This window comes from Xenia sp. Carnegie-2017, unplaced genomic scaffold (assembly GCF_021976095.1).
Source record: "Xenia sp. Carnegie-2017 unplaced genomic scaffold, XeniaSp_v1 HiC_scaffold_13, whole genome shotgun sequence".
In the NCBI taxonomy this organism is placed as follows: domain Eukaryota; kingdom Metazoa; phylum Cnidaria; class Anthozoa; order Malacalcyonacea; family Xeniidae; genus Xenia; species Xenia sp. Carnegie-2017.
In genome coordinates, this window is record NW_025813436.1 from 4,338,128 (window position 1) to 4,402,701 (window position 64,574).

Genomic DNA, 64,574 nt, shown 5'->3' on the forward strand with positions numbered 1-64,574 from the left:
AACGTTATTAATAAGTCTTTCTTTATTTTACTATCATGATGGCTTTTTATAAGTCTTATGTTGGGCTATTATGCTCATATTGAAAGTTCGCTTTCCGCCTGTCAAATCTTTGGCCACAGTTAGAAACAGATAAACCAAACTCGTTCATCCTCCTTTCAATAGTTCTTTTTAATTAAATAAAATCTATAATTTGCCCCTTTTATTAACATATTTAAAAAAATATAATTATTTTGTTATTACTCATAAATGTCATCATAACAAGAACCCATAATCGTTGAAGTCACGTGCTGCCTCACTTTTCTCATGTCAAACTTTGCATTAATGTCAAGATTTTGACTCAGATATTCAGCAAACTGAAAAGATAAAAATAAATGACATTTTTTTAAATTGTTATTTCTTAGAACACAATGTCAAAACAACTACCAGGCAAATAATTATTCCACAGTTAAACCCATCCTCTTGCACATAGTGTGAAGGCTGAATAATAGACCAAGTTGATGTGTTCCACCTACTTCTTAGACCAACAAGGGCACTGTATAAACAAAGGGATTATATTATCAACTGCACAATATCAATGTTGCTCTGTCTATTTAAAACATTGAATTGGTTCGTTCAATTGGAATTTCAAATACTGGTTTTGTCAAGGAAATAATGTATGTATACTTACCAAATGCTTTTGATAAACTGTGAAAGTTCAACTCTTCTTGCCTCACTGATAACTTGTTCTATTTGACCTTCCATAGGATCAAGGTAGTATACCATCTCTTTTTGTTTGTTGATTACCTTTAAAAGTGAAAATATTGAAAATGATAAAAATTTGTTGCCTTGTTTTAGCTATATTGCAACCATATTGTATTTACCAAAAGTGTCCAATGGCTCCCAGACATATTGAGAGAAAATATTATTTTGACAATTGCCATGAAATTTTGATCTGCCCACAGTCGACAAGTACTAGATCCTCGTTGCACCAACTGACATACATATGATTCTGCTAGTAGGACTCCAGGATATTCACATGAAAGTTTCCATAAAAAGCATTAATAACCTATAACAATCAGGCACATTTACCATTTCAACATTTGTCTCTGATGCATAATAATCATATGTAAGCTGTAGAGTGTTTAATCGCTTGACTTACTGTATCACTAAGGCATCCAGATGCCACAGTTTTATTTTCAATTAGTGTGGAGCAAATTTAGTGATCTCATTTGTTGGAATGAGGTTCCATTAATCCTGAAAAGTAACTTTGTTTCGTCGAAATTCTAGCATTTGATCTCCTAACTTAATTCCATTTAGAGAGGCCTTCAGTAAGCGATCCAGTGGATTTGCCTTGTGTTTAGCCTGAGACCTCAATACTACAGTTGCGATTTAGGAAAGAAAAATGGACTATGTGTAATGGCATAGTCCTCACTCATATTAAGTAATTAGATAAATACTACACTGAAATGCTACTACCCCCCTCTCATTTATATATGTTTGTACCTGCTTGAACTGCTTTTTTCGTTCTTCTGGTTTTGCAAATTTGTTGATACCTATTAGTATCTTAGAACACAATGTGTTCTAAGGTAGTTGTTTTGACATTGTGTTTTGATAAATACTCCTGACGAGATATAATGTAAAGAATTACAAACAACTTTTTCAAACGTTGTTTTATATCGAGTATGGCAAAAATGAGTGCGATTTAGAAGACATAAACCCACAATTTTGGTGATGTCCTTCGTATCGTATATCTAATGGCTGGTCAAAATTACTTTTGAAACAATACTTGAATAATATATTGGAAAGTAAGATAAGAAAAGGGATATTGCGTACTTTGTTGTTTTGTACGTTGCGTCCATGAGGCACAATTGTCCGCCATAACGAATCAACATTCATTGTTGCCAATGCTCTTGATGCACAAACAAAAACTTTTTATCCTCCTTTGGAGGAATATCGTTGCTTGAAGCGTTATCTCTTGTGCGGTAGAAGAACTTGCTGCGTGGAAAATTCTGTTTCCAGGTTTCTACTCTCCTGAGCAGGGACTCTTGATGGTCTTTGCAGTCCTTAAGAGACTCTATGGCTTTTGCTACGTGGTTTCGAATAACCTTTTTATTTGGATAGTACCGTTTATTTGTCTTGCGCGGTATAGCCTTTTGATTTTTTGATTTTTTTTTTTATTTAACAGCTTTATTGGCATTCTACTCAGTTACAATAATAAAGAAATAAATAAATAAATTTAACACGGTAGAGATGGCCAAAAGGGAGTAACGAACGGGACGTGAGTACCCATGCAAGGAAACTCCCCAAAGAAACTTTTGTCCGCCTTGTGGAAATAAAGTCTCTTCAACTTATTGATCAAGACACCTTTTGACTTCTAAGATTTTGGTTACATTGCGTTTTACCAAACTATAAACTTTCGTGACCAGTCGGTGATCCATTCGCTACCCCACTGTTGCCGTGGCAACAATGGCGTGACTTGAAGGAGCAGTATTAAGAAGTATTTTTAGGTAAAATCGACTGCTGGCGCGAAACTTTGAGGAGGAATCGTTGTCCATTTTTTCCTTAATCTCTCTAAATGTTTTCCGTTTTGTCCAAATAATTTTTAAATATCATAACGAAAAATGAATAGTTTTGTGCTCCCATGTAAACAATGTCTTGTTTCGTTGCTCACAATCAAAAACGGATTTTCAAAAAACTCAATTGGAATATTTCCCTTCTTGCTTTCAAACACTGGCGGTGCTAGAAAAAATAAATGATATGTTTTTTCAGCATTTTGTTTGTCTTCAAGTAAAACATTCTAATTATGCTAAGCTATGCAGATGTGTTAGACAATAAAATGTATTTAAAAAAGATAGCAAAATAATTGACTTTCATTGAATGGTTTTTCCCAAATGAGTTTTTAGCTAATATAGATAGAAATGACTGTTAGATTCGATTCTTCCAACCTTTATAATGGATGTGTTTGCGGCTATAAAATGTTAATTGGTCATGCAAAATTAAAGGAAGGGGGGGGGGGATGTAGCAGGCTTTGCCGCCCAATTCGTGCGTCGGTGGAAAATTTCTTGGTGTTTTCCCGCTTTAGTTTGGGGTAAAATGCGTGATGCGGTTGAGTTGATTACCTGTAACTGAAAACCGTTTATCGCCCTTGTTTTGAGTGGTTGTCAGCTTTCACAAACGAGATAGAATCAATTACCTAACTTCAAAAAGATCTTTCACTTTTCAAGTATATTAACGCGTGAAATCAATATATCAAGGTTTACGTATAACGGCGATTGAAAGTTAACTGCTCAACAATTACAAAAACCTTTTCAAGCCGACAATTTGAAGAAATCAATTATAAAACATACTTCAAAAACATGATCTTGTAAACTTAGAAATATTAGCTTCCTAATGACTTTGAAATAAAGTCAAAATATTGCTTTTAGTTTTGTTTCTTGCTATTATAACTAAAATTTTGAGTTTACACGATGATGTTTTAAGGAATATGTTACAAATTGTTTGCAGTATTGTGTAACAATTGAAAATAAACTACGAGACCTGAAACTGTTCCAGAAGTTCTTAAACTTGCTCCACCGTTCCATCAATGTATCATATGCAGTAATTTTTCAGAATTTGAACACCTGCGAGTTTTTCTCTAAGGAAGTTTTCTTGTTTGTTTGAGCATTCTGCAGATTCACGCTGAAGAATTGTCTGCGCCACATACCGACTATGAAACGCTAAATTTGTTCTTTAATATATTTTAGTTATTTTCAAATGTTCAATTATGAGTCAGAGTAAACACTCGAATGCTTATACGCCTTTATATGAATTTCATTCCACGAGCCAGTAATGTGCGCACTATTTTTTTCACTTTTGATGCGAGGTTTTTATATTTTTTCTTAACTAGCTGGAGTTAAGGCGAGACCTATAAAGCACTTGAAAAACCCAAGTACATGTACGTGAAAATAACAAGTGTTCGAATATTGAACATATTAATTAAGGATAGGCCATCTAGATGAAGTTAAGGCGAGACCGATAAAGCACTTGAAAAACGCAAGTACCTATACGTAGAATGAAAAGTGCACGATTATTCAGCATAATGAGTATAGGCATTGAAGATAGGCCATTTCCTAGGATCTAAGTAGAAGCTTCTAGATTAATCTCATACGTAAATTTAACGTCACTACAGCATACTTCAATGATAAAAACATACAGATACAATGTTCATTGTACAATGTTTAAGTTTTTTTTGCGTAGTTGGGGCTGGACACACCAGTGTGCTAAGAAAGTAGGATGGGCGCTATCATATAGAATGATAACGTGCAAAATATTAAAAGAGGAAGTGTGTAAAATATGTACAGGGCGTAAACGTTGCTATACGCATTGACTTACTACTGTATTTCGCAATGCGCGTTTGAAGCAACATTTGTTATAAAAATGACCACAGGTTTTGTATCAGAGATGCCGCTTGGACGACAATTAATATAAATAAAGCATATTTTGTAGAAGCCAAATGAAAATATAATACAATGTGGGCACATATACTTTGTGTTGATTTGTGTTATGAAATTTTATACAAGAAACATATTGTACTTATTAGCGATTATTATGTTAAGGCTTCTGCCGCTGACCAGAAAGCTATTAGGCGCGTCCCCGATCATCGCCCGGGTTATACCAAACCCAATGTAATTTACAGTGCCAAGAACAAGTTTTTAACCAAAAACTAAAATAGTTCGGCATATTGGCAGTTTTCTGCGTTTTTCGAGTAGAGACAGTAAATTTTGGAAGTTAGTTGGTAGATGTGTTTATCTGTCAACTTTGGAGCAGTTCTGATGGATAGCATTTTGTCTTTTACATAGAAGTTCTCTATGTCCTTCCAACTGACAACATGTTGTCCAAATTAAAATTGTAGTTCATCGGATTGTTTCTAGTGCATTTTATTAGATGTGGTGGATCAAACATGAGGTAAACTTTCTTGTTATTTTGAAGAAACCATGGTTGATCACAATTTACATTTAAGAGAAGAGATAAGATATAGAAGTTGGACCCAACGTCTGATATAATGACAAGGACATTCAATCCAATTCCCTTCAATTTATCAATAACTTCTTTGATTATTTCTTCCAAAACATCAATAGGACAGGACTCGATATCCTTCTCTTTCACCAGATTTTTTATCTTTCTGCTCAGCCTTCGTATTTTTTTATTCTTAGTTTGAATTTTTATTTTTCGTTTTCTCTTCCTAAGGGTGTTATTTGAGAGGGATTGGTTTGTTTGACCACTGAAATCTTGTTTTGAACACTTAGGTGCATTGTCTAAAGAAAATTTGTGGTCATTGAAAACTTTGTTAACTAGCTTATGTGTAAATTTGTAATCTAGCTGTTGCAAAACCATTACATTTTACCTTCTTCATTTTCATTTGATTGATTCATGGGAATATTATTAATTTGGTTGCCTTCAGTTGTTTGATGTTCTTCTATAAAGAAATGTGCAACTACAGGGTTAGATGCCACATAAAAAAATTGGAAAAGTTGCGCTCTCCAACTTTCCATCTCATCAATGTTGAAACTTTCACCATGCTTATTGTAGCACTCTTTGCTAAGTTGCTCTTCTCTTATTCCTTCAAAGTGTTTTAACTAAGTCAGTATCAACAACTTTATATACATGGTATTGCATGTCACCAACTAACCTGTAACATTGGCTATTTCTTCATGTCGAGATGTCTTTGCTGTAATAAAATTTTTTTGTGATCATTCAGTTCTTCCTGTTTCCTTATCTACTTCATTCTATGTAGCTTGCTAAGTGAATGATGTGTATAATTTTTAAGAATTCTTTTCCTCATTTTTTGTAAAAATAGTGTTTCATTGTTTTACTTAAACTTACTTGAAATCTATTGGAAAATAAATTCTGAAAAATTACTTATTTACCAGATGGAACATATTGAATTTCTTTCTTTCATTTGTCCTTCGTTTTTTACCAATTTGGAGTGGAGGATTGGGAATTTTGAATAGAGTTGGCTTACTCTGAAGATTTAATCTCTTCTTTTCCATGCTGGTGAACATGCAGTCCTCAAAATGATCTGCAAACAGTTTACAATTCTTGTAAAGATATTCTGCACTTTGGCCCAAAAGATCTTCACGACGACAATTGTTTACCCATTCCTTTGATCTGAAATACAAAGAAATGCTTAAAAACTTAATTGCCCATGCAGCATTACATAAAATTGCCATAATACTTGCAAACAAAAAATACGCTTACCTCTCTGGATTCTTTGGAAGACGAAAAAAACTTAAATCAGGACGAGTTTGTTTGCTTTGTGTGCAATTGATGGCAGCACAATGAGTTTTTGACCCACCCTTTTGTTTGTTCTCTTTGCCATGAAATATTTGTGTATGAATGACACAGAGAGTAGTACATAAAAACCTTGCAATAACTGTGTAGCCTTCCAGCACAAAATGAATGGTGGTCCTGGTTACTAATTAAATATGCAAATTCACACAGCAAAAACTTTCCAAGTTTTTTATTAAAAAAGAGTTAAAAAACAACTTTATTGTTAAACATATACAGATTTGACAAACAAGATGAAATTACAAAGTTTCGTTTAAAATGATGTAGATGCAACGCAAAATAACAAGTCAAAAAACTTGAATTCAAACATCAAACATAGAAGTACTTTAATATTTTATAAAAATATTCATCCACATTCTAAAATAACTGTGTCTTCATCACAACAGCATTGTTCGTGTACAGTAGGTCGTTTAATTTCTGCTATAAAGTAATAAATCCATTGATCATTCTATTAAGAAAATCTATTGTAGAAAATAAAAAGAAAAATAATAAGGCAAAATACATTAAAAAAAACCTTTATTAGTCAAAAACGACAAATCTACTGTGAAATTGCCTTCTAATATCATACACGTTGTAAAAACATTGATCACGTAACCAATACAATTCATTGAAAGAAACCTATAAAAGCCGTAGAATACGAATGACGAACGTATATTGCATTAAAACTATTTCTAATATTAATTCCTTTATATCCTGCTTGAAGGCATTAAAATTGTAATTGGAAAATATAGCTATTAATTTTGGCGGATATCACCCTCCATACAATAGAGTATAAGATTACTCCGTCGTTCTTTAGTTGTTGTGCTGTTTGGGTCACACTATTTCCACTTCGTCCATCTGTCAACACTATTAACACCTTCTTTGCATCTGTATAAATTGTTGAAAGAATTAATGATCCAATATATAAGTACATTTGAATAGAAACTCTTGTCTTTTATGCCTAGCTTAAAGAATGAATATCACGTTAAAGCTTTGCGCGTTGTGTTTACTTGTTGTATTGAATCTCAGCGATACGTAGTTGATAGGGTTTGTATCCTAGCTAACCAAATATAAAATGATGTCTTTGTTTAACTGACCTCTCGTTGATTCTTCTTTATCTTTTGGCAAGCTGTACTTTGATGTTAATGGGCCGGACTTTGTAGTATAAGTTGACATATTGCTGCAATAAAAACTTAATATGCTGCCATTTTTGGGTGCCTCGAAAATGGCTATCTATGGCTGGCTGAACGCGCAAAGCATTACTGTGAGACTTATTCTTTAAGATTGTTGTAAATGTTTACATGCACTATTGAAATATTCATGTTAACTGCAAATACTTATTGTTTTAGGATACAAGCGATTAAATCTCGCTTTAAGAAGTCGTGTTGCTTAAAATTTCAACTATATTTCAAAGTTCAAAATATGCTTAGAAGGTCAAGCTTCACAATGTGCTCCAATATATTATCAAATAAAAATGTTCAAGGTATCATGGCGAGAAACTGTTGTATGCAAACAAAACAAAATACATGCTGTAGCTGCTATAAATTACTGAATAGCCAAACAACTCTTCGAAATAAAAATACTCGAAGACTTTGGAAAACATTAAAAAAGCGTTTTTATCGAAAGCTAATGTGCTTTTTGATGCTCTTGTTTGGAGCTAGCCACACTTTTTGCTCGTGTCGTTTATGATTACAAAGTATTTTCATTGCTCTATTTACCCGGCGAACGTCTTGCGCCGTTTGTTTCTTGAAACATTTCAGTTCTGGCTGACGCTTTCAGTTTTAAGCAACGCCTCTCCTGTATTTGTATTTCCGCCGTAATAGCGTATGCCATCAATGGTCGAATGAAGGTCTTGCTTCTTTTCAAAGGTTTGAGAGAATTGGATTTCCAGTGTAGATGACGAACTTTATCACCGAAATGCGCGTGTTTTGTGGAGATACTTTGACGTGATCAAGGAAATCTTTTACGAATTTTAGCATTTTGAGAAAGTTGCTCGATCCAATGCTACTAGAACTATCCAATACAAAGCCTAGGTCTATAGACGTCTTACATTTTATGTCTCCGTCTTAAAAAAGTAGAAAGAGAATGTTACCCATATCTGTCTGCTTAGCAAGTAGTTTACTGAGATAGCATACAAATATTGCCTTGACTTATCCATAAAGTATGTGTCAGACATGAAACATATTTTTCATGCTGGTGTTCAATGAATGACTTGGTTATTTGGACTGTTTCTGTTAGCATTTCTTAACTATGTTTACAGATCGTCTAGCTATAAGATTTGGACATTTACCCGTAGAATTTCCTGAGCCAGAAGAATTTGTTACGTCTCTTTTCACGCGAATTTCTTTATCTGACTGGTTTCGTAGCTTAAAAATTTTTCCTATATCGTGTATACTTCCACTCTTTCTGTTTTCGTCTGTTAGGAAGACAATGATGGCAAATAATGTCATTGTTATATGTGAAGCGTCGCTTTCGGGGAAAAGTGCTCTTTGAGTGGCTTAGATACAATTTCCTAAAGCAAACTGCAAAAGTACGAGTGTGTCATGTCACATAATAAAGTTTTTGATAACCTTACGCTTCGTTACCAAGAGTTTAATAATGAATTATTTTCAATCTTAATAGGTTGTTAGTAAGAAGCTAAGGACTTTGGACAAACAACCTCAAACATTTAGCAAGATACTTTGTTTGCCGAAACCATGTTACGAGATTAATAAAAGTGTTGACGAGAAATTATAAGAATACTTTGAATTTTATTGGTCATTTTTATTCATGTCAGAGAAGCACGCACTTAAAAATTTTACATCATTCCATGAATGAACCAAATCCAATTCCTTGTTTCTTTCTATCTTCTTTGGAGCAATTCTACAACTAAACAAAAATGACTCTAGGATATGAAGCTTTATAAATATAACCGTAATTCTTAGACTGTAATTTCTCCACTTACTAGATGTCAAAATCCAGAACCACAAAAATAGATTACGAGCCATCTACAGAAAAATTAGGTGACACACTCATGAGTAATAGTAAACTTCAATTTAAGGTGATGGTATAAACAATTGTCATTAGCTATATCAACATTTTATTACTAGGTCAACAAAAGACTTAGTTTAAGGCTTGATGCATCATCTCTCACAAAGTACTTTGCTAGTATGGGTTTGCTTGTTGAATTATGCATACAATTGCCATAAAAATTAAAGTAGTAATCAGCTCCTGTATTTCATTTTAAATTAATAAATTATCATCCTACTACGTATCATGATTGGTAGAATTCAGGTCATTATATGCAGAATACCTTAGATACACATAATGTTACATCCGCAGGCACAGAATAGATACGTATACAGAAGCGCCACTCAGCGAAAAATCTGTCCCCTTCTTGTACCCAGTTCTTAAGTGCGCATCTTTTGCGTCAGCCATTACTCCGGCCAGATAAACTGGCCAGAATGTATATATATAATATTATGAAGAGTTGTTTTTCGAAAATTTGACGAATGTAAATTCACTTATGGATAAAATTTTAATCCCATCGGACAGGATACCAAGCATATGAGGTGAGAAAAAGTTTTGTTGTAAAATACGTTCGTCAAACATAATTTTACGTGTTTTATAGTTTCTTGCCTTGAATTGTATGCGAGATCCATGTTTAGAACGTCTCTTATATTGAACGGCAGTTGCCCTAAGAATTTATAATTTAGGACAAATGTAATAAATATATTTAGTGTGATTCCATTTCTGTATTTTCTGGTGAAGAGTTTCTTTATATTAGAATGGTCAACGGATTTGTTAGAAGCGATAAAACGACCTACTGTGCGTAAAGAACGTTCTTCAGATGAAGATGTTAATAGTATAGAATTTGAACAAACTAATTTATATTTGATGCTTGAATCGGGGCTTTTATTTGCAATGTAGTTTGTCTGCATAATTGTAATTAAAAGTTTTTATTTGTAATTGTATATTGAGTTCTTGTGGCTTACAAATAAAGATGTTTTTTGTTGTCTTATTTTTAATAAACAATATATGAAAATACAATTATTTAAAGAATGAAGTTATTGATAAATTGTTTCAATAAAATTGACAACTTTGTCATTATGTCAAACATATTGTCAAGCTCCTACAGCTTAGCTCTTTGGTTAAACTTCACTTGTGAGTTGTGACCAACAATTGCATGTGAAAAATGATTAGAATTATATTTTTATCAATATTTTTTTTGAGCCTTGATAATGATAAACTTAGAGCTTGATAATGACTTTGAAATGAAGTCGAATTATTGCTTTTAAATCTTGTTACATGCCTTTAGTGTTGTTCTGAAGGTGATTTAATAATATAGTTGAGCTATAATAGTTTGCTTTGACCAACGCTTAACTTTTACTTTCTTTTCTGTTATCAAGGCATTAACTGATAAAATTTTTTTGTGCACTGCTTTGTTGTGTTTTTTGTCTTGACAATGGAACTCATTCAGTTATAATGGGGGACTGTGGTTCGATGCAGCCACACGCATTGCATATCAGGAATTTTTACATTTATAGAGGTGAAAGATTCAAAAGACGTAAATTACCGTTATAAAGTATTTGAAATTGACTACTAAATTGTTCGTTAAATAACAAAACAGGAATATGCGTCGATTATGTAATTTCACCCACCTTGGCTTTCACAGCAAGTAGTTTACACAATTTGCAAAAGCAGTATCTTGTAATTAAAATAACCTTAACTCTAACCATAGAATAGTGTTTCTGCAGAAGGGTCACTCTGGTCTGCGCCGCGACGTCATGCCCGCCATCATTCCAGCAAGTTGATGAGCGTTTTTCATTTGTTTCCAACCGCTAAAGTAACATTACGTTATTTCTGAGTAATGAATTCAATAATATTTCGACTTAAGAAATGATTTTGGTTCATTTTAGTTGTTGGGAGCAAGTGAAAAACCCTAGATATCTTTCTGGAAATACGGCGCCGATATACGCGCCGCACAACATGCGCGAGGAAAAAAACATAGCTCCGACAGAAGTGATCCTTCTGTACGTTCCATATTGTGTGCCCTAACGTCATATTTTCTGTTTAGTCGACACTGTTGTCTCGGTACAAATTGTCTGTGTTTTTGACGTAAATACGAGTCTCTTGCAATTGCACCACAAATGTCGTTAAATATACCTTTTACCCGATCTTCCGAAAAAACCAAAAAAACGTGAGTGTCAAAGAATGTTTTTGGAGGAATAAGATGGTTATTTGATAAGATAATATATAAGATAAAGCATGTATTCAACTATTTACAAGCAAAGCCAATAAAAGCTTTAAAACATGAAATAGAATGGTCTTTGGCTGAAATAAAGATTAATAACATTTTTTCATCAAAAGACTTTTTAGTCGACAAATTAAAATTTAAAATATAACCCTTTTTAAAACGGAAGAAGTATCTTTAAGGGCGTGGCATGATGGCAAATGGCTATTTCAAGCCTATTTTAATTCAAAAGTCAATTTAAGACTATCAGTGCATTGCAAGTATTTTACACTGAAGATGAACTGAAAAATAAGGTTCATCTTCAGTGTTTGTTGCATCTTTTCTAACATACTCATTGTAAGATTTAACGACTATGATCGTTAAATGAAGGTGAATTCTTTATTCAAATTTCTATAAAAATGTCCATTTCCCTTAGGCATTAAGGAAATAACCCGGTAAGGAGGTGACTTGACAAAAAGTGGAGGTGTTGATTTTAGGAGCGGATGGGTAGTGCAAAAACCGAATAGAGCGTATAGCTTTGAAAACAAACGCAAGTTCGAGCAGAAAAAGTGACAAACAAAGATCACACTCGGAACTGATTATCAATGAAACCAAGACGAACATATTCAAATAGTTTCTAACAGCACTTCTTCTACAGTTTTATCTAAAGTGCACTAATCTGTGTGTTCGATTTCTTGGATAATTTTTTTTATTCCTTTTTCTTCATTTTTGAAAGTCTGTTTAAGGGCAAAGTGTCTATTTATGATAAGGAGTATTGTTGATTTTACGAACGTGTTTGATGAGACTTTTCTCTTTTCTAATGATCGTTTAATGACAACAAATTCATTCAAATGTTTGCTATAATCGTATACAAACATTATGTTTACGGACAACAAATTACTTTATGAAAAACATTGTTTCAATGTGTCGGACATTTTCTCAGCCAACGAGGTCAGCTCTTTAAAATCGTTCATTAAAAACACGTGATCTTTCTTTGGAAGTGAAGCCATTGTGTTGAGTTCATATTTGAAAATTGCAGAACCCACTCCGATTGTGTATATGACTACCCCCTGTTTCTTTAGTCTCTTAGCTGGCTGCCTTATGCTATCTAAACTTCGCCCATCCGTCAACACAATTAGAACCTTCTTTGCATCTAAATCAGTTTTGAGAAGAGAAAAAGGTGCAATAGGTAAACAGAAGTTCATTTTGTCTTACCTTAGCATTGCTAGAAATTGTTGCATTTTAAATCACAAGGTTAAATAGTTGCAATGTTAGTGGGACATTGTAATAATCTATGTTTAACATCGATATTAGATTCATTCTTTTCCAGTGGAAAGCGGGATGCTTTCACTGAAGTGCAATGATGTATTGTCTAACATTAACACCTGATTATGTTACTGATATTTAATATGGAATTCGAGCTTTGTCCATATGAACTGTTCAACATGCTTCCAAACAAAAATGAGCAGGAATATTCAGTTGATTAATCTATGATAAACCTTTCACCTTTTAACTCTGCTATACCGGTCACAAGCCCAGGACTTGTAGCGTATAAGGCTCTCTGCTTTTGAGTAGGCTTGTCTCGCTTACAAGGAAGAAGAGTGGAAGGTTAATTTCTCAAATGTTGTTAGATAAGGTCGTTATTGTTTGTAGTTGTAGGTTATAGCGTTGTGCTACATTTTAAATGTTGATGTCAGTTGTCTACCCCATATCTTATGTGATATCATTATATTTATAGCTGAAAAAGTATGTTTTTGATATATTTTTTTGCTAATGTTCTCTTTATTGTTATGCTTACCTTGTGGACTTCTTGCGCCATTTCTTTTTTGAAACATTTCAGTTCTGGCTTTTCGCAATGCAGCTCCAGTTCTCGTACCTCCACCACAATAATCTATACTATCGATGGCCCAATGAAGCTCTTGTTTGAATGCAAACATTTGCAAGAATTTTATTTCCAACGTGGATTTTGAGGAATACTTAATCACTGAAACGCGTGTATTTTGAGGTAATATTTTAAAGTTGTCCAGAAGCCGTTTGACGAATGTAAGAATTTGACGAAACTTATCGGGTCCTATGCTACTGGAACCATCCAACACAAAGCCAAGGTCTATCGAGTCTTGACATATAATGCTCTCACCTAAAAATATTGAAGCAATTTGATACAACCTGGGAGAAGACCAGCAAAAATTTAAAAAGTATAGCTTCTTTTAAGCAGAATGTTACTTGATCATATATCTGATTGAACAGCACGTAGCTAAAAATGATGACTATTTCTTAGTTTTCACTCATCGCTAACTCCGAGTAAAATATAAAGCATCTTTTATGTTTGACTCAACCAAGACTAACTTAGCCATTTTCCAATTATATCAATTACATCCCTCATGTTTTTTTATATTTATACCAGCGACACTACCTGAGCCACTAGAAGAGCCACTCGAAGACCCACTAGCAGACCCACTACCACTTTCCACTCCCATCTTTACACGAATTTCTTTAATTCTCAGTTCTTTTAGAGCGGCAATTTTTCCCATACTCTGTTCAATCTTTGGATTGCCTTTTTTGTCTTCGTCTAGAGAGAAAACGAATAATATCGGGCAAGGTCAAAATAAACAAGGTAAATTAACCGAAATATGCTTGATCCTTATTGTTTTAAATAAAACGTCCGTGTTTTTGGAAAACTAAAGACTTCTTATTCTTGTGAAATGTTTTCATTAAGATCTTAAGCTAATTTATTTGTTCAAACGATGTAATTACGTTCATTCAGGCAATGGCAGAGAGAAAACATGAAATCTGATATAAGAGAATTCCATCTCGTAGATGTGAAGGATATGACTTAAGAAATGTCATGTTTTTTGTCTTTGTGGGTGTTCATGTCTTCGAACATACGCCAATTGGAGTTTTAAATGCTTTTTGCTTCCACATTTGATGTGAGATTGCCATATTTTGTAAAACACATTTTGTAAAAGTATTTTTCGAGTTTCTGTAACAATGTGATGTTTCACCTTGCTTTAATATTTAGCAAGTCTTTCTTAGCAATTTCTTCGCCATGAATTGTTTGTAAAGCCTGTGTAGTGTTAAAATTTTCTATTTCAAGTTCACCAGAGGAATTTTTTTAACAACTGAGCAGTTCCGGAAAGCGAAAGTACAATTTAGCTACGTATTTCAAACTAAAGCTGATTTATCAGCTTGGCATATAATTTTTTTATCGGTAACGGGCCAGATTATTAAAATACGATGGAACTTTTAAAAGTTGTCACCATATGATTCAAGAAAGATCATAACTTTTTATGGTCAAGATGTGAATCAACGTATAAGCCCCCTCCTCGCGATGCTTGACAAATTCACATTTTCATCATACCTAACCACTACCACCAAATCATTGTTTGTGACAGTCTTTAGATGTTTTATCTATAAATGATGCATGAAATATAAGACTGGAACACGTACTTAAAAAACTTTCAACTTTCCATGACCGAACCAAATCTAGTTTTTTCTCCCATTGTATATTCTTTGCCGAGATTCTGTCAACTAAAATGAAGTGAGTTATGAAGCTATTTGACAATAATTAGTTCAGTCATTTCGACTGTAATTTTTGACTTACTTGATGTTAAAATCGAAACCTACAAAAACAGTATAATCCATACAAATAGTTATGTATGCATTAAATGGTCAGCATGAAATAATTTAGTCTGCAATAGGCGGTTTCTATGCATGTTACATTACGGCCGTAATCCAAGAAAGGCTATTTGTTCCGCTTGGTTTATTTATTTGCAAGCTAGTTTTGTTCATGCTCGTTGCAACTTATGGAAAACATGAGTACGTTTTTATGGCTGTTATATCGCGGCTTATGTCACTTTAATTTTACAAAGATTTTGCAAAAAAAATTTTGCGTAAGATTTTGCATAAGATGAAAATCAGTGTATGACAGTACTTTAATTTAACTCGTTTTGCTTTAACTAATATTGTACAAACCTTATGAAATCTCAGTAACGCGGAGCTGTCGAGTCCTGTTATGATTCACGTCTTAAGTTCAATTTCCATATAATCGTCTCGATCTTCTTAGCCGTCTCAGGGGCCTAAAAGCGCGCAGGAACGATTACAGAGATTTTATGGAAACCTTTTCGAGACGATCGAAACGAATGAGGCGATCAAAGAGATTACAATCGTCTGGATAGAAATCTGTTCTAGGATCTCTAATCTATCCAGACGACTGAAATGATTGCGTGGGATATTGTCCCTGCACGCTTTCAGACGACTGAAGCGACTAAGACGATCGAGACGATTATATGGAAACTGGGCTTTAGAGGGTCATTTAGGTGCGATCCATGATCTTAGCTACAATACAGACTCAGTCCGTTTGATTTTTTTTGTAAAAAAGCAAGGAAATATTTGTGCGTGGGTATGAGTTAAATCATTCACTCTTCTACCATCTGGCACATATAGCAGGGATCATTTTTAGACAGATTTTGGAGGAACTACAGTTCAACAAAAAGGCAAAGCCGCGGAGAAAAATTTACAAACTGAAAGCATTGCTTTTTTCTCGGAAATTTAGACAAAAAACAGTGCTTCTATGCCAAAAAGAAGGAGCACTTTTAACTCAAAACTAAAGCATTCGATTCAACTTTTTCTGAAATATATGTGTCATTGACAATTCTTTTATTTAACAATTAAGTTGGGAGTAAAAACTGGAAATATTAAAACATAAAACGCACTCGTTACCATGTTGTGAATTACTTTCTATTTTCGTGAGAGTCCACGCATACTACACGCGTGTTTTATTCATACAATCAATTTGTAGTCGCCATATTGGCTTAGTTTAACAATATCATTTTGCTTCAAAATATAAGTTATCGTTTTATTTTAGAACCCACCAAATACATTTGGTGTTATTCTTGTTCATTAAAATTATTCATGTGTTCAAGAAACTATCAATAGCTTTATGGTCGGTGCAAGATTTCTGATATGTTTTCTTTTAATGAAAAATGAAGACATACAATTTTTAAGGATCGAGAAAAGATAGGTATGTTGTATTATGATTATCTCTTAGGTTGTCGTACGTAGAGCAATCGATTCTTTAAAGGAATAAGAATAATCTTCATGCATTTGGTTGTTAGCCATTTTTGACTAAAGTTACAATACATGCATACTTGACATTATAACTGCAGTAACCATATGCATCACACTCTCTGATTCGTTCGCTTGTGGTTGATGATTAATGAAATTCCAGTGAAGAATCTCTTAAAGACGATGATTCATAAGTATAGGAGCAAATAAAGATGACCTGTTTGTATGTGTCTGCTTAGATATCAATTCATCAAATATGTTTTTTTCTGTTTTGTGCTGTCTTAAGATAAAAACTATTTGTAGCGTGATACACACTACTGCATGTAACTCTTTCAACTATATTCACTGCTATGCAAATTAGTTTCTTTAGAAATTAATTTGATGTATTATTTTTTCAGTGAATGAACATAAGAATATTTGCATAGAAAGAGCTGAAAGCAGACTAGCTTCGCCACTGCTGACGCTATTGTTGAGCTCGTTGATAGATTTCTGTTGAAACATTGTAAACGCATTTTTTTGCTGTTTGATCTGATTTGAAATATTAGAAAATGAAAATTATTATTATTATTATTATAAAAATATATTATTATTATTATTATATAATTATATTATTATTATATATTATATATTATATATATAATATATTATATATTATATATAATATATTATATATTATATATATATATTATATATTATATATATATTATATATTATATTATTATTATTATTATTATTATTATAATTAATTATTATTTTAAATTTATTATTTTAAATGTTTTTGTTTTTATTGATCAAGTGTTTGGTAAAATGTATTATAAAATGCTCATTATTGGATTTATTCGCATTTCACAACACTTCATATTCAACTCGATTGGTAAGATCTAATTTGTTGGAAATCCGTACACCAATAGAACTGTTTCAAAGGTAGTTCAAAATAAAAATATAACTGCGCTATAATTTTTTGCCTAATCTTAACTGGATTTACAACAAATAAAAAACATCGCGAAGCATGCCACATTACATTTAAAACTCTGAGCCTTTGATTTATCGACATATGAAGCCATTTAGTAATTATTAATTGATGCAAACTCATATATTTAAAACGCGAAACCCTTTTTTTCCTTGGAAAAACGATGGAAAATATCGAATGTTTTCAATTTTCCAAAGTTATATACTAAACTGCGAACTTTGACCATGGTTTAAAAATGAGCATTGGTATGAATTCATAGAAAATGACTAGAGAGGATGATGATTAATTTGTTTTCGTAAATTCATAAAAGTTACTTTACCATACGATATTGCTTCTTGAAGACTTTAAACTTGTGCAGGTCAAAATGCTTCCTTGATCGTCAGTCGAGTACCGTCTTTGTTATAGTAAAAGTTGTCAATGAAGAACCTACAATAAAAGAGGGTTTTGCTAATCTTGACCTTCCATGTGTATTTGCATTCATTATCACAGTACAAGACTGTAGGGGGTCGTGCACAAGAGTTTAATCTCTAAACGAAAATTAGTAAAATGTGCGTGAACATAATTGGTTTTTTTAATGATTTTTTTCCCCTTTTAACTTACTTCTATTAAATTTGTATGGTTGTTTTTTCTCATCTACACAAAAGAAATGCCATACACAGCAAAGTACGTCGATGGTAAGTTTTTGCTTTTCTTTGTAATATTGACAACAAAGACTCTTACATTTTTCACAAAACACGACACAGCTCATATTTGGCCAGTGACGATGATATTAAAATACCTAAACACTTTTTCATGTAATTTTGTCTCCCTCAGTACGAGGCATTTTCATTACTATTTTATGTATCGTGTTATTCGATTCACTAAAACTTTACTAAATGTTTTGGATGCATAGAATGAACGTATAAAAGCTAAAATTTTCTTTTCATAACGTATACGTTCGATAGTTAAATGAGCACACTCGTGATGTTGCGACAATAATAGGACACGCTGTCGTGTGAATCTGTTGTCGTGGTGATTGCTGAAACGCAGAGAATGAAATGCGAATTTTAAAAATCATAAAATAATTAAAAGGTCTTTATTGTCTGTGCGTTAATTCTTTTGGTTTGCTACTACGATATGTTAGTTTAGCGAGTATTTATGTATTCTCCAAACAATAAAAGTAACTAAATCAAACTCGTCTTACTTTAATTATGCCTTTCTGTGAATGACTTTTATTATGCGTTGTTAACCAAATCATTAATGCATTTATATATAAGTATTACTTGTTCTTAAGTGAGAAGATAGCTTTGTAGATGATCGTGACCAAAACACCACACGAGTACATATGAGTGACATACCACTATATACTGGTCACAAATGAGAAATAGAACAATTTTTTTAATAATACATTGATATTTGCATTCACTTTTGCTTGTATTTGTCTGGACTCTTGGGCGACAATTTGATGGATATAAATGCTGAAAACATATTTTATTTGCATACTATATCCCTTTGTATGTTTTAGTTGAATTTGATGTCTGTTGTGCGCAATGTCTTAATCTACTAAACGGTTTAAATGTATTAACAACTCCAGTATTGCTCTGGAGTTGCCATAAAATAAACTCCCGTACAAAAAAATATGAAGCAGTTGTTTTGAGAACTATTAGTGCATGAGTACTCCCGGGTTCAAACCATTTACTTTACATCAATATATTATTGAAAAAATTGTGCTATTTCTTATTTGTGACCAGTATATAGTCGTATGTCACTCGTATGTACTAGTATGTCACTCGTATGTCACTCGTATGTACTCGTATGTCACTCGTATGTACTCGTATGTCACTCGTATGTACTTGTATGTACTCGTATGTCTGTCTTATGTACTCGTATGTACTCGTGTGGTGCTTTAGTAACGATCTTTGTAGACAAACAGATATTTTTTAAAAACGTACACTAGTGGAATCAAGCGTCTGTTGTCAAACTCGAAGACCTTTTGTAAAATTTACCCTGCTTTTACAATCATAAAATATTGGATTATGACGGACAAACATCCGTTTTGGTATAAGAAAAGATGCTAAAAGAGACGAATCAAACATTCGATTTTATCAGTTGTACGCTTTTTCTACGCTTAATGGCAAATGTCGTCTAAAGGCCATCGGCACGATTACTAAATCAACTGCCAAAGTGCACGTCAAAACAATGACAAATATTGCGGTAAAACCATGCTTTAAAATTTTAAAACTCATGGTAATGCCACGTTAGTTTCACGTGGAAGTGGGAAACGCGGAATGGAGTGTGGTAGAGCTACACGTCATTGCTTTTATTGGAGAATGCGCTATTTATGAAAATACAATGAAAGCCTCTTATTTTTGAAATGTTTGTTCGTGTTGCCATCAGCTTGGAGACATGTCCTCTAAGTTTTGTTCAACTTGCAGAAAATGTGAGCTACTCTTTACTTACCTTGTATTTTATTCATGCTCTATGTCATCATCTCCTTTCAATGTCTTAAGTCATTTTTGAAATATATGTATATAACTAAATCCCACGAGGTTTTGTAAGGAAGTTAGTAAGTATATAGCTGTATCACAACAAGGGCAATGATGGATCACTTTTTAATTTATTCTTTGCCCGACGTTTCGTTCTTGTATATTAGCTACATTCCGTAGAAAATATGCTCTCTGATGTTCGTTTCGAATTTAGTTTTATGTTTTTCTTTAAAGCTCTGTCGACTTTAAGAATTCAAGGAGCAGTGCAAGAGAAAGAGAAAAGTTAGCAAAAAGGAGAGCGATGTTCAAACATTGGCAAAATGATATAGGAGTCATCTGAAGAAAAACTAAAAGAAAAGCAACCAAAGCGTTAAGTTTTGCATTTGACAGTTGAGACATTAATAGAATGAAGGACATAAAGAAGTATATAGGAGTTTTTAATGAATTTTCTTTCAAGGGTAAAAATCATGCACTTGTTTTAGAGAATAGTCTTTAAGCCAAATTTCTACTTGGTTTGAGTGACAAACTTTTTTGTCTTAGAAGACTTTAAGAAGAGTAAAAGAAGGACAACAAGCAGCTTACACTTTTTTGTTTACAAGTGATTGCTTTGCTTGCATTGAAGACACGTGTTCTAGCCAAGAGGATCAGAAAAAGAATTGCTAGGCATTTTTGATTAGAAGCAAGATAGAAAAAGAAACTGGATCATGGTAAAAGCTTCTACTCGCAAAATAACGTAATAAGAGGTGGCAATTATTTTTGACTGCAGAAACTAATATCGAAACAACATTTTTGGGTGAAAAGTTTTTCTATAATTATTTAGTCATAATTGTAGGAAAGCGGAAACTGCATGGGAAGCAATATAAAAGTCACAGCAAATGGGCATCAAAATAAAAGACAATAATCACAATATGTAGCTAATAATGTGCCAATGTATGATATTGAAGGGTGAATCACTGTCCAACAAAAGAAAGTTATGTCAACCGTTGTTTTTACTTCATGTCAGATGCAAATACAAGTTGATAAAACTCTTCAAAAATTTCTTTATTTACAAAAGCAATTGTTTATAGCTAAGTGATTCAGATGACAGAGATTTACTGGATTTGACATCAAAATGCAAAAATATATGTAGCTAAAGGAAGATTTGAGTAAGTCCTGAAGCATGTTTGTGCACACAAGAAATTCTTTCTCCTGTGACTGGAAACTAGATTTAAAGCATCAACAATAAATGAACTTGAAATAGTAAAATTTGCCGTCATTCCAGCTTCTCGCAAGTTCGAAATTGTGCCTGGAAATGCGCCAATTCAGGAAAGCCTTAACCAGCTCGCAAATTGGCCAATAAGTACGTTTCAAGAGATGATAAAAGGCGACTATCCTTGATAAAACACAAGTTGCAGCAGAATCTTGTATATACTAGAGAAAACATCGAATGGCGAAATATTTATATGTGCATGTTTCGTAAGTGCACCAAATCTTTTCTTCATGATAGAAAAACGCTATAAAGCCAAGAGGCAACACGCGATGGAATGGTTATAAAGTTTCAAGAAATTATTTGTATTCAATTACTAATTCCAAGAATAGCAGACTTGGCAATGTTCTAAAGTTTTTTGTGCAGTCATATGTTGTTCTATTCAAAAAAAAAACTCACGCGTTTTCATAATCATATCCGATGCTCTTTCATTTTGGCTATTTGTCCCTAAATAAATGAAATTATTAAGTTCTCCTATTGTCATCAGTATTTTTTTCTCAATCCTCTTAAATATTTTCATACTTCGCTAAAAACAGAAAATGAACGCTTTCACCATTTTACAATCATCATCGTTGAAAACACCGACAACCATATCGCCTTGAGTATTTCTCCATAAATCAACACCACTAATAATGTCATTTCTATGTTTGTTGGAATTAAGTTTTCTCTGTAATTGAGAAGTTCTTCGTCGTGCTGGTGCTCTACTATGTTATTGAAACTTATGGGTATTAGTGAATGCTTTTTCTTTAGGATCCCTTTGTCTAAAGTTTATTACAGAAATGTGAGCGGGTTGCGAACAGTCGCCTGACGGAAACACAAGCGAATGCGGTCGTATTTGAGGTTAAGAATGTGGCAAAGAGTTGTCTGACAGCATTTTCGTGCACTTCTTTGTATCAACAATTTCTTTCACTTGACAGAGACAACGAGATTTCAGCGGTACATTTTGTGGGATATAGCAAACGCATTGTTTTCCAGCTTTTCATAATCTTCCTGTTTCTTGTATAAGACTCACCACAGTGCAAGAAGTTACAAAATGAACACCTTATAAACGCCTATTTCAAATGCTGCAGTGAATATATTATGTTAAAGGTAACTTTTTTCTTGGTCCTTTTATCAACAACGTGATTTTTTACGGAATCAGGACTACAAGCAACCAGCATGAAGCATTTGCACAAGGCACCGATAACATTGGAACTATATTATCAACTGTATTGCTGGTACTTTGTATGTATTGAATAAGAGGGTTTGTTTTTATTTTAGGACGATAGATTCATAGAATTGTCGGCAAAAAGTGTAGTTGTCTTGTATATTGGCAATTTACGTGAATTTTGTCAATGTTTATCTCAGTTTTTACTTCCAAATATTTCAAATGGAAACACGCGAAAGACATATGATTTTATAAATGTTTTAATTAATGTACTTTCATAGATGCCAGTTTGTCATAAATATATAAATACTAAAACTAAAGAAAATGTGCAGAGAAGTGTAGTGTTGCAGGCATATGGTGCAAATATATGGGAAATTAAGTGTTTTACATGTGCATAGAAGTTAATGGTAAAAAGTGGGTGCTTTGTTATCATCCAATCCGAACGTTGTAACCTATCAGTTGTTTAATATCAGTATAGTATTTTACATGTGGTTTAAGGTCTGGTTTGAGTTTATTATATGTACTCAAACATTGACATTTTAAACAGCTATTAGGAATTATAGTGTTTATGTAAAATGTTCATTGGACATATCTGTTTGTAAAAGATTTTGCATGCAAGTGAGTAAAGAATCAATTGATTTTCTGCGTTTCGGCAAAATATATTAATTGTACCTGCTAATTGGTTAAGAATTTGCAAAGAACTATATCCTACCAGATATTGAGCTTTTGTAATTTATAGTTTAACTAACGCCGAATCTGCAACTGTGCATGTGTATGAATACTACTCATAGATGTGAAATTGTTTTGTGCAGTTGAAAAAGTTCGACTTCTTTTACAATCATTTCCCGTGTCAGTAAAAGAATACCTCTTACTCATAGCAGTATGAGATAGATACGTATGATATCATCATGTAAACAACACATGGTAGGTAGACAGCCCCATACCAACCATCAAGAACAAAATCATCGTTTTTGAACTGGATGCTTTGCATTGACCTATAAAATAGTTCGAAAGAACATAGAACGTTATGAGGCGTTAAAATTTAATTTCTAGTGACTAGAATTTGTATTAACTTGCGAAATCTTTTATTATTTTATGTGCCCCAAGGCCAAACAGCCTCGATTAAAATTTGAGCAAGTATTTTTAGTATGCTTTGTTGACTTAACTCTAACACGATTCGTTACCCGTTTTCTTGACTAGGAACTAACCTGAATTTCTTAGGTCGGTCTCGTCTTTCTTTTCACCTTCATTATCGTCATTATTGTTTACTTCTGTAACGTTTTTTGATATGTCTTTATCCCCATTTGTATTGCTTCTTGATGTGTCGTTTTTGTTCTCATTTTTATCGTTTCCTGGCGTGTCCTTATTAATCACATTTGTATTGTTTCTTATGTCCTTATTGTTCACAATTGTAACGTTTCTTGATGTGTCATTATTGCCCTCTTTAATTTTGTTTCTTGATATGTCCGTGTTCACATTTGTATCGTTTCTCGGTGTGTTTGTATTGTTCCCGTTAGTATTGTTGCTTGATGTTTGTTTTAGTGTAAATGGACCAAGAGAAACCATATAATCTTGATCTGTGGCATCTGGGGAGGCAACGTCACGACGTCTTCTGGCAGGACACGTGGTACTTCGTGTACACACTGAGTTCTGTATACTTCTACTACACAATTTTAGTGTACAATGAATGTAGACTAATGTATGATCAACCAGAAATCGGAAGACTTGCATGCGGTATTGATGAGTTTGCTGCAATCCCGATGTGACATGAGTGATTGTCGAGTCTTTGTCGCAACTGAAAACACAAAGATTAATCACATAATTACTATCAACTGGTTCAAGAGTATGGATCAGTTGTTTCTCAGATTTAGCAGTAAACTATAGAGAGTTATTTTTTTATCGTGGCAAGTCTCTTTACAACTCGACAACAGCGAGAATCATTCGCTTTAAAGATAATGCTATGGAAAATAAAAAAGTTTGAAATTTATTTAAAGAAGTGTTTTAATAGTTAAAGTATATAAGACAATTACTGAATAAAACGTTTAAAACAACATACGATTATGGACGAAATTTATGTCTACGTTTGCATAAGAGTACTCACTATTCGGCGATAATTGGATACTGAGGTGTAGCGAAAGCTTGGTTTGTTGGTGTAGCATGACATGACTTAGCTCGAATAACAATGTCAGGGTTGGCTGTCAACACTTTGTACTGTATGTTGATGTAATCATCAAAGCTCTTGAAAGAGGGATAATTTTCACTGGTTGACGGATAAAATTGAGAGTTTGCAAAGGAACCAAGTTCGATCGTAAAGTTACCAGTACTTTCTGTAAAAGAAAGTTTTTGTTAAGATATTGACTCGCTTTAACTCATGCTGTTATGTTCTTTGGAAAAATATTTATTAGGAGTGACTTGATTCTATTTCTTTAAATTCTTCACTTTTTCTTCTTAAACAGGACTAATAACAGTTTTGTTAAATTTTACGCAATCGTAGTTTGTCTGATTCTAGCTAAATAATGTGATTTATTGTGAATAAAGTGAATTCCATGATTCTGTAAGAGATTTTTCCTGAAAGAGTTTGAAGATGAAATTTTGCAATTGGTTGATCCACTGTAATGTGTATAGTGATTAGACTTCAATGTTCTTGTTGTAAAGTTTTGTTGACTGTTAAACTTTGATGTTAAAAATTTAATCTTTGACTATTTTTTAAATTTTTACTCGTGCTATGCAAATACTTTTGCTTCTATTCAGCAAAATAGCAACTAAAACTGACTTTCTAAATAAATAAATAATTTTCATTTTTAAATATTTGGGTGGTCTTACCCCTGCACGCACGCTTGCATGCATAACAATGCCTTTTTTGGTTTTGTCTAATTTGCAAAGATGACTTCGTAGTACGGATTTTGGACATTGAAAATATTGGCATATGTAATGTTTGCTGTTTGGTGAAATGTAATTTTATGTTGTGTTATTATACTTTAAAATGCGTAAATGAACATGCAGAGGGAACAGTCATGTTTAACCTAATACACAACCAAAAAGCTACATTAAAATAATTCTCTGAAGAATTGCACTCAATAACTTTGTCTATTTTGTTTACTCTTCTGATTACTTCATTCTTACTTTGTGTGATTTCAAGCACAGGATCCGGTGGTTCGAAAGTAACACCGCTTATATTGACCGTACGGCTGTAAGTACAGTGGAAGTGAATTCTGATCTCTTTTTCTCTGGTGATGACCGAGCCACTGGATTTTCTTCGTATGGTCAATGTGTTGGAATAAATTATCTCTTGTTGGGTCTGAGTATAGATTGTCCCACATTGATTTTGTATCGTAGAGATGAACAAATGGGTTTTATTGTGGCTTGCCTTGCAGCTTGTGTCAAGGAGGTGTGCATTATTCATGTCCAGATTCGCCAATGAGTGTGCACCAATTACTAACGTTATATTACTTGATCCACACATAAGATGATATGAGTTTGCTGGAAAACAGAATTTTCACATGTTTAGAAAATTAGAGGCAATTGTAAAATTAACTATAACATAAAATTGCCAAACATTGTACGCTGTTTTACAGCTAAACGTCTTGTTGATATGACGTATTACAGGTTCCCCATCGCCGCTTTTTAATTGAGTATGTAAAATTTACTGTATAAATAAAGGGAAAAATGTTAAATTCCATGCACTCAATATCTTATGTGCTATATCACTAAAAAATCTGAAATATTTTCTTTGTGTTGATGTCGGAACTTACCCAAACAATATTGAAATTGTGAAATAACACACATCATGCTAAATAACAGTTAAATAAATCACGCAATCACATTTTACTATAGTTGATCTAACATCTACCTTTGCAAGTTGTGGAGGACATGCGACTTGCGAACGAGTCGAGCGCTTGAAAATTGTTCAACAAAAACACGTGCTCATTTGATGGAAGTGATGCAATCTCATTAAGTTCAGTGTTTGAAACCCCAGCTCCCACTCCAATGGAGTATACGATGACTCCGTCATTCTTTAGTCTTTGTGCTGGTTGCGTAACACTGTCGCCACTATATCCGTCTGTCAGTACTATCAGTACTTTAGTAACATCTGGAATGACAAAGGAAAAGTTAAAAAAATTGGGCATAGAAATTATTTTCTGGTTTTGAATCTTTTAGTCTTTTGTTGAGACTGTATGAAAATATCAATAATTGAAATGATAATGTTAGGATTCCTTTTAAAATTGTTTGATTATCTATGCATTTCCAACGAACTTCAGATCTTGCCTTGACTATTTCAGTTCATAGAAAATTGACGAGCTTCGTCAGAAAGTAAATACCTGCAGTACTCCGAGCACCGTTACTTGTTTGGAACATTCTGTTGTAAGCTAAGTTTAAAGCGGCGCCTGTAGCGGTTCCCCCACCGGGATACGATATAGCGTTGATGGCCGAATCACGGGCTTGTTTGGTGGCAAACGTTTGAGAGAATGTGATGTATAGCGTCGGTGATGAGGCATACGATATCACGGAGAAACGTGTTTCGGAAGCAGAAATCATGAAGTGATCAAGAATGTCTTTTACGAATTGGAGTATTTTTGAAAGTTGTTAGATCCAATGCTACCAGAGCCATCCAGTACAAAACCCAGATCTATGCGTCTTGTACAGATATTGTCATCTGCATGATGTTAGGAAAGCAAAAAGATTTTTTCAATCAGATTGAAATTTGGAGCACTTATTGTATATTTAAAATAGATGCATCTAATTCGTTTCATTTCTGCGAAGTTCTACCTAAAGGTAGAACCTAGATGATGTGAAGTGTTTATAAAAACTCTATTTCTCTTTCAATCATGTTAAAGAAATGATCTTAATGCGACAAGACTTTGTTCAACTGACTAAACTTTTTTCTAACTAGAAAAAAACTATTTATTTAAAATTTCTACTATTTTCTACCTGTCACTTTTTTGACGCAATCTTTTTATAGAAAATACACAGGTTGTATAAAAAACTGAACAAATAGGAATACGTCCCTAAAGGTGATCAGCTTGCAAGATCTCAAAAAGCTTTGATGGAAAAGGTAATTGGACTTCCAATGGCTCATTTGACTGTAAAATGGTTACAAATACTAAACTCTTTTTAGAGTGAAAATATTGCTACCGAGAAGTACTTTTGAAATAGCTTGCGTACAATAATGACGAAGCTAAAGAGAAATTAGAAAGCACAGGGTTAAAATAAGGCAGATGTTGTTCACGCTAACAAAGTTTTAGGAAAATTGAAGCGAACGCTTAACATTCAAATAGCGGATTATTTTTCGTTTTTTCTTTTACATTGCCGTTTCTTGAAACTTTCATCAACTATTCATATTTGAACTAATTTATGCTCACATTTTTGCATAGTTAATAAAGGATTATAAAAAATGACATTTAAAAACGAAAAACTTAAAATTCTCTTTCGCGTACGCATAAGCCAAATTTCCTGAAACTTGTTGGCTTAAACAACATAGGTTATAATTTAACCCCATGTGTTCCAATTACTCTTTAGTTATTTCATTTTTGTGCACGAGCCAATTTAAAAGTGCTTCTCTGTAACACTATTCTCGCTCTGGAAATGGTTAGTATTTGTAAAAATTTTACTGTCAGATGAGCAATTGGACGTCTTCCTATTTCTATCAAAGCTTCTGCAGGTTTTTCAATTTTTATATATTCAGCTTTGCCCTGCTGGTTTCTTATAAAATTATAATCGCCAACAAAAAAATTCAGTCAAGAAGAGCAAGATATATAAAACACCCCCCACACACTAAAATTTCTAATTTTGCTCCTGAATCTATCTTGTATACGTTTAAAATTTCTCAATTTAATATGCTGAATGTCTATAGTTGTCCAGACGTCAACCATGAATTTTTATCTACATTTATAATCATTTGAAAAACTCACTCGTTCATGTTTATCCGTAATTGCATGCACTCAAAACTATGCTATGACCTATAAAAAACAGCATACCTGAACCACTTGAACCGTAAGCGTCTCTTTTTACACGTATCTCTTTCACGGGCTGTTCGCGTAATGCGGCAAACTCGCCTACGTTTGATTCAAGTTTTGTTTGGTCTTTTGCATTTTTTTCTAGAGAGAAAATTATAACCTCAAAGGCAAATATTAATGGCTTTTACAGCCTCTCAGTTGTCCTATTACAATTTTCAAAATGGACTTCTAGATCAGTAAAGAAGTGCAAAAGAAGGTTTCAGGTTACGACGAACATAGCGAAATATTAATAATGAATACTTTTAAACGTGAGAAAAAAAAGAATATAGTGATGATGAAAACCATTTTCAACGATTAGTCATCGTCGCTGTAATATTTTATTTCAACTTCATTCTTATCAGCTCAGAAAATAAAACAACTGCTTACTTATCAAGTTTCCAACTTCCCATGATTCAACAAGATCAAATTTCTTTTCCCACTTTACGTTTTTTCCACCGATTTCGTTACCTTAAGAGGAATGTCCATTAAGTGTGGACTCAAAATATTTAAGTAAAGGAAATGCTGTAAATACTTACATGACACCAAAATGTAAAATAAACAGACGACAGCCCAATTCATCTGTAATAATATATGAGAAAATTAAAGTTTTACTCTTCTAATGTTTAATCTTAACCAAAAAAAGTTTGAAAGACAATAACAACCCACGCAGCGAACGAATGTGATATGGACACGTCACTCTTTGACGCAAATCTATGGAGCGAAAGGCTTTAGAATGCGTGTATCATAGAGCCATCTGTTTTCGGGAGGAATCGAAAGTTTAAATTAGAAGTGGAAGTTTTTGTAATGAAAACAAAAATTGACTCTCGATTTGCAATTTTCTGCGAAATTGGAAAACAAAAAAACGTAAACAAAGCATCGAAATATGTTAATTTGAATATGTTGATTATACTGTTAGCTGTCGCATAAATTATACTCCTTTATTCGAGCTAAAGGAGCGATTCCAACTCTGTTCCGGTATCATCTTCAATAAAATTTTTGTAATTTTTGGTAGAAGGAACATTGAGACAGAAAATACGAACAAACTATATGAGAGAACACTTCAAAGCTGTCGAATTATACATTTGCGCTTGAAATTAAGGAAGGGAACTAATTTGAATAAAGCAGTGTAATTTATGTGGCAGCTCAAACGAATGTTACCTGTATGGGCCTATGACGTAGGCAACAACATTCAATTGCCAAACAAATATACGTAAAATCCTGGGGTGTAATAAAGTTAAGGTATTGTTGAGAAAAACGACAATAAGGCGGCTGACAATTGTTGAGGATGAACGTTTTATTTTGTTATCTTCAATCGCTCGAAATCCCTGGGAAATTATGTACATATAGCTTAAACTCGTCTTCAAACAGCAATTATGAATTTGAAAAGTTATTTGTGAGAGAATTAATTTCAGAAGAAGACAAAATTTCAAGCGAGCAATATGGAAATGATAACGGCAGATATTATAACGTGGCGACTAAATCGCAATAATCGTCTGTGCAGCATATTTTTCGCTAAATTGGTAAATCTAGGTAAGTATAATAGTTGCTTAATCAATTGTGAAGATGTTTAAGAAAAAAATCTGATCGTTGTTTGACAATAACCTCAAGGAATAACCTCGCTATGCCACTATTAGGCTGCCCCTTCACTTTGCTACATTTGAACGCATCAGCTATTATAATTTCAGTTTTAACGCCAACTGTCGTGACTTTAAATAAAATACAGTCGAATGGGTAAATGGATTAAATTTACAAAGTTTACGAATTTAATGTTCTTTTAACTGCCATCCTGCATGTATTTCGGTGTTTGCAGACACTAAATTCATTTAAATTCTAAAGAAATTCAGACAATAATTCAAAATGTACATGGCTGCTGATCCTAGTATTAAGTCATGCAGTCTATTTATTTTTACTGAAAGTCCTCAACGTAATCTTTCTCCTAGCTCTTCGTTGCTCTGACGAATACATCGTCTGCACGCTTAATTAATGACTGTCAAGACATCAGGAAAATCAACTTGTACAATCTACTCTAACATGTACAACTTTACACCCGTATTTATGTGATAAGCACGTGTGCAAAACATGGTAGCAAACTTCTATATTCTTATGATAATTTGTCTTTATGTGTGACGTAATGCATGCACAAGGTCGTTCAATGACGTCAATGTAACGCTTATTGTATTCAATTGGGGCTCGGGCGGGGGGTCTCAGCTCTCATTTAAATTTCATGTATTCTGTTGGTAGTAGTAAAATATATTTGAGAGAGACAGCACCAGTTGTACAATATAAATCAGACAGGCCACCTTGTTGAAATTTATGTAACGCACTTCTGATGCCAAGGTTTGTCATTTGACGTTGTTTGAGGTTGAGCTACTTTGTATATAGTTCATCTTTTGTATGAACTTTCTACTTTTCGAATGGTTTTGCTTTTTGATGTGTATGAAAATGCATTTGCACTTTTGAAGCTGTCGCAATTAGCTAATTAACAATCTACAAACTAAACAGATACATGCTTAGGATATTCGAACGGCCGCAGAAAGTACATGCTATAGTATGTATAGTGATGCCATTTACGGATTGCCATATAGAGATTTACGATAGCTCAAAGCGCAAAAACCTCAATAACATTATATCAGTTGAAAACATCACCGGAATGTTCTACTGTTGTGCATGACTAAGCAGACAGATTGTAATCAATGTGTTTAAACAATTTTTACACAATTCACAATTCTTTTTGTCAAATAGAAAAGTCGTTCTTCTGTTGTGCTTAGCGTCTTTTGTGAGTTGTATCTGATACGAATTGTAATAACAAAACAAAAATTAACACAAAATTTAAATATATTAACACAAAGCCATTGTGATTGCTGCATAGTCAATTGAAATAATTGTTTATGCTTCATTGCTTTCTCAGAAGAATCAATTGGTTTCTTGTGAATTGGCAGCAAATACTAAGAAAAGCCTGTTGGTTGCTTCATTATGCATATGATGACATGAAAAGTTGTCTAAAGGATTAAAAACTAAGAATACAAAGGAGTGTAATTTAGAAATTCATCACCACAACTGCTGGTTTTTTGCTTGTTACTCTATAATGAACGCCTGATTTAAAAGTCGATTAGGCAGCGTCGTCGTAAGTTAGAATTTGTGAAATTGCATGCGCAAGGCATAATTTTGTGCCATTTTCCGAGTCTATGGTATTGCTGTTAACTTTGAAAAGTTAGAATGCAGTTTAGCGAGAGAGGCATTGACTGCCTTTTGTATTATACCAACATCAAATTTGAAGCAATCATCTCCATCATACGTCATAGATTATTATTTGCTAGAATCAATTGAATATCTGGTCTGCGTCAGTGTTAACGACCAATACCAGTTGCTTAAAACTTTTTCTTGCTTCTTGATGTGTTCTTTCGAATAGCTAGCTATTATGCTTTAAAAGTCGTTGTTTTTTTTGAAAATACTGTTTCTTTCTTAAAAACAGGAGATAGCTTTTTGCGGTATGAATTAAATTTCAATTTCAATTTAACTGACCAGCACTTTAAACCCATTAATGATAACATGGGATCAATGTTGCTAAAAAGTACTTTCAAAGACAACTGAATTACATTGATCTAGAAATTGGGCATGGAAGATAAAGCGAATATCATTTCTCGGATTTCCAGCTTTTCTATATGTTCTTGTGAATGAATATTTTGCATATAAAAGTGGTTGTTTTTTCAGAAATAGCGGTTCCTGCTTTAGATAATAGCTTGGAAAAAGAGGTATTTTATTCACGTAAATTTGAATTCAGTCTAATTCACCTGGAATAAGCCAATCACAATTAGCTTAAAATAAATGGAAAGAGTTTTATCTGAGACAAAATGTCAGATGTTGAAAATATATGTGCCGCCTGGCCTTTAGATTAACTTTGTAAGTTTTGCCTATAAGTTACATAACCAAGTAATAGATGATGGAAAGAAAAGTTCAAAAAGAAATCGTCTGTTTTCCATAACCGATGTACTGTTTTCTCAGGTGCAAATATTTGTTACACATAACGATGAATTCAGCAAGATAATACATAAGTAATGCAGCTTTCAGCCAAAAATCGTTTGTGCAATCGAAAAAAAATTTGAAATAACTGGTAGTAGCTAATCAGAAGAAAAAGGCATTACATAAGCTGTTTCAAGATTAAGAGTTTTCTTCTTACCTTAGCACATGCAGTCCAAAAGTTGATACTTTGCTAGTTTTCTGCTTGTGCTCTTTGCTTCAAGACGCTAGCACCCCAATGTAAATTGAACAAACATTTGTGCGGTTATGTATAGTTGCAGATCATATTATTCATTAGGTAGTGGGTGGAGTGATTTAATGATAACGGAAGACGCTTGAAAATGAAATAAGTGCTAATTGACTAATTGTCAATTTGTTTGGAATGTTTTCACAGGAAAAAGTTGTGGCATCCAAAGTGTAAACGTGTCATGTTTGAACAAGAAAAATTTACATTTAACGTCATCGAATTGAGTTTATTAAATAAGTTCCAAAGCTTTATTTTCTTCCGTTCTATATTCCTCTTTGCTGAGTATCTTATTATATTTTAGCGAGTTCACTTCTGAGCAAACAACTAATGAATCACAATATGCATTCTTTTAGAAATACTTGTTCCTTTTTTTCGTTCATTGAACATTTGAAGAGCTATGAATCTTGGCTTTCTTTAGGTCTCGATTACAATCTCAGAAATCGACTTTATCTTACAAGTACCGACCAATGTTGATAAAAGGCGTGACGTTTGAAAATTTGAAACTTTAAGCGTGATTCAAAATGTATTGAAGCTAGAGAAAACTGTGTCTATATTTTTCCTTCCCAAATTCTCCGTTTATGCAAATATCAAGTAAAATCCTCCCCCCAGTTCGCAAATTCAGGGTGCTATACACGCAAGAAAGAACGAAAAATACTTAAGTTAGAAAGAATTCGCCAACCTTTGATATACTTGAAATTGCGTATTTTTCAAATAATCGTTTTAAGTCGTTTTGCTCGTCGGAATCGTCTGTAGAACGCAAGCCTATAGGAAATATTCGATGATATCAAAACATTTATCTATTGTCTTTGTTTTACTTGCTCTTAAAAATAGGCGAGATTGACTATTATTCAGCTCTCTTAGATTTACAAAAATGTTTCTTTTTTACACCTGCATTCCTAACACTCCAGTTAATCGTTTTAAATTGACTATTATGTGAAGTGGTAAATTTGAAAAAAGAAGCCGCGTATCCACTTAACAATGATTAAAGCTGAAATCGAGCCAAGATAATTAAGAAAGTCTTTGTACGTGTCAAATACTAAGTGTGCACAACTTGCAGTTCACGTGTGCTGCTTGCGTAAGCTGATGATCTAAACAGCACACGTTAAGGCACTCTTTTACTTTTGTGTTGTTTAATAAATGATTACTGACTTCTGTTTTGTCCATTATATTTTTTGTTTGTTGTAACACCACGAAAACTGTAAAGCATCATTGTTTGTTATTGCAAACATTTTGGCATGAAAAAGCTCATACAGAAATATGCACAGTCAAAATAGTGATCTTTTATAGAATTTTCCCTGACGCGGAAATTGTACGAGATGAATTGAATGCAGCGTATGTTAGATTCTAAAGCCATTCATGTCTGCACACAATTTGATATTTGTTGACGAGCAAACACATATTAGAGAGTTTCAGCATGACGTTAACGCCAAATGGTATAAGTTTCAGGTTCAAATCGCAAGAAACCCCTTTAGTGCTAAAGCTTAATTGATTTACGGCCAGTATTCTCGATTTTTAATCAATCTTTTTGGGATGTACCAAACGATAAAATTCGCCCACGCCGGTTGGAGTCCACAATAACAATGATAAAATATTCTTTTGCATCAGATCTCCAACATGTCTCACGTAAAAAATATCAATTTAATTCATTTAATGAAACCTCCTGAGGTTCATGCTAAATTATATGTATTATTGAATGAAGAGTACAGCTAGTACGTGTGTTTAACCTTTTTTGACTGACTGTTATTTTACAATACATGAAGTAAAGCCAGCGCAATAATACGGATTCTTTACTCCATACTAAATTCAAATTTCGTCGATGAACGTCAACGGCGAAGCTCTGTATTCGTATTGTCATAACTAATGGACTAATAGTTCAAGTTTTTATAAAAAGAATGCGATTTTTGTACTAAAACCGAGTGCTGCAGTTGGTAAAACGGTTTGTTGTATCAGCTCGCTATATAAAGCTAAAATACACGATGAAAAAGTTCTAGATCGCCCAGGTTTATTCATTCGTTAATGATTCCAGCGAAGTGCGTTTTTTTTCAGAAAAAAGGGAAGTATTTCTTGGATAACAAAATGGAGTTATAGCTACTTATAGTTAAAGTTTGCTGCTTGTAAATGCTATGGCAAAAACGATCAACAATCTCTGCCCTAATCCGCCTGGACACTTGAAAATTCCAGCTAGTTTATACGAATTCCAATTTCCAAATTACAATTTACTTACCAAGTACAGTATTTGTGCTATAATTTTTTGTCTATATAATCTAAATTTACATATAACATTAGCATTCTCCTTTCTTTGCTATCATGTGTATTGTATTGTCCAGTATTGATCATAGCTAGCTAATTAATTGAATAATTTTATCAGGTTACGTTCCAGTATCACAAGTTATCTCAAATAGTCGATAAAATGATGAAATGACTTTGGCTTTTTTGAATCTCAAGGGCAAGGAATCAATCATTCAGGCGTGTTAAGCGTAGCTACTTGTGTTGCAATGAAGAACAAGTTCAAGTTAATTGCTCAGTTGACAAAAAGTATTCACTCCAATGTGTAGAGATGTGTTTTGGCATACAATCTTAATTTTGATTAACGTACTTTAATTGTTGTAAAATCGAGCGATTAGCGTTTATTTTAGACACATGATAGTCGTCATAGTCGCAATCCATGCAAGGAATATTTTATGATTTTCATGCTCTTAATTGTCTTTTAAACGAAAATAACTCAACAGAAACAAAAGGCACGGCTTTTTCCATATTTACTCGAGAATACTTTTAAATTTGATAATTGAGATTGAGTGTTTCTGTGTGAGCCGAACCCAATCGGAAGATGATTGAATGATACACTGCACTGCACGAGCTCAATGACATTTTACAAAAGAGCGTTGGCTGTAGCCTCTAAACGTCTAGAAACCTAGACGTTTCATAACGGGTAAAAAGAACTGTATACAAACGTTTCAATGTTGTCATTTAGTTATCCTAATATTTGTGTCTTGATTGAGCTTTAAGAATCTGAAAACTTATGAAGTTTTCACGGGTATGTCTCGCGAAGTCTTTTTAAAATATGTTTTCCCAAAACAAAAAGCGCTTTATTCATTAGTATTGTGCACATAAACGTCTACCATTGTCGTACACGTGTCAAAGCTCACTTAAATATGTGTTCATACGGTCTGTCTTTTAGGATCCGAAAAAATCGGATCATGTGAACAGGCCTTAAACATGATTAATTATTTAAAGATATTGCGATCATTATATGTCAAAAATTACATTTATAATGTATAAATAAAAAGCATAAGGAATTTTTGTGCTTTCTATCTGTTGCAAAATACGCAACTGATAAGAGTCTTTCTAGTTCTTTAAGAGAAATCGCCTTTAAAATTCGGTATTGCTTTTCCTTTTCTCGTTTTTCAAAACGAGATCAATTTTTAAATGATGTTTAATCAAGAAGTAGCTTTCAAAGACTTATCACCTGCCAGAAATTTGCAAGAATGTTCTATTTCGTGCATATTGAAGAAGAAAATAATTTCTTCGATTCACAACGTTCTAGATAACGATAAAAGATGAAAGAAAGAAATTTCAAAAAATACGAACGCCCCCTCATGCAGACATTCAATTTGAAATACATAAAGAAGTTTAAATGCGCATTTTCTGGCAATAAACGAGCTTTGATGTCTGCCGCGATAACCAAGCCACAATATAAATTCGTTTCGTTTGTTTGTCTGGTTATTGCTTTAAAAAACTGTACATGCGTTGTTTTCATGACAAACTTCCATGTGTAAATTCCTAAGGTCAACTTTTTTTTTTAAAACGAATACTCCAGAGTCCAGATACTTCAACAGATTGTTTTACCTCATAGGCTAATGTTAGCGAAAGATGAGAAGAGAGCTCTAATTAATTTTTCTAAAACAGCACTGTACATGTGTGTCGACGAGTTCAGCAAATCGCTCTCTAAGTCAATGCATGCAACTCGCAGGAATGGACAATTTTCGCCGAAACATTTCCCAGGTACATGACTGATTAATATTCCGTAAATTTCAAAAAACATTCCAACTTTATTCAGAAATTCTCTCCATCCTCTACTTAAACAAACAGAGAATTGCCACATCGTATCGTCGTGATAAAATTCGAAGTCCAGTGATGCCGACTAATTGAAACGTTTAACACGTCACCAAATGCGTTATTATAAATTGAAAGCAACGTCGGATTTAAATGGAAAATGACAAACGTGTTGTTGAACGCGTTCAAAGATAGTATCTTTAACACTTTAAAGTGCATGTAGCTTTTGTACATGATGAAGTGCTGTTTTCATCTTAAATACCGAAACGCTTCCTCGAACAGCATTAACATTCTAATATTGTTTTTGTTTTTTATTAAAACTTCTTACTTTAAATATATTAAAAAATTATTTCAGATCTTTGAGACGTAAGTCAAGTGCCTGATATATTATTTGATAAGATCTGACTCCAACCTTAAAAGTGACTTGTATACGGAAAAACAATTATACATTTTTGGCGTAAGAATTAACTTAAAAATCGTGAAGTGTTGACAACATAAAATAAATTTAGCTGCTTTAATAGTCATAATCAGCACAATGGATATTTTCGTAAACTCTAAGCTTTGATTGGAATTTTACTAAGAGCATTATTATACGTCAATTAGATTTCAAATTACGTCAAGGAATATTCTCAAAAGATCGCTATTCTTGATTGCAGACAGTCTTTGGAATTATTAATCAAAGTTTATGATTCGTAACATGTTTTCAGATGTAGATCGTCTAGGACACTAAAGTCCTGAGAACGACGGTTGGTGTTGATGTAGACTGACGTTTCGACATCCTTAGCGGTAGTGATCCTCAGAGTCAAGCGAGGAGTAAAGTTCAGGTTTGCCGTATTTGTTGTCTGATTCACACATCATCGTATTTTGTGTACAGGAAATGTGTGGGTGTTAATTGTGTATTGTCATATATACAGAAGCATACATGTCAGTATTTGAATTTGTAAAAGATTTCCCTGAATCAGTAGTTTTTATCAAGCTTTAGAAAAATACTATAAAACGAACAAGAATTCGATTCAGCAGTCGAAATCTGGTCGAAATCCGTTAAACCAATCACAATAAGACACCCCCGTCCGGCCACCCCCCTTATCAGTCGAGATCGTTCCAGATCGTCCACGGATCTGGCTATTGACCAATGGAATGGCTTAAATGAGCGTTCTTAAACTCCTTTATCCGTCAAACCAGTCGAGCCATACCGCTTATCAGTGTGTCAGTAAATATAATTCCAGACATGGTTAAAATTCACTGTCTTGTTTACCATAATGGTCTTGTTTACATAATTTTTTAGATATAAAACAGAATTGTTACAGTAAAATTCCAACGATAATAAATCGGGAATTTAACGATTACATAAAAATTGTAATCATTGAATTTGATCAGGATTTCTTATTTTGACTAATTGTGATAAAGTGTTTTTTCATAAATTAGCTACTTTAGCATTTTGACTCAGTAAGGGGACAAGCCTCACGAAAGTTTCAAAGACTTTGTAAAAACAAAACATTTCTGTTCATGTCTTATTCCAAGTGGAAAAAATTGTAAATGCATGTATTGTTTAGTGAGTGAACTTTAAATTGTTAATTATAAATAATTTTTACCCCCAAGCAGAAAGCTTAAAATATAAAAATTCATCTTTGTCAATATAAAAAAACTCATCATTCAAATTCATAAATTTATTTTTCATCTTAAAATTACATAGATCAAATTAGTTTTTGAAGTGTTTAAGGCATGTGCTCAACCAGCAAATTAACATTTGTCCATCTTTGTTGAACCCTCCATGTTCACAATCTATGAAAAGTAAATTCTTACAAGACCATTGACCAGATTCGATTTTCCAGATTCGATTATTACTTATTCTGCTGTATCGACAATTGTACACATTTAAAGCGTTTTCAAAGACGTGATTTTTTCAAAAAGTTCTAAAAACATATTTTTTGCATATTGGTAATATACAAACTTTGAAGTTGAGAAAATGCACTCTCGTGTTTTACAATACAAAGTTCAAAGATGCGAATTCATCGCTCCCGCTTAAAATACAATACTATCAGGATTTAAAGGAGATTCTGAGACTCTGTTTTAACTACATAAAATACGCAAAATGTGCGATTTTTTTAATAAAAGTTGGCAGTTTGCCAGAGCAACTGCCATTTAACATCGCAAATGTAACAAATAATATGAATTTTTTCGTATGATGTATAGCACAGACAAATTAGGGCAGTGGCGTAGCCAGTCCGCAAGTTTGGACGTGCTATGCAAATATTTCTGCGTTCACTCACTGTAAAAACAATAGATTTATAAGGCAATGAATAATGATGATGATCTGAAATTTACATAGCACGACCAAATTTGCAGGGTGCATGATAAGCCACTAAAGTGGGGTGATAAAAATGCTAGTAAAAAAAAACAAAAGTATATAAATGAAACAACATCATACTGCACATACAAATGAAATTCGTCCACAATCAAGGCAGTTAAAAATTATTTGCTTGTTTATTCAACTTTTGCATTTCAGTGAGTACATAATTGATGATTTGTTGAGTATGTATTTGTTAATGATTACAAAGTTTGGCTTCTTGATTCTGCTATATTGCTATAATGAGAGAAAGTCGACATATATATGTGTTGGCAACTTTTACAGAGGCTATGTGTGCTGTTTATATAGTAATTATTTATTTCCAAATCTTTGCATGCAAATTAAGAGGATGACGGTACACTTCAATTTAGCCAAAAAATTATTTTGCTCGTTTGTTAAATTTTTGCAGTTCAGTGAGTGCATATGTATGGATTTTTTATTGTCCGTACTATATGTTGCTATAATGACGTATGTAAGTGTTGCAAACTTTTTCCGTGGCAACGTTTGTTGTTTATATGGTAATTACTTATTTCCAAGTCTTTGCATGAAAATTAGAAGGATATTACATTACATATAAATTGAGCCATGTGACACGTACATCAAAATCAATGCGCCAATCATGATTTTTGCACTGGGCATTTTAGCTTGACCTATAAAAGACAAGAAAGCCAATTAAGGTTAAGCTGCTAAGTAACAGAGCAATGTTTCATTTCTAAAGATTAAATTAAATAATCCAATATTAAGCGTTGAACTTTCAATATTCTGAATGCATTGTAGACAACAGATCAGTTTAGATCTTTTATATTATCTGCCAATCGTGCCAATCATTTGGTACTTGAAAAGTAAAGAATTCCTTAAACTGTTTCCAAATAACAAAACGAATTTTTTTTCCAGGATATTGTTGTTTTTGCGCAGGAACCTGAAACTTCAGGCAATTACAATCTATAAGAATTTTCAGATTTAAATAATTGTTTCGAAGATTCAAGTCCAACTTTTATTAAAAGTTCAAAACAGTAAAGCATTTACCCAAACATTCGTGTGTTATAATTCAAACCTGAATTTTCTCCAACTTCATTTCTCGTGTTGTTTTTATTGTTTGACGCTGATGGTGCTGCTGTTGGTGGTGCTAACGTAAACGGACCGAATGAAACAGAATATGGATGATTAGATGCATCCTGCGGGGAAACTTCACGACGTGCTCTCACCGGACATGTTGTACTGCGTGAACAGATGGAGTTTTGCGTGTTTCTATTACACAATCTTAAGTCACAATGGATGTAGACAAGTGTATGGTTGAGCAGAAAACGGAAAACCTGCATGCTAAATCGATGAGTTGTTGCAAACCAAACGTAAGGTGATTGATCGATGAGTCCTTGTCGCAACTAAAATATGCGATGTTTAAAACATTTAAATTGAAATAACTCTTTAGTAAAGCCACGGTAGGTTGTGTAGCTGTCGGGAATATGTTTACATGAGCATGTCAGTTGCATGAGACACAAGAGTGTATATTTCTATCATGACAAGCTGATGTAACTGCTGTCTTGATATGTCTTGTTTCATGGAAAAATTCGTTATATTTTTACTTATTTGTATAACCAAATATTTTGAAACAAATTTAATCTTAAATGTGTGTATTTAAGTTGATACCATGACGAATAAAAAAAATTCTGACTTGAAGATAAAGACCTTTATGTTCATCCTTTGATTTAAGGAAAATACATCTATGCTTACCTGTCTTGGATAATTTGATACTGTGGTGTGTCGTATGCTTTGTTCGTTGGGGTGGCATGACATGACTCGGCCCTTACAACAATGTCGGAATTGGCTGTAATCACCCTGTACTGCACGTAAATACGATCCTGAAAACTTTTAAAAACTGGATATTGCTCAGAGCTTGACGACAAAAATTCAGCGTTGGCGAATGACCTAAGTTCGACAGTAAAGTTGCCGACACTGCCTGGAATAAAAGAGATTTTTTCACGAATTAATTTTTTTTAACTTAAGGCACATTGCTTATCATTGCTTTGAGAGAAGTATTTCAGTCAATACTTAAAGAGTAATCTATTTATTCGATTGCGTTATTCTTACTTTGGGTGATTTCGAGAACAGGATTTGGCGGCTGAAAATCCAAACCGCTTTTTCTGACCAAACGGTTATAAGCGCATCGAAAATTGATCTTAAGGGATTTTGTTCGAGTGATGACTGCACGTGGGGTAACTGGTGTTGTGGAAGTCAATGTATTGCTGAAAAATATTTCTTGGTTTGTTTCAGAATACTTAGTGCCACATCCATTGAGTGGAGTCGTGATGAACGCGTGAGTCTGGTTGTAGATTGCTGTGCAGCTCACGTCAATGAGATGGGTGCCGATTAAATTGTATTGCTGCGCAAAATTTTACCCAAATACCAATGCCATTGCATCTGTTCCACACAAGAGATAGAAGGAGTTTGCTACAAATAAAATCAGTGTAAGTCTTGCATGCAACAAGTAATTTAATTCTCTCTCATTGATGTAATATTCGGTTACATGCAACATGCAAATTTAGCGTTTTTTGTGAAAGCAGTCAAATTATTTTTAGCAAAATTTTTAGAAAAAGGACGAACACATTCGTAGTTGCGTTTTAAAAACATCACACTGCGTTACGTGTGTGAGAAACTTGGCGAGGTGAGAGAGTTGCCTTTCCAGATAATTCCTTTTAGAAAAAGTTAAGGCTCTATGAATTCGTTCGATTGTTTTAATCAGGCATCACACCAGCAAAATTGCTGTCAATCTTAAAATATTTCATGATACCCACCGTTGAAAATAGCCCAGGACATTTTTGTGGTCGTTGAAGTATGTGTTTCAGATATAATTAACATAAACACGGGATCTTTTTTTGAAGCCAGTGTATTCAATTGATATTCGTAAGCCCAAGGACCAAAGCCGACAAAGTAAATTATAACGCCGTTGTTTTTTAGTCTCTGTGCTTGATCAATATTGAAATATAAGTAGTCATCTACCAATACCACGAGTATTTTCTTTATACCTAAATTATCGAGTCACTAATTACGTATATTAAATAAGAAATACTTAATGGAATTGTCTTGGGTGCATTATTGAGTATTTTCTGAATAACATTAAAACGAATTTTTATATGGCATTTTACCTTCCTCACTAAGTTTACCTTGTGAGCTCCGAGCTCCACTTCTCTCTTGAAACATTTCATTGTAAGCGAAGTTCAATGGCCCTGAACCATACCACCAATAAGAATTATAAGAAGAAATTGAAGCATTATCAATAGCGGTATGCAGGTCTTGTTTGGTTGAGAAAGTTTGGTTAAAACTGATTGGGATCAAGAAATTCCACGTCCAGCCAGAAAGCTCATCATTGAAATGCGTGTATTGTTAGGAGAAACTACAAAGTGATCCAGGAGATCTTTTATGAATGATCTCGCTTTCAAATCGGCATGGTTCCAATTTGTAATTCACCACACAAATCTAAGATCTATGGGCTCCTGGCACGTTCTTGCATCTAAAATTTAAAAGAACAGTTCTCTATTTATTGAATATATTCTGTTTTTGCATTTTCTGTGATTGGTTGAAAGTTGTGCGCAGTTGTTGTTATGAAGCAGCGTCATTGTGCATTGGTTTGTTTTTGTAGAAAATTTTACATAAAAACATGTACTATATATTGACAAATTTGACGTATCTTTTTTGATCAAATGAATGATACAAATTCTAAGAAATATTTTGATTTATATGTGACCATTTTCTAATAACAAGTTATATAAGAACTATAATCAAATTCAATGCTATGGATAGCCAGCAGGCGTGACTTTCTACGAAGGAATCGTGACGTCTTAAAATGTAGCTATACGCCTAGTTAAAAGCAAGTAGCTAAACAGCATTGTAAAAATTGTCAGCATTTTGCCTCTTCATTTGCTATAGTATCTTTTTTTGGTTTTTTGATACCGATGAAATGTCTTTTTTGATCTGAGTTTTATCTTTAACTGACCAAATTTTCTTACCTTTAAAATACAGTGCGTGTAACGATATTATGCAAGCTGGTTTGCCTCGCGTTATTTCAAAATAAAAACTTGTAGCAATGTGACAGGTGTAACATAGGAGCATCACTCAATCTTGTAGATAGTTACAGAATTTTATGGTGAAAGATTTTTTCGCTGTTCATTAATTGAAGTATTTACATATTGCAGTGGGTAAAAGTAATCGAATGATTTAAATTGAGTTATGCAGGTAAACATAGAGGTTGAAATGCAATTTGGGAAGGAATACTGAACAAAATGGGCAGAAGTCGTTCTTTAAAATTGAAAATGAGAAATCAGAAATTGTGAAAATGTTAGCTGCAAAAGTTGAAACTGTGAACATTGCACAAAGGTTAAAACGAGACCGCAGAACTACAGAAAATTTGTTCATAGTAACAATGCACAAAGGAAGAGGAGGTCAGATGCAGGGAAATGAAAGACAACTTCAAGAGAAATGAGGAACCTTGAATATGCACAAGTTAAGAATCCACTGCCATCCAGTAAAACAATCTTCGAAGAAGCTGGCATCGATCATCCAAGCAGGAAAACCCACTGTAATATCCTCAATGACATTGCTAGAGTTACAAATTCAATTACACGCCCCCCACCCCTCCCCTTCTCTTTATCTGAGCAAAATCAGGCAAAACGAATGAAATGAGCCACAGATTACTTAAAATGTGACTCTTCAAAAGTAATCTTCACTGACGAATGCCGAGCAACACTGGATGGTCCAGATGGATTTAGCAAAGCATGGATTGGTCATTGTTCATCAGGGATGGATTGGTTCATCAAGGATGGATTTGTCATCAGATAAAAGATAGTAGCTATATGCCAAAACCAAGTCATAGTGTAAGATAGAAAAGTTGTTGTAGTTTTGCACAGATTGCCGAATACAGATGAATGATTTAACCAATTAGTAAATTCTTATAATATCATTTACTTAATTACAAAATACAGTACGTGTAACAATTAAAGAAATGTTTTGCAAGGAAGTCAGAATAAGCTTTACTATTCATCTTCACCCTTTCCTCGACCAAAAACGGTCCAATTAACATTTTTCTCAGATTCCTGCCCAAAGCATTATCCCTCCTCTTCTTTGCTGTATAGATTGAGAATCTATGCAGGAATCTGTGAAAAAATGTTAATTGGACCATTTTTGGTCGAGGAAAGGGTGAAGATGAATAGTAAAGCATATTCTGACTTCCTTGCAAAACATTTCTTTAATTGTTACACGTACTGTATTTTGTAATTAAGTAAATGATATTATAAGAATTTACTAATTGGTTAAATCATTCATCTGTATTCGGCAATCTGTGCAAAACTACAACAACTTTTCTATCTTACACTATGACTTGGTTTTGGCATATAGCTACTATCTTTTATCTGATGAAATTAACTGTTTGCGTATTATCGTTACACGCAGTGTAAATATGTGATTTAAAAAAGTTTATTGATGAAGGCACTTACTTGAATTCATACTTTGAGGCGAAGAACTTTGGCAATGATCTACTTTCTGCCATTTGTGAGACATGAAATGTGAAATTTCAATTATATTGTTTTGTTATTAGTTATTGCTCATGTCCACATTGCTTTAAAATCTCACATGACTTCCTAGTGACGTAGAACAGTGACGAAATAGAATTAGAAAATTAAACGAGACTTACCTGAAGTCGAAGTTTGGTTGAAATTCTATGAGTTACTGTTCAGGAACTAGGAAGTCGCCCACCCAACTACTAACTTACTTCTTTTCAAATGATGTTAAATACTACTTGAAGAAATTTATTCAGATTTAAACGGCCAGCCATGATGCTTAATTTAATTCAAAACAGAAGAGTTACGTACAAGTTATACACCTCTTTTTATGACACTGTTAATATGTACGACCACACATTATTTTATGTGGTGTCTTTTTTCAAATGTCTTTGAATTGTTGCGAAATAACTAAATATAGCTTCTATTTGAAATGTTTTTATTGTGTGCTTTCATCACAAAAAGTGTTTGGCGATGTTAGCTTCTTGCATGTACATGCTCCTTTGGAAAGCGCTTTCTAGTGAGACTGCCAAAGTATACATCATATTGCTGATACAAAGAATGCTTACCTAACAATTTATCTTTAATGTCCAATTTTTGCTTCCATTGTACTTTCGCCGTGATACTCTCAACTATATGGTTGTACAGGAGTAATGTAATTATAAAGAATAAAATTGCTTCATTTTTAAGTTAGTATAAAAAAAATTTATGGCTTGTGTTTCTGTATTAAAATAGAAATATTTTCACGCAAGGCGTCAATGACGTAGTTAAAATCGAGAGCATAACAATGCTTTCGGTAAGTACAAGAATATGTTAAAGGATAAGGTAAATTTTCTTCAGAAGTCTTCATTTTTAGTTGTAGCTACTTCTGTGAGAATTTTGATTATCAAACTTAATGTTTGAAGGCATATTAAGTAGCTAAGAGTTAAGAAATATTTTAGCCGATTCTGTAAGCACTATTGATTATTCTAGTCTTTAACGGTATTTTGGCCCGATCGACTCTTTAACTTTATATGATTACTTAAAGGGTGAAGATGATAGTATAATTTGAAAAACTTACGAATTGTCAGAATCCATAGACACAAAAGCAGAACACGAATCATCTGTGGAATTAATTAAATAAAGAAAATTATGTTCTCAGCTTGACAAACTATGAAAATTATATGGAAGCTCAGCTTTTATATTGTTATTGCAAAAAGACATGAACTACAATAAATAAATTAGAAAACGTTTTATGTGTTTCTATCCCGTAAACAAACCGGAAAGTTTTGGAGAAACAAGAAATTGCGTGGCGAGCACAAAGAGCGAGTTTTTTCTTTAAGAAAAAAGGAAATACGGGGTGTAACACCTAACCTACGAATTCGTGCGATTCGAGCATTCAACTAATCAGCTCCCGTGTTTTTAAAACGTTATTTTATAAATCTCAATGGCCTGTATTGTCTTGTTTGTAACTGTGAATGCCAAGTTTCTTTCAAGTTCTTCTACCGCTGTAGGACAGATAAACAGCATCAGAAAAAGTCGATTCGTCGTTAGTTTACTGATTCTCCGAAGTTACTCCTTGATGCTAACACGGCTGGTTTAGTCGGCATTCGTCGACTGGCAGTGTTTGATCAATCATTTGTGGCACGTTTCCATTTCGTTGTGTTAAGAACAGTTGTCATAAAGCAATGCTTGGAGCGTCAATTATTCGAGAAAAAGTCTCAATTTGTAGTTTTCACCCAAACATGTTAGCAGAAATACATTAGCAGCAAAAAACCTTTATATTTCAAGAAGATCAAATAGGTGTTGTGTTTACTAAACTAACTGTTGTATTCACTAGACTAAATTCAACTTAACCAAACATTACATATCTCAATGTAAATTCGAAAATTAGTTGTAAATCAATGAAATGTAGGCAACGATGTGAATGATAGAGTGCAATTATCAGCTTACCTTGAAATACGAATGTTGAAAATAGACTCTTCTACAATGTTTGTTTGATTTCAAACGTCTCTTTTGTCTTGCTTGTAAATGGTGGCAGATACAGCGTTGGTCAATTAAAGTAATTTATAACTGTAATTTAAAATTCAAACTACCTTCAGAACAATATTATCAGTTTTTCCCACACCCTGGGTTAGAAGACGCCACATCAGACATAAGGTTGCTGTTTATCGATCATGGTTGAATGAAAGAATGAGGAAGCACAAAATATTGCGCATGTTTGTACATTGCCAGAATGTTCTCGCTGCTCAACATAAACAACATTTAAAAATAGCATTGAGTGGATTCTTGGAAAACAAGCAACAAGATTTTCTATAATTTTGAAAATTCAGATCTCCTAAACGGCTAGAAAAGACCATTTATAGTTGATTAGCTTTACTTTTTTGATAGCATTGTTCACTTGTACAGGTTATAAATTTTGTTGAGCGGCTTAATTTGTTGCTACGACCTAAGTGTTTGGTCATGTTTGTAGCTCTAAAACGCACAAGATGGCAACTAATACGAAAATTGTTCATTTTGAAAAATCAATTGGATACAAATTTCATCCATGTATCCATGACCTTATTTCAGTATTCTTAGGGGCTAATTACATGAGCCTGGGTAGCCGGGGTTCCAGAAAAAGATCCAGGTATCCAGGAAATATTAGGTTGCAATATTCAGAAAGAAATAATAATATTTACAGTAGAAAATCTTAAAAAATCGAAATTTCAGTTTGTTTAAAATGCGCATTTTTGCAGTTTGATGCATCGGACATTTAAAAATGGCGTCAAAGAAGCAATATATATTTCTATGAGCGTGGATTTGCTGTGTTTACAAGCAAAGTCTTATGACTACGCTTTGTCTTGGCAAATGTCTGAAGAATTATGAAATGAATCAATCGTTAAATGTTGAAAGGCATTTTGTTCTGTTCGTTATAACATTTCAATGATGAAAAGGATAAAGTTAGTGAGATTATTAAGTTGAAAAGTGAATTACGTTGAGCATTTATGGTTATAAGAGGTTATTAAGAGGTTATTACGTTGAGCATATACACAGTATCGCAAATATTAAGCAATCATTACATCAGTTGTTTTCCAAGCCGTCATTACCATAAGATGGAACGTGAGGCGCGGGCTTGGTGGCGTTATCAGGAGATCTCTTTGTGCGTCTACTTAAGTAAAGGAAAAGGAAGATGATTGTTGCCAGTACGATAACCATTACAATAACACCAACCAAGATGAAAATTATCATCTTGTTATCGTCGTCGTTGCCTATAACGAGGATAAATGAGCATTTATGGTCGAGCATTGCTGACTTTGCGTTCGTCAAAATTTGCCCGACTGTATTTCAAACCATTTATTTTACTTCATGTAATAATGATCAACAAACAAAACTTTATCAAATCATCTCATCTTATCTCAAATATTTCTGTCCATTCTGTTGAAAACATTGTATTTTATAAATGGTAATAAAAGAAATCACAAATCAAGATTTAGTTCTTTTCCTGGTTTGTTTTCTTACAAACAAACTCTGTACTTGCTCGACAAAATTCCTAATTACAAAACCCAATATGGAAAAGCATTGGTATTCTCGCCATTCAACCATGGAAGATTAAAAGTCATTTTAAATTTTTTTTCCTAGCATGGCAATATTAAGCAACCATTGTGAAGTTAATTTGAATCTCGTAGCATGCTACTTTTCGCGTGTAACATATCATCAACAACGGACGACGTTCTGTGGATTTTCCAGTCTGTTGTAGATCATATATGATGCTACTTGGTGAATGTATTCAAAATAACTATTTATATAATAACCAGAAGAATTTGAGCAATTTCATTGGTCGAGAGCTATGATCTATTAGAGGACATACGCACGGAATTGACGTCACAGAAAATTTTATATTTGTAAAAATTAACAAATTGGTGGTAAAGATATTAACAATGACCTAGTTGAGGCAGTTAACGTATTTGAGTAAAAAGAAAAGAAAAAACCCGATTTTCAAACATTGATTTGTACTTCGTCTTCGATAACAAAATTCAACAAAATTGATCAGCCGTTGTTTGTTTATTTTGTTAGCCAATCACATTTTATCAAGTGATTAAGCTAGCCAATAGCGTTTCTTCAATCCTATAGATCACGTAAGCGTGATATATGCAAATCAAGACTTTTCAATATTCCAAGTATTGAGGGACAAAGAAACAAATTTTTTGACTCGCTCCAGTGGCTCGTGGCCAATTTTAGTTTTTATCACAATTGACGTCATACCCGTGTACCTATAACTGTATAGACAACGGTTGGGTGTTATCTATTTATTAAATTTATATCAAAAAAAACTTATGCCAACCTTTGCATCCGTTATTGGAGACGGCATTAGGGGAAACTGTCGGCTCTTTTTGCAATGTAAATGGTCCAACGGATACAGGAAAGGAACGGTTGATGTCTACATTTTGTTCAACGTTGCGACGTTTCCTCGGAAGATCTGTGCACGGCGCATTGCGCGCGCAAACGGAATTGGGATCATTCTTATCACACAATCGTATGTCACAATGAATGTAGACCAATGTGTGGTTTGTAAGGAAGCGGAAAACTTGCATACTGAATTGATGGAGTTTCCTTAGGCCACTTGTGTGATGGGTTATTGTTGAGTCCTTGTCACAACTATAAACAAAGTCTCTGCATTGAATACGAAGATTTGTCTATGTATATTTTTACTGAACTAAGTCTCTTTTAGTGCAACACATATAACTTATTAAGGGGTAGGAAAGAAGTGTTAGAAAGCTTAATACTGAGCATTCGTGTTGTGCTTGAATGACTCTTGTTTATAAAAAAATCAGTAAGCCATCAATTTGCTATAAAGAGCGTGAAAGTTCTTCACATAAACCTATAAATTACTTTTCATTTTGCAAAGAATTTAACAGCAAATAAAAGGTTACTTATCAGTAAGTGGATAGTTTATGTCTCCATAAGCTTACCTGTCCTTAATGATCTGATACTGAGGTTGATTGTACGCTTTGTTGGTCGGTGTAGCATGACATGATTCTGCACGTACAACAATGTTGGAGTTTGCCGTGTCGATGCTGTACTGTATATAAATACGATCGCGAATGCTTTTGAATACTGGATACTGGTCAGAGCTTGAAGATGAGAAATCATTGTTGGAAAAAGAACCAAGCTCAAGCACAAAATCCCCACTGGCACCTGCAAAGTACGTGTATTTTTAGGTTAGATGTTTAAGTGACATTAGTGACAGTTGTAGGACATAGCTGGCTAGGAGAATAAATAATTTTGGGCAATGAAAAATAATTCAAAGCGGAGACAATATCACTCTTTGGAAGGAGAACATGCAACGTTATCTATACAGTTTTTTTATTTTAGACCATTCGAAATGAATTAAATATCGTCTCGTCTCTACAAAAAAAATTGTGGAATTATGAATCATAATTTTTCCAACAAACACGTTGTCTTTAACACATTGAAGCTTGTAGCTATGTTTACAGCTGCCTTTAGAGGAATCCTCCTAAAAAATTGGAGTTGGCAAGATTGCAGTTGTTAACATCCAAACTCCTTGAAGGAACTACTATTTCTACTATTTTTCAAGCAGTTACTATATTTCTAGGCATTTTCTTACGATGCCATTCAGTGTAATTATTGTTTGCAAAAGTAGAACTTTAAACTTTTACATCCGATTTTTTTTATTCCTTGCCATATTTAGAAAAAGTACCGAACCCACTTTAGAGACAAAGTGTTTTAATCCCGTGAATTATCGAAAATACCTTTTTAAAAAACTCACCAAATGCTTGTCTTGTAAAAGAATAATGGGAAAAGTAAATGGTTGATTTATCATTAATTTGATGATTAGACAAAAGTCAGATCTATATCAGTTTCTCCAATTCTGGATGTCAAAATTGTTTTTAAAAACAACATAGAGGTCAAATTTAAAGATTTTATTACCTTCATTGATCACCACGACAGGACTTGGAGGCTGAAATTTCACACCGCTGACACTGATAAGACGATCGTAGGTACAAGTGAAGGTGAAATTAAGCTTTTGCGACCTGGTTATGACGCTACCACGGCTAGGTCTCAGTGGTACAGACAGGTTGTTGGTAAAAAACATTTCTTGTGTTGTTTGTGTGAAGAGAGTTCCGCATCCTGATAGTGGTGCTGTGACAAACACGTGGGTTGCGTTGTAGCTGGCCTTGCAGATACCGTCATTGAGCACCATATTGTCAAGGTCCAAGGTTTGGACAAGTGTTAAAGAGAACGTCAGCGTCATATTATTTTGTCCGCAAGTGAGATAGTAGGAGTTTGCTGTAAAACAATAATCACGCTGGCAATTGACCTGACACTTGCAGCAAAATCTTAATATGGTTATGGACAACCACATGTGAAATTCGTTGGCTCTTAGTTCATTGTTTAAGTGTAGGGTATCGGCTCTAACTTAAATAATTTTATTAATAGAGTACGGGTATATATTTTGCGTTCATTTAAGTGTCAAAAAGTTCATTTAAGTGCATAAAAGATAGAATTTTCTTTCAGCTCCATCTATCATATGTGTTTTTTTTGAAAAATCTATCGTATTTGTGAAAGACGTTTATAAGCGTCAAAAGGCGTAAAAAAGTGAACACAATGTGGTTGGGCAACGGAAATCTGCAAAGACTTAATTTTGAAAAGTTCAGTTTTTTCTTTACGCTATGTTTTTTGTCTATCCAGCCGTTTGTTTTGTGATAGTCATGCAGACAGGCTTTTCACTTTATTTCTCGATCACTGTCAATTTTGCTTAAGTAGGTACAGTAAAACAAAACATTGTGTCTTTTCCTTGTCCTTGAAATCTTTGCGGTTGCTCTAATTCTTCGACATTATAGTTAAGTGGGAATGCAGAGATTTCGAAATGCTACATTCGAATGCTATATCCTGATAAAGATAAGGTTTTAGGTTTTTTGCATACAAACCGTTACAAGCTTTGGTGGCAATTTCTTGTGCTTTTGAGAGAAGCGCTTCGACAGAATTATTGAGCAAGTACATGTGATCATTTTTTGGAAGTGACGCCATCCAATGAATTTTACGCGTAGAGAGTGAAGAGCCTACTCCTATTACGTGAATAACGACACCGTCATTTCTTAGATTTTGAGCTGGTTGAATGACGCTGTCGATGCTAAGTCCGTCAGTTATTACTAGCAACACTTTCTTTGCACCTAAAATGAAGACAAAAAATTAACTATTGTTCTCAATAAATCCACCATTGGATTATGCTGCATGGTGTGCCCTTTAGTCTCGCTGTAAGGCTAAAGTAAGGAGTAATTACTAATACACGATAATGAGATCAGTGTTCAAGAGGAGGGGGTAAAAGTCAATCAACACACTTAGAGATAAAAAGCGTATTTAGAAAGAGCCAATTGTAAACCATGTGCTACTGTTGGTCATTGAAGAACGTACCGAGAGACGTTCGTGCTCCATTGCTCGCTTGAAACATTTCATCGCGTGCTTTGCTCAGTGCGGCACCCAAGTAGCTGCTGCCACCTCTATAGTCAATGCCTCTCACGGTTCTTTCAAGTTCTAAATGATCGTCAAACGACCGATGGAAGGGAATTTCCATGAAAGGTGACGTCGACGATTTTATCACAGAAATGCGAGTTTTATCCGGATTGATGACAAAGTTACCGAAAAATTCGGCCGTAAATGATTTGAACGCTCTGAAGTTAGATTCTCCGATGCTGGATGAACCATCAATAATGACACCTAGATCGACCAGTTTCTCGCATGATCCTGGGTTTGGAAAAGGAAAAAGAATTTATATTTATTGATCCATTTGTAACGTTTTTCCCAGTAATATAACAACAAATACTCCATGCGATAGCAAAAAGCTTCGCAAGTTGCAAATTTAAAATTTTTAGTTGAATGGGCAATACGAATATGAAGCAGTTTTCGGGGTGGATCCAAGTATTTTTAAAACTTTTTATGTTGCCATGGCCATCTCCCAGGACAAGAACACGAGCTTTTACTAACAATGATTAACATATAAGTTTTCACCATTCACATCACTGGCACTGGTTGATATATACTTTGTATCTTAAGCTTGCTTGGCATTTAAATTAAGTAATATATCCAGAAGCTACGGTGGCTCACAAGGGCCACCACACAAAATAAAAATATTAATACACACACAAAATAAAAATACACACACAAAATACATTATACACACACAAAATAAAAATACACACACAAAATAAAAATACACACACAAAATAAAAATACACACAAAATAAAAATACACACACAAAATATGATTGCGGGCGCTTGCAGTGTCGGATGGTCTGACTATCATATTATCAGTTTGTAATCAGATATGTGTAATTCACTAATTGTGATTTTAACATTTGGTCAACTTGTCGTCGTATTTAACTGTTTCAACTGCGAAACATTTGAAATTACATTTGGAAAGGAATCGAAAGCTAGCTCTTGCGTAATCCTGGCATAATTATGTTTTGTGCCAACTGTGGTGCACAATCACTTGACAAAGCTTCTTTTTGTCACAAATGCGGTGTGCGTTTGGGAAGATTAACTTCTTTGCCAAAATGTTCTGAAGCGTCAATGACGAGTAGCGTCTCTTCAAGCAGTTGCCCTTCGAGCTCTGCAAGTCCGTTAACTTCAACTTCAAGTACCCCAAAGCTGTTTATAACTGGTACAGAACAGGCTAGACCAATAATGTCCTTTTAAAGGACAACACATTAACCTTAATTTTAACCAAAATACGGGGAGCAATATCGTAAGCAACTTTGAAATAATTGATCACAGTGAAATCAGTGAATTTTGTTATGTACTCTGGAAGTTGGAACCATTAGAACTTTGAAAACAAAAGCGATCAATTACGAGCAATTCCGAGTAAGCCGACACTGCAAGCGCCCGCAATCATATTTTGTGTGTGTATTTTTATTTTGCGTGTGTATTTTTATTTTGTGTGTGTATAATCTATTTTGCGTGTGTATTTTTATTTTGTGTGTGTATTTTTATTTTGTGTGTGTATAATGTATTTTGTTGTGTATTTTTATTTTGTGTGTGTATTAATATTTTTATTTTGTGTGGTGGCCCTTGTGAGCCACCGTAAGAAGCGGATGGAAAGCAAGAAAAGCGAATTTTTCAAACTTGTGCGAGGCGTTCATTATTGAATGCAGTGAAAAATATCTAAAATTACTTACTTCGAGCTATAGCTCTCTTTCTTCGCTCATTTATGAAGTTGTTTGCGTCTAAAAGGAAAAGTATTATTCAGATATCTTTGTTTGTGACGAATGAACAACGTCACGAATGCCGTATCAACAATCATGATATTTCTATACTTAGGTCATACATAGCGTTTTATTACAGTATAAAGTTTGTCCAAGTTTGTCTTTTTCTATGCTTCACTTTCTAGTGGTTATTTACAGTGGCGTATCCAGTGTACGTCAAAATGAATTATAGCTCCTCTATTTTAAATTCAAATTACAATAAAAAAACACTATTGGTTCTTAATTTCTGAAGAATATAATTTTACCAATGAATTTGCCTGTAAAGTGTTTAATAATGTAAATATATAAAGTAAATGGTTTGAACCCGGGAATATCGTTACATGTTTGTAAATGATGATCGTCCAGGTTGGTATAGTCCTGAGAAGGACTGTTTTTGTTGTTGTTGACTGACGTTTCGACAACCTTAGCAGTAGTCATCTTCAGAGTCAAATGAGGAGTAAACGTCAGGTTAGCCGTATTTGTTATCTGGTTCTTACGTCATTGTGTTGTGTGTACAGGAAATGTGTATTGTCATTGTGAATTAGTGTGAAGTGAAATATTTTATCTTTAGTTGTGTTGTGTGATTTAGGTGTGATGTTTTTAGTTGTAATGTGTGGGTGTCAATTGTGTATTGTCATTGTGAATTAGTGTGAAGTGTAATGTTTTTAGTTGATCGTTTGTTTGTATTGTGAATAAGTCGTTTGTAAGGTGCCGGTAATTGCTGGGATCTGTTCAGGGGGGCTTGTTCCAAGTTGGTATACCAACTTTCTAATGCATTTTGCCGAGTCCCAGTCAATGTTGTGCTTTGTGATTCGGTGATGTTCGGCAATATGATTACCTTTTGTCTTGTTTCTTAGTATGTAAATATATGCCAAAATAAGCTGTAGTAATTTATTTTGACGTACTCTACATCTGCCACTGGTTATTTAGACCAATATACTTTATGGATTAATTATCTGCTCATTGCTAATGAATATAACAGATATTTCATAAAGGACACGATCAAATCGTATTTTGCATTGTTGCAAAATATAACATGATAAATTTTAATTTGTTCACTCACTTAAGAATTTCTCTTTCCATGGAGAAGACAAAATACTCTTCTTTGTCCATGGCTTATTGAACATGATAGCGGGACTAGGTTAACATCAAGATTGTAAGCAAACATTTCTAGTATGTACCTATGAATGCTTTTAAAAATTTTCTATGTGTGAAGTTATGAGCTTACCGAACGCCAAAATCCAAAGACAGGAAAGCACGCACCGAATCATCTGTGAAAGAGAATTAAGAAATGCATGCATCTATAACTTGTAATACAATTATAGCACAAACTACAGAAAAAACGTTTTCAGAAAATGACATACTGAATTAGACCTAGTCTAGGAGACAGGTACTGAGCTTTAAGCAACGTGAACGGACTGAAAAGGAGTAATCCTGAATATATTTTCTTTTTAATACTCTAAGTGATTATCTCCCGTGTTCTAAAGGCTCGCTCACACTCATACTCAATAAGTGGACACGCATTCTCAATGAGTGCAAGTAAACACTCAATGAGAGCTCACTCACACTTGCATTGTAAAATTCTACACTCATCTGCACTCATACTCCAACCATTCAAAGACGCCAATCACTCTCCAGTAAAGCTGAGAGTTTGAGTGAAGTGAGAGTGAAAGTTATACGTCCATTCAGCAGCACTTAACTATATCAATCAAACAAAGATGGCGGATCGATGGCTAAAACGATTAGAATGCTTGAATAATATCATGCCAAACAACAGGAAGAGACGAAAATCACATGCCAGTTTTTCACCAATGGATGAATTAAAAGCTGAACTTTGTTAGGTAACTAGTAACTAGTAATTTTTGAGAATTTGAATTTATTTATTTCTTTGCCTATTGGTGAAAATAGCTTTGAAGTTTATTGGACCTGATGAAAAGCCTTCTAAAGTCCAAAGTACGATATTTGATGATTGGCAATATAAACGTTTGCTGTAAGCCCAACAAGGAAAGGCTAAATTTTCTACATGGTATATATGGTAGCTTATATAAAGCTCACACTTTAGTAACACCATGTCAATAATTTTTCGATTTTCAATTTGGTCAAACAGGGATTAAGCTTCGTGATATTTTATCCCGAAAATGTGAAAATTACTATAATCTATTTGGTAATTGTTTGTTTTCATATCTTATGTGACTAATTAAAATCATTAAAAATAATAAATTATTAATAATGAAAAATGAAATTGCTTCTAGATAATATTTCACTTGAGGCTATTTAATTCTAAGCTCTAATTGGTTCATATATCAACATTTTTCAGCTTTCATGATATTTTTAGTACAAAGGGCTTTAATTATATACGTGACGCTTATGTTTCACTCCATATACTGTTTAGTGTACTCGCTGTCAACACTTTCTAAGTTCTTAAGATGTATTTTCGCGCAAGCAAATTTATGTTCTCAAATTTTTGTTCAACCTTCGTCATACTAGCACCGCTTTATGAAAAGATGTTCCCACATTACAATCATGGCGAGAACAAGTAGAGAAGAAAAAAGTGTAAACACCAAGCCTCGATGTGCGAGCCCGCGATGATTGAACGTCTAGTTTTATATCATGAATCTTTAAGGCGTAGTTTTAAAACGTTTCATTTTTGTTGACTTTTGTTTGAGGATCTAGAGTAAGTTTGAATGCGTAGCAATAAATGTTAATTAAAATCCAAAATATACTTTGCGTACCAATTGATAAAATTATGGATCAGAAAATCATTCAGAGGTTTCTAATGTATACCAAGTTGAACAACGTATTTTGAATTCAAATGATCATGTATTTTCACTTACCTTGAATTGGCATTAAGTGTGTGTTAGTAAATTGTTTAACAGTTGTGCAAATGTTCTTGTGGTGTGAGTGCTTTTGATGTCAAACAAATATCTGCTTTTTAAATAAAAAATAAAGCACGTCCATTTTCTTTTGCTACTTTTTTAAGAAGTCAACGCATTAGAGGTATTTAGAACCATTGATCGTCTCTAAATTCACGCACGAGTTCTTTCTACTTTTACAAGAGTCTTTGAATTGATGCTGTGTCAACAGAAATATTTGCTTAAGAATTTGATGACGTTGATTGGTTAGAGGGCTATCTGACAAACTGCAAATGCAAAAACTGATTACCTTAAATAAATTTCACCCCTAAAACTATTTCTTTGCACTAAATTGCTCTCCTCCACCTAACGCCGCCTGATGGCTATGTTAGTGTATTAGTTCAACTAAAACGCAGTGGTATAAAACAATTGTGGTAGCAAGATTTACCTTCACAATGAATACATTAATAAGTAGCGCTCGTTTTATAACTGTTGTCGCTACACACTCAGCAAGTCCTTATTTAACTTGGTTAGGCATTTGAAATTTTTTTGTTTTTGGTCGAAGGGTATGTATGTGGTTTTTAAGGGAAACTGCTTTTAAAACTGCTTTAATGCCGCTAGTTACAATTTTTTTTACTGCTTAAGTTCGAAAAAATTCCAGAGCCAAAAGTTTGAAGAATGTCTGATGGGCCTTAAATATAAATGCAGAAAGAGGAAAAAATGTTTTCTGCTTGGAACTTGAATAAACACATGCATTCTATTGCAACAAATTTTTGTCGACAATATTGTGGATGTTCACGGTTCAAACTTCTTCAAAAATCGATCCTCAAGCCTCTTCAAAGCTACATTGGACATGCCATCCATAAGTTGAAAACAAAATTAGTAGACTTACTTTTCAAAATATTTGTACGACTTCACTTGTGCTCTGCTACGTCTTCTGCTCTTCGGTGCAATGACTCCAATGATCAAGCAGTTCTGATCAAGGCTTACTTATCAACGAACCCTTTTGTCTTTGTAATTTATTTATAAAGATAATTGCCATTGGTGCGTGCACAACTGTTTAGAAAGCGGTGCTTTTTTTATTATAGCGACACGACGTTTTTAAATCTCAAGGCAAGCTTATAATCTTTTTCAATGACTACTGGATCAAAAGTCATGATAGTTCAAAATGTATTTTTGTTAAAGGAGCAAAAATTTGGTGTTTTTTCATTCGTATAAGATTTGATTTATCGGTCTTTTAGCTAATGAGGATTTCAAAGAATGTATTTATTAAACGTGTGCATGTTACAAAAAGAAAGGACTGTTGATAATTATCACACAAGAAGTGAGTTTAATGCGAAAATTCATGCGACGATGTAAAACGTACCAAGCTTAGTTCTTCTTGCAATTAAAAGTTATCTTATTCGTGTCAAATGTTGCCTTTATACTTAATTCGCCTATAATTGTAGCTACTGTTTTCACATATTTTCGGTATGCTTCTTGTCATGTGATGTAGCTAATCCAACGCTGTCGGTGGTGAGTATTTTCTTAATGGCAACGATTGAGAAAAAATAAAACGCTCATCAACTTTTAAAGAAATTTTCAAAAGCGTATATTTATTGAGATTGGATTGTATTCTTTGAAAATAAAATTAAAGATGATTGAAAGAATGAAGCAACAACGATTCATATTATTAATCCTTTTGTGCTCTTTTTGTTACAGGAAATTTAAATTTCTATCGTCTGAACTCTAAAAACGAAATTATTATTGTAGAATTTACATTGCTTTGATGCAAAGTAATATTTTTACGACAACCTATTTTACAGATGCTCGAAAAATTGCTTTCTTGTTATAGCTTAGCTATTTATCACAAAAATAGACGTAAAGGCTTCTTTAGCTTCTTTCATCTTTGAATTATTGTGATTATCCGAATCGTTGACATGTTGATAAGAAGAGGGAACAACAGTCTCAGTGTTTGTTTGTGCATGTAGATCTTGACAAATCTTGCCTATATTAAACATATCTAGACACTTATAGTATGAGTAACGAATTTTAATCTTTTAAAGACAGAATATAGCATATACAATATCGCTGTTATAATGATATGACCTTTATCATTGGCTCATGCAGGTAAGATCGTTTTGGCAATAATAAATAGATCTTCAATCACGTAAACGGAAATCAGACAATCGGTCATGAGCTTTAAATTGTATTCACCTTTATTACTTAGAAGTAGAAACTTGATCACATTTGTTAACGCATACAAAATTTACTTTGCCCATACTTTAGCGTTCGTTGCCTTGTTGTTTTTTATAGTTTTTTTAGTTTTGGATTTGAAATTTTTAGTACGTATGTCCCAATTTTTAGTACGTATGTTTAAGTGAACTGCGCCTTTCAATCAAGCAACGGGAAAGAAAGCAAATTTACTAAAATACATAGGCTGCAATGTATTTTAGATCAAACTGCATGACTCGAGGTTGTGTTAGTTTTGAATATGGCGTAATAAGCAATTACAAAAAAATTGATAATCATCTCTTTGTTTTTGCATTCCAAGTTGATGTTTTTGATCTTATCGCTTACCATGATTCGTGACTAAAGAAAGACTATTTTGAGTCTGTTTTTAAAATCCACGAATCCTTTACATTTTTTATGCTAATTAACAAAGCAATTATATTTTCGTTTTTCCAAATCTATGAATAACAGAACTTACCTTCAATGTGATTAATGTATGCCTGCAGCTCACCTTTGTATTTCGGCAAATACGAATTTATTGCTACACTCTTCTTGCTTTGCAATTGTAAGTAAAATTTTGTTTCGTCATTGATCAATGGGGCTTTCAGTTTTAATTTTCATAATTGCATCGTTTTGACATACTTGAACGAAAATTCCCTTATTTGAAGAAACCTTTATCTAAAGAATAAGTGTTCCTGTTTCTTTTCTTTTTTAGTGAGTTATTTAAAATTATATTTAAAGATTAATGATATTTTATGATAGCGAGGGAAGCGAACACTATCAATACAAATACACAAAGTAACTTTTATATAGTGCAAAATACATGCATTTACAGTAAATACTTCAAAAAAAAGTATTCAATGACAGCCATCCATTTGGACTTTCATTTCTCGAGTCGAGTTCTGGGCTCTAACGCAACATATTTCTGAAATGACATTTTCCAATTGAGAATTAGCTTTCATGTTATATCTTCAGGGTGAATTGCTCTGTATCTAACAAAGAACTTTAGAAGTAGGACGTTTGCTTTTCTCCTATCAACAGCCGAAATATATGTCTGCTTGATTAAAAGCAATATGTTGTTCAGTGATTTGCTATTAGCGAGAGTTTCAGTTGTTCACCTGGTTCAAAAGTCATCTTTAAGAACTGTTATTTACTTTTGCGTGGTGTAGTATTTTGTAATATGCTTTGTATTCATTCAAAATTGCATGATGAAAGTTTTTTGAAAACAAAATAGTAGTGAAGCGAATATTCCATTTTGCCTTAAAAAAGTCGTGTTGTTTTTAATCAGTTGGTTTAGTTTTGGATGAATTCATAGGTGCTTTGCAAGTTTCAAATTAAAGTGTTATCTAAAGAGGAATACTTGAACTTTGGATGATCATTTTGTTTTAATGAAGTAATTTTTGTTTAAATAGGTGAAAATAATACAATTAAGAAATTTAAATTTGAAGGCTTTGTTGAAGACAAGGGATATTTCATCCCATAACACACGCAAACATCCAAAAGTTATGTAATTTTGAAAAAAATGCAAACATTGAAATAATAAAATCACCAGCGATATAACAATCAAATTAGTTTACAGCGAAACACATGGTATATTGTTTTTACTGCCTTGGTGTTTTACTTTCCGTTTAGTAAAAAGAATTTATGTTAATTTCAATGCACTGCTGAGCATCGGTACTTTGATGCACTCCCCCAACATGGTCTCTTTGACGTCGCATGCAAACCCTCTATGGAGTGATCACTTGTTGTATCTCTTTCATCGAAATTCATTCTTGTCTTAATTTAGCTACTCTATTTTTGCGGATGCATTTAGTTGAGGGTTCTGAAATTATAATACTTGAAAGTATAAAACATTGGAGCTCGGTTGTCTAAAATCTAAATCTTTCGAAAGCAGTATTTAGCAACTTAGAAGAACTGCAAAGAAGTGACTTAAAACAAAATATATAATGTAAATGCATGACGAAGCATCAAACAAGCTATAAATTGAGTATAAACAAATAAGCATTGTCGAAAAACAACGGTGATTTTGAAATTCGAATGATCTCATTGCTACTAATTTGAACGAATAAATACACTACAAATCAATGTCGGTTCCAATTTTTTTCAGTTTGATAAAACTATTATCATTCTTTCCGTTTAAGAATTCACCAATATGATTATATTGATGAATTCTTACTGTTCGATTTAGAACAAGGCAGAATCAAAAATTGAAAAGTCTATGTCTTTTAAACTGATGAAGTGTATAGATTCACTTTATTGGCTTTTTTCAATCTCCTTATGATACACATTGACTAGCAGTCAATTATAAATATATTTTGAACGTCTTATATACATGTTTTTTAGCCTAAACATGCAATAGAAAAGTGGTGGGCTATTCATGGAACTCGAATACAAACTGACAGAATTATTTTAGTCGAAATATTTATTGTATTGACACAAATCATAGTTAATGAGAACAATTAAAATAGTCTACTTGAGATGAAAGAAAAATAAAGAGATCAGTGTCATTTCTTTGTTCTTAGTAATTATGCCTTAAAGTGCCTTTATCACCCTGAGGGAAATAATCTCTTTAGATAGAGTTGACCATTTTAAGAACATTTGCACCATATTTCATAACACGAAAATTTGATCTTATTGCCTAAAAGTTGGCTTTTTCGTGTTTGACCGTTAGGTGCTGTGACTGGGTCTAGTTCACCGGACGTGACATTTATTAAAGTTGAGTTATGTTGCACACTTTGTTATTGAATCACACTGTAATTCTATCGCAGCGTGTTTTCCAACGTACGTCACGTCGGTGAACTAGACCCAATGACTAGAACTAGAACTAGAAAACAATACAATTTTAAAAAGCAAAACCAAGCATTCTTTTCATCGTAGCATTGTTTAAAAAAACCTTTATCATGGAATATCTCAGTATATAAGCACAACAGAGCATTCTTATATACAAACACAGAAGAGCATCCTTATATATTGGCATCCTTCAAATTCTATTTATATTTATAAAAACAAACCACACAATAACACAACAGTACAGGCATCTTATAGCCCTATTAGCAAGACATAAACTAATATTAGAGAGATTTAGCAAACAGGACGTATCGTCTAAGAAGTCGTGAAAATGGTGTAAAAATGGCGTGATACTCCCATATATGATTGGATCCACGCCATTTTCTTAGACGCGTCTTAGACGATACGTCGTGTTTGCTAAATTTCTCTATTAACTGGGTTGAACCCGGGCTAATTTATGTCGTCTGAATAGGGCTTGAAATAGTCTCGCGAAATATAAACTTTTAGAATAAACATATACAGAGTGTTTTCATCAATAGCCATGTCGGGGTAAAATCGCATGTTATGAAAAGAGTTTATGTTAATTTAACGTTCTGTTGAGAATCCGCACATCGATACTATCTCAACATGGCCGCTTTGACGTCACATGCACTCTATTGACGTAATCCCGACTTGTAATAGACAAAAAGGAATCTTTGTAGCAACTAAGGGCTGATTACATGAGCTCGGTAGCCGGGATTCAGCCGAACGTTAAAGGACTTTGACAAATGGAAACGATTCAATACTTATCCTCAGATAAATCATCTCAAGCAATTTCACAATATTCTGATTTGATAACTACGCAAAACATTTAAAATTAAAACAACCAATTTGCATAATTTGAGAATTACAACCGGAATGACGTGTGGCGCTTTGCAAACAGTTGTAATTTTTAACCTTGAAGATTTGGCTTCTTTCAATCCCTTGAAATCAGGTTAACTCGCTATCCGGGCCAGCTCGCCTCCATATAATCAGGCCCTAAAAACATGCGATCGTGTTTTGGTGAAATGAATTGTTTACAGTGAAAAGAAAGTTGTGTAGCGACCGAAATTTACTGAATTAAGTCTTCCGTCTATGTTAGCTTCATTTGACTTCGTGCGTTCTTATGAATCATAATAATACAAAAATACAATCTTCAGACATAATTTACTCTGCTATCAATAAACTACCTGTGCATGGTCACTAAAGCAAATAAAAATTTACATCTTTATATTTATAAAAAAAAACTATTTGAACTTGTTACCAATGAACAAACTTGCGGGCTGGCCACGCTACTGCAGTCAGGATTGGCTGTAGTGACACTGTACCGCACGGTGATATGATCTTGTAGGCTTTTAAAATTCGGACAATGCTCGCAACTGGGTTGCAGGAGTCTGTTATGGAAAAATCAAACATGTACCGGTAGTTATACCGAAAATTTTTCGATGTAACCTGAAAATTGAGTACGTAAAGGCTCTTTTCCATTCGTCGCAAAACGTACTCGCAAGCTCGCTGCGAGTGCCTGCGAGTTACTCGCAGCGAGCTTACCATGACTTGCAGCATAGTTAAATTAATTGAACAAATTTTTTTGATCGCGCGAACAGACTCGCAAGCTCGCAGCGAGAGCATTTTGCGATGAGTGGAAAAGAGCCTTAAGTGTGAAGGATCTTGTAATCTTAAAAATAGGTGCACAATGCATACATGTGGGGGTGCGCTGCTTTCCACAGTTCATATGCTATATGTTTCATGTACATAAAGCATGTTGTTTATAAAATGCTTTATAAAATCGTTTCTAAAATACTTAATACAAAATACTTTTAGGAATGTTACAAGGTAATTTCACTTCGTATTAAAAAAAACTTAAAGTGAAAAAAGGCGGCAGGCGGATCAAGGTAGACAAATGAAGATTGTCTCAAATGCGTTTTACCGACTTTCTTGAGTCTCTTCACAACGAAAATAGTGTGTGCAATCCAAAATTACAAGTATTTATTAAACTTTGCGACATCCAAATGCGTGGTAACCCAGCAGTATAGTTAAGTACATGCTGCTATGTAAATTCGTAATTACAAAGAAAGCTGTAATACCAAATGAGCTGACACATGCTTATGGCTCCACTCAGCACTCACTCAAATCACAAAATCCTAATGAAATACATAAGCAACAGCATTTTATGTACTCAGATATACACAATTAAGGCAGCACTACTTAAGCTCTTGCTAGTTAATGTGAAACCTTTCCATGCATTCAAATGCTGACAATATTTCAGCAGTGACAAAAATCATCTAAACTTGTAATTTTTATACTTAATTAGCGTGTTTGCATGTGTATAAGTATGTTTCTTTTCAGCAAATCAATTTTTGTTTTCTTGTACTAATGGTTTTCAGTGGTGTTAATTGAACAGTTTAATTAAACCCTTTTAATTTGATGTAGAATTTTAAGAGAATTTACTTTTTATTGACTGTGCTGTTATTTGCACCTTTAGGCTAAGTTCAATCTTTTGCACAATCTTCTATCAAAGTTCGGTTGCTTTTAGATGGTAACATATACTTTTTACAGCTGATTTCGAATTAAATTCTGAACATATCCATCACATACACAGACATTGTTATGCATGTACACGACATGTGTTTCACGAAAATTACAAGTTCATTCCCTTAAAAAAAACCTAACAAAAAACAAACATAAAACCTAGCAACAAAAAAAACCTAACACAAACCTAACACAAACATTTTATAACACCTCATTCAACTGTAAATAATTATTCATAACTAATCGATATTTCCGCTTTATCACTATAACATATTATCATGTAAACTTCCTATATTTATTCACTTCGCACTGAAGATGGCATAAAGTATGCCGAAACATGTTTGCTTTAAGAAAATTTGTC

The 64,574-nt window shown here is 33.6% G+C and overlaps 5 protein-coding genes and 4 long non-coding RNA genes across 9 annotated transcripts; 2 read left to right on the top strand and 7 right to left on the bottom strand.

The window, feature by feature from the left end:
- Positions 1–5,503: 5,503 nt before the first annotated feature.
- On the bottom strand, positions 5,504–5,923 carry LOC124449167. The gene is made up of 3 exons (XR_006949352.1): positions 5,886–5,923; positions 5,648–5,686; positions 5,504–5,578 (listed from the first exon to the last, which is right to left on the bottom strand). It is a non-coding gene; the product is annotated as an uncharacterized LOC124449167 (long non-coding RNA).
- A 6,380-nt stretch (positions 5,924–12,303) lies between these two features.
- On the bottom strand, positions 12,304–14,011 carry LOC124449141 (vitrin-like). The gene is made up of 3 exons (XM_047000095.1): positions 13,911–14,011; positions 13,296–13,634; positions 12,304–12,650 (listed from the first exon to the last, which is right to left on the bottom strand). Exons 1-3 carry the CDS (start codon positions 13,972–13,974, stop codon positions 12,400–12,402), a joined length of 654 nt encoding a protein of 217 aa, XP_046856051.1. The 5' UTR covers positions 13,975–14,011; the 3' UTR covers positions 12,304–12,399.
- A 2,322-nt stretch (positions 14,012–16,333) lies between these two features.
- LOC124449204 lies at positions 16,334–20,976 on the top strand. Its single transcript, XR_006949359.1, has 2 exons — positions 16,334–16,517; positions 20,231–20,976. It is a non-coding gene; the product is annotated as an uncharacterized LOC124449204 (long non-coding RNA).
- A 1,655-nt stretch (positions 20,977–22,631) lies between these two features.
- LOC124449016 (CUB and zona pellucida-like domain-containing protein 1) lies at positions 22,632–32,656 on the bottom strand. The gene is made up of 10 exons (XM_046999962.1): positions 32,560–32,656; positions 28,919–28,961; positions 28,770–28,850; positions 28,365–28,484; positions 26,709–27,043; positions 26,240–26,479; positions 25,513–25,869; positions 24,491–24,716; positions 23,598–24,184; positions 22,632–23,384 (listed from the first exon to the last, which is right to left on the bottom strand). The coding sequence occupies exons 5-10, from the start codon at positions 26,923–26,925 to the stop codon at positions 23,296–23,298; spliced, it is 1,716 nt and encodes a 571-aa protein (XP_046855918.1). The 5' UTR covers positions 26,926–27,043; positions 28,365–28,484; positions 28,770–28,850; positions 28,919–28,961; positions 32,560–32,656; the 3' UTR covers positions 22,632–23,295.
- LOC124449191 lies at positions 29,601–36,021 on the top strand. The gene is made up of 2 exons (XR_006949357.1): positions 29,601–29,912; positions 35,015–36,021. It is a non-coding gene; the product is annotated as an uncharacterized LOC124449191 (long non-coding RNA).
- A 3,139-nt stretch (positions 36,022–39,160) lies between these two features.
- LOC124433262 (oncoprotein-induced transcript 3 protein-like) lies at positions 39,161–41,435 on the bottom strand (the record flags this gene model as incomplete). Its single annotated transcript, XM_046983023.1, has 4 exons — positions 39,161–39,696; positions 40,101–40,428; positions 40,778–41,003; positions 41,135–41,435. Coding segments are annotated over 3 exons (648 nt in total), but the record flags the coding sequence as incomplete, so codon positions are not given.
- LOC124449158 lies at positions 41,255–42,722 on the bottom strand. The gene is made up of 3 exons (XM_047000110.1): positions 42,208–42,722; positions 41,839–42,069; positions 41,255–41,494 (listed from the first exon to the last, which is right to left on the bottom strand). Exons 1-3 carry the CDS (start codon positions 42,242–42,244, stop codon positions 41,439–41,441), a joined length of 324 nt encoding a protein of 107 aa, XP_046856066.1. The 5' UTR covers positions 42,245–42,722; the 3' UTR covers positions 41,255–41,438.
- A 1,470-nt stretch (positions 42,723–44,192) lies between these two features.
- Positions 44,193–46,625, bottom strand: LOC124449196. Its single transcript, XR_006949358.1, has 3 exons — positions 46,528–46,625; positions 45,656–45,698; positions 44,193–45,227 (listed from the first exon to the last, which is right to left on the bottom strand). It is a non-coding gene; the product is annotated as an uncharacterized LOC124449196 (long non-coding RNA).
- Positions 46,626–47,206: 581 nt separating this feature from the next.
- LOC124449007 (CUB and zona pellucida-like domain-containing protein 1) lies at positions 47,207–57,619 on the bottom strand. The gene is made up of 10 exons (XM_046999952.1): positions 57,561–57,619; positions 55,045–55,087; positions 54,880–54,953; positions 53,751–53,798; positions 51,991–52,320; positions 51,507–51,749; positions 50,506–50,865; positions 49,527–49,752; positions 48,899–49,212; positions 47,207–47,825 (listed from the first exon to the last, which is right to left on the bottom strand). The coding sequence occupies exons 3-10, from the start codon at positions 54,941–54,943 to the stop codon at positions 47,638–47,640; spliced, it is 1,773 nt and encodes a 590-aa protein (XP_046855908.1). The 5' UTR covers positions 54,944–54,953; positions 55,045–55,087; positions 57,561–57,619; the 3' UTR covers positions 47,207–47,637.
- Between the last annotated feature and the right edge of the window lie 6,955 nt (positions 57,620–64,574).

What these genes read in the sequence shown, in the direction of transcription:
- LOC124449141 (XM_047000095.1), bottom strand. Translation starts at nt 13,974, where the DNA reads ATGGGAGTGGAAAGTGGTAGTGGGTCTGCTAGTGGGTCTTCGAGTGGC. An exon ending in TGGCTCTTCTAGTGGCTCAG is followed by an intron (nt 13,635 to 13,910) that starts GTAGTGTCGCTG and finishes CAATATTTTTAG; the next exon opens with GTGAGAGCATTATATGTCAA. An exon ending in TGGCGCAAGAAGTCCACAAG is followed by an intron (nt 12,651 to 13,295) that starts GTAAGCATAACA and finishes AAACTGATTTAG; the next exon opens with ATGCAAAGAAGGTTCTAATT.
- LOC124449016 (XM_046999962.1), bottom strand. Translation starts at nt 26,925, where the DNA reads ATGATTTCTGCTTCCGAAACACGTTTCTCCGTGATATCGTATGCCTCA. An exon ending in CGGTGCTCGGAGTACTGCAG is followed by an intron (nt 26,480 to 26,708) that starts GTATTTACTTTC and finishes TTGTCATTCCAG; the next exon opens with ATGTTACTAAAGTACTGATA. An exon ending in GTCCTCCACAACTTGCAAAG is followed by an intron (nt 25,870 to 26,239) that starts GTAGATGTTAGA and finishes TCTGTTTTCCAG; the next exon opens with CAAACTCATATCATCTTATG.
- LOC124449158 (XM_047000110.1), bottom strand. Translation starts at nt 42,244, where the DNA reads ATGTTTCAAGAGAGAAGTGGAGCTCGGAGCTCACAAG. An exon ending in TGGAGCTCGGAGCTCACAAG is followed by an intron (nt 42,070 to 42,207) that starts GTAAACTTAGTG and finishes TCGATAATTTAG; the next exon opens with GTATAAAGAAAATACTCGTG. An exon ending in GTCCTGGGCTATTTTCAACG is followed by an intron (nt 41,495 to 41,838) that starts GTGGGTATCATG and finishes TTTTATTTGTAG; the next exon opens with CAAACTCCTTCTATCTCTTG.
- LOC124449007 (XM_046999952.1), bottom strand. Translation starts at nt 54,943, where the DNA reads ATGTTCAATAAGCCATGGACAAAGAAGAGTATTTTGTCTTCTCCATGG. An exon ending in TGTCGTGGTGATCAATGAAG is followed by an intron (nt 49,753 to 50,505) that starts GTAATAAAATCT and finishes CGTACTTTGCAG; the next exon opens with GTGCCAGTGGGGATTTTGTG. An exon ending in TATCAGATCATTAAGGACAG is followed by an intron (nt 49,213 to 49,526) that starts GTAAGCTTATGG and finishes CTTTGTTTATAG; the next exon opens with TTGTGACAAGGACTCAACAA.